The sequence below is a fragment of the Symphalangus syndactylus genome, chromosome 6 (assembly GCF_028878055.3).
Source record: "Symphalangus syndactylus isolate Jambi chromosome 6, NHGRI_mSymSyn1-v2.1_pri, whole genome shotgun sequence".
Lineage (NCBI taxonomy): Eukaryota > Metazoa > Chordata > Mammalia > Primates > Hylobatidae > Symphalangus > Symphalangus syndactylus.
Window position 1 is genome coordinate 106,675,812 of NC_072428.2, and position 60,948 is coordinate 106,736,759.

General features: G+C 40.1%; 2 protein-coding genes across 5 annotated transcripts in view; both read left to right on the forward strand.

Moving 5' to 3' along the window:
- The window catches only part of CAV2 (caveolin 2), a 10,907-nt gene extending 2,494 nt beyond the window's left edge, over window positions 1-8,413 (forward strand). Inside the window, exon 2 of one of the 2 annotated variants that reach the window (XM_055283759.2) lies at window positions 3,751-8,413. In XM_055283759.2, the coding sequence (XP_055139734.1) occupies window positions 3,751-3,939 (189 nt within the window). In that variant the 3' untranslated portion in view covers window positions 3,940-8,413. The remainder of the gene's footprint in view (window positions 1-3,750) is intronic. The other variant, XM_055283758.2, reaches the window with a different exon arrangement.
- A 14,537-nt stretch (window positions 8,414-22,950) lies between these two features.
- Window positions 22,951-59,041, forward strand: CAV1 (caveolin 1). Of its 3 annotated transcripts, none has more exons than XM_055283763.2 (3): window positions 22,951-23,053; window positions 24,486-24,650; window positions 56,810-59,041. In XM_055283763.2, the coding sequence occupies exons 1-3, from the start codon at window positions 23,024-23,026 to the stop codon at window positions 57,149-57,151; spliced, it is 537 nt and encodes a 178-aa protein (XP_055139738.1). In that variant the 5' UTR covers window positions 22,951-23,023; the 3' UTR covers window positions 57,152-59,041. The 3 variants fall into 3 exon arrangements, with proteins under 3 accessions (XP_055139738.1, XP_055139740.1, XP_055139739.1); XM_055283765.2 differs by lacking the exon at window positions 22,951-23,053 and adding an exon at window positions 23,546-23,766; XM_055283764.2 differs by lacking the exon at window positions 22,951-23,053 and adding an exon at window positions 24,323-24,349.
- The last annotated feature ends 1,907 nt before the right edge of the window (window positions 59,042-60,948 follow it).

A 60,948-nucleotide genomic window follows, 5' to 3' on the forward strand; every position in this document is an offset into this window, starting at 1 on the left:
ATGCCTCTCTCCAGCTGGCTCTTCTGAGAATGGGAGGTGTTTTTGTATAGTGCTTCAATTGGTGAATCATCAATGCACCTTTTTTTAGCCACATAAAACGTATTATTTAACTTCAGCTTGATTTTTTAACTATGTTTATGTGGGGCATTAATATTTAACTGTCAGACATTTGTCACCAGGCAGCTGTGATTGCAAGTAGAAGAGTAATTTCAAACAAGAATGCTTAAAAGTTAGCTTATGCCTTGATAAAATAGGTTTATCATTAATAGATTGTATTCCCATGACATGAGAAGACCAGATCAAGGACAGACCTTACAGAATTGCAAACCCATTTGGGCAAACTTTTTTTATTTTCTTTTTATATATTTTTTTTAAAGCAGGGGCTTGTGTATTGTTTTTACCAAAAAGGTAGTGGTGACCAAAGCTAGGAAAATATGCAGTAGTGGAACTTTGAACCATGTCACAATATTAAAACAGGTCAGATTTTAGATCCTTTAAACAAACAAACAACAACAATAAAACACAGAAGTCTGGTGGTGTTGGATCCTAGACCGGAAGTACAGGCCATTAGGAATCAGTGAATTAGTTGGATTCCATACTACAGTCAGACAGAGAAAGCTGCTGTTTGTTAAGCACAGGTTATTGGTCATAAGTGGATCATAACCAAAGAAATGTGGCTGGAGCACCCATATCCCTTATTTTTGCTGGGATGCAAAGCAAACAAATGCCCAACTGATGGAAATGGAATAGTAGCAATCTCATTTCTAGAAGACAGTTTTCATACAGTAAATTGCTATGAATGCAATCTGCATGACTCTACAATTACTACAACAGTAAATAAAAGTCTCTATCCTATGGCCTTATTATCCAAGGGAGGAATACATAACCTTACATATATTATTATATATATTATATATATATACTATATATATATATATATATATATATATATATATATATGATAACATTTACTTAAGAATTGTTGGCCACATTGAGCCTCAACCAAATTTTGGGTCAATCAGAACTGCCTAGAGTTTCAGAAGCTAAACTATTTGTGATGTTGAGAACCCAACTTAAGTTTGATATCAGAGGATCATTAGATTCTTGGCTCCAAGATGAGGGAACACAAGTAAAGAAAAATAAAATCCAAATGAGTTAACAACACCCTATAAACTGAACTCCTCGAATGTGGGTAACTGCTTTGCCGAACAAGAAGATTCACTTTTGACATGTGCTAAATTCCCTTTTAGGACACAGAGATCTAAGGAGTCATGGAGATAGAAAATTTATTAGCCTAAGGAAGAATAGAAAGTACATTGTATTCTGGCTGGGAGCAGTGGCTCTCGCCTGTAATCCCAGCACATTGGGAGGCCAAGCTGGGCAGATCACTTGAGGTCAGGAGTTCAAGAACAGCCTGGCTAACATGGTGAAACTCTGTCTCTACTAAAAATACAAAAATTAGCCAAGCATAGTAGCAAGTGCCCGTGATCCCAGCTACTCAGGGAGGCTGAGGCAGGAGAATCACTTGAACCTGGGAGGCAAAGGTTGCAGTGAGCTGAGATCACATCACTGCACTCCAGCCTGGGCAACAGAGTGAGACCCTGAAAAGAAAGAAGGAAGGGAAGAGGAGGGGAGGGGAGGGGAGAAGAAAGAGAGAAAGAAAGAGAGAGAGGGAAGGAGGGAGGGAGGAAGGAAGGGAGAAAGAGAGAAAAAAAGAGAAAAAGAAAGAGAAAGAAAAAGAAAGAAAGAAACAAAGAAAGAAAGAAAGGAAAGAAAGAAAGAAAGAAAGAAAGAAAGAAAGAAAGAAAGAAAGAAAGAAAGAAAGAAAGAAAAAGAGAAAGAAAGAATGAATTCAAAGTGAAATGGATTTGGTTAGGAAACTTTCTGATCTAAACTTCAGCCTTTTAATAGGCCAATTTGAGTTTATTTTGTTATAGTTATTTTCATTATATATTCTGCCTTCAAAGTAGGTCTATTTATTATACATTATAATGACAGCATCATACAGATATTTCAGGGGTACATAATAAATGTCAATCCTCATAGCCAGTTCTGAGAGATCTCCTGTTGTCACTTTAATTTGTAGCAACATGCCCAAGACCACACATCAAGTGAGAAATATAATAGAATAAGAAGTCTAAAGTTGCCATCATTGAGGTTTCTATTCAGCTATTTATCTCTGAAACACTTAGTATTAATTTTCTTATTATATAAAAGTGTTTCATGTATTTTGCACTTGAAATAAAACATAAATATAATTTGTGAAGACAGTCAATATGAATAATTCTAAATTCTAAAAACATATCAATCAATCAGAAAGCTGCCTAATATTTCCTTCATTTTGGGCTAAGTACAGCAGACCCTCATTTAAGTGATATTTTAATAGCAAACCAAGAAAATCAGCCTACTCCCTTACCCCCACCCAGGTAATAATAAAGCTTCCATTGAGGCTACCAGCAGTGCCTGAAAATCTCACTACTACTTTTGTGCTCAGAGGACGTTACTACAGCAGAGAACATTGTTTAGAAAATTACATATAAAATTAACCATCCTGGGGACTATAAGAATATGCAGCTATGTTAGGAATAAGCATACAAAAAATAACAATTTCAGGATAGACTAGTTTTCTTGTGTTAAAGTTCTAACATCAATTGCAGGGTTCTTTCAGCTATACCATTCAGCCCTTTTCAGTGTGTGTGATTACCGTGAAAAATTAAAAAATATAAAGCATAGTTAATAACATAAGGCATAAAAGAATGATAAATTTACGTTAGCTCAAACATTTACTAAGGGTCAAGGATGTCCTCACTGTTTAAAAAAACTTAAACTCTAGTAGGAAGGACAGAAATACAGCATCTATTTATAATACCTTTTGATACATGTGAAGATTAAGAAGTTTGTTTCAGTACTTTAGAAATACAATGAGGGAGTATCCGATCTAGCATGGTCCAGGAAAAGGGAAGAGGACTGAGGCAACAGGAAAGGCTATCAGGAAGTAAAACTTCAGAGAAATGTGAAGACTTAAGCAGGTGAATGGTAACTGGCAGAGACCAGGTAGATAAAGACACGGTTTTATTTATTTTTGTTTTACTGTTTCAGATAGCATGCCACCAATAGAAAGAATATTAGTATTTATTATCTACATGACTATATTTTTAGGCAACATATTTTTTGTGCATCTTATCACTTTAGTCCATTTGCATTACTATGAAGAAATACCTGAGACTAGGTTATTTATAAAGAAAAGAGGTTTATTTTTGCTCACAGTTCTGTGGGCTGTACAGGAAGCACAGTACCAGCATCTACTTTAGGCAAGGACCTCAGGAAGCTTCCACTTATAGTGGAAGGCGAAGGAGGAGCAGACATGTCACATGGCAAGAAAGGGAGCAGGAGAGAGAATGGGGAGGTCCCAGACTCTTTTAATCAACCAGATCTCACGCAAACTAATTGAGTGAGAACTCACATTACCAAGAGGGTAGCAGGTGCTAAGACATTCATGAGAGATCTACCCCCATGATCCAATTATCCCCACTCGGCCCCACTTCCAACACTGGGGACGACATTTCAAAATGAGAGTCGGGGGGACGAAAAGCCCAAATCATTATCAGTGATCATTGTTCATTTATTTGTTTCAAACGCTCAACCAAATTTAAGTAAATTGGGTCAGTGTTGTATCTTTTCATACATGTACAAGAGAGACCTTATTTGGTAACAACAATAGTCCTCACACATCTCTCTCCTTCATTCCAGGATTTTAATGCCTTTTGTAAAGACCTGCCTGATGGTTCTGCCTTCAGTGCAGACAATATGGAAGAGTGTGACAGATGTTATCATTGCTCCATTGTGTACGAGCGTAGGACGAAGCTTCTCTTCTGTCAGCCTGCAGCTGAGCCAGGACTGAATACTTGGACCCCAGGTCTGGAGATTGGGATACTGTAATACTTCTTTGTTGTTATAACATAAAAGCACCACTGTTCTGTTCATTTCCTAGCTGTTCTAATTAAGAAAACTATTAAGATGAGCAACTACATTTAGAAATGTTTATTGACAGATCTTTTCAAATAATGCTTTTCTAATGAATAGCCAAAGATTTCATATCTAACTTTGTAACCAGAATTATACAGTAAGTTGACACCACTTAGATTTAAAGGCAGACAGTTTTGCTTTAGTACAATAGTATATATTTTATAATGATGAATTTATAATAAGTAAGGGACATTTCTATCAAAATACTACAATAGTTTTATGCACAAGTTCCCATTAAAAATGAGATTTCTTATTTGTTTGTTTGTTTCTTTTTACTCTGGGAGTAATGCTTTTTAAATTACCTTTACATATATGGTCACTGGTATACTGAGAATATACAATGATCCTGGAAATTGCAGTAACAAAAGCACACAATGATTATAGTAACTATGAGATACAATAAAACAAATAAATGTGAAAGTAGATTCATGAAAATGTATTCCTTTAAAGTATTGTTTTCCTACAGGCCTATTTAACAAGATGTTTCATTTTACTGTATATTTTGTACTTAATATAAATGTTGCTCTAATCAGATTGCTTAAAAGCATTTTTATTATATTTATGTTGTTGAACTAATATATGAAATAAGTAAATGTAGCTCCCACAAGGTAAACTTCATTGGTAAGATTGCACTGTTTTGATTATGTAAGCATTTATACATCTTCTTTGGAAATAAAATATAAAAGAGCGATACACAAAGCTTTCTTTTCTAAATTTTCCAGGCAAAATCTAAAATGTTTTATGACATTTTTCTGGCTGTGATCTTAAAATAATTCATATCTAAATAATATTTTGTCTAGGAGATGCTTTCTCTCTAGTAGTTAGAAATTAAACCTGTGTCAGCATTCCTATTAATGTTTCACTTTACTTTCAAGTAATATTGGTGCTATTTAACATTTTACAGTAAAGGTTACTTCTGATACTTTAGTACAATTTCAACTACAGTGATTCATGTAGAGAGACAGGAGAGTTGTCACCTTGTTGGGCTACTGAACTACATGCATAAACTAAAAACTAAAAACTAACAGCTACAAACTTTTAAGATGTTCTCTAATATTGACATGTAACACGGGATAAAGTTATTCTTGTCATTTTGAACTGTAGAGTCCTATTTCAGTGTGATGAATCACTGTTGCTTTGAAAAATCTCATTATTTCTGGGCCAGGCATGGTGGCTCACGCCTGTAATCCCAGCATTTTGGGAGGCCAAGGCTGGCGGATCATGAGGTCAGGAGATCAAGACCATCCTGGCCAACATGGTGATACCCCGTCTCTACTAAAAATACAAAAAAAATTAGTTGGGCACTGTGGCATGCACCTGTAGTCCCAGCTACTTGGGAGGCTGAGGCAGGAGAATTGCTTGAACCCGGGAGGCAGAGGTTGCAGTGAGCCAAAATCATGCCACTGCACTCCAGCCTGGCAACAGAGCAAGAGTCTGTCTCAAAAAAAAAAAGAAAGAAAGAAAGAAAAAGAAAAAAGAAAAATCTCATTATTTCAAAATGATAGACATATACCAAAAACAAGTCTATAATGTGAGTAGTTACTAACATTTACACATCTTAAAAGTGTGTAAATGCTTAAATTTCAGAATTACCATCAGAACCTCAATTGACGTTCCTTTGAATACCCTCATAAGTGACAAATAAGATTAATAAGATTTTTCAAAATCGCCAGGACTGGTGAATATAAATGATGATTGAACTGGAATACTACTGGGGACCAAATCAAATGAATGATTAAATTATGAAGCTCATATCCTTTTGAAGGTAGTTGCAAAGAGACATTTCAAAACTGCCCCAGGCCATTGTAGCATCCTTAGATGGGACGCATAATCATTACCTTAAAGCATCACCACTCATTTTGACCATATAGATTTTATTATGTTAGTTTAAAAGGTCAATCAGCCTCATGACTTTATAATTATGTCCTATATTTAAAAACATTTTTTAAACATTTGGATATGTTGATAAACCAAAAACATTTGATTAATAAAATATCTATTTTAATAAATTATGAGCTTCTATCCTTTCAAATAGCTATTGGCAAGTTTTAAACCCAAAATATATACACATAGTTCTGTAATAAAACTTTGTGACTTCTCAAGTAACATGACTTCCTTATTTCTGAACAGTACTGGTTACTTTCAAAATGAATTTTTATTGAGATTTTCCATTAAGTATTTTTTTCAAAGACTCAAATTTTGTACCAAGTAAATCCAGGCTTTATGTACAAACATGTTGTTTGTTTTATTTGGGGCTGGGGGAGGTATATGATGAGCAGACTTCCTCAGAATTCGTAATAAATTTTCTAAAAGGCTACAAATGTGTGTATTGCTTTTATTACAGTAAATATGGAACCTTTCATATTTATTTTTACCTTATTAAAAACTCAAAATAGATAATAAATACATTAGTTATTGCTTATTCAGGAATGCATTTTTAAAAATTATTACATTGGTAGTTGAAGTCTTTGTTTTCCAGCACTTAAAGAGGTTCCATATAAATGTTCTATCATTTGATAAATAGTATAAAATAGCCTGTTCACACACCCACCATACTTCTTCTTTTTTATTAAGTCTTTTCTTGCTAATCCTAAATAAACTGAAATTTCTGTTTCCAATTTTTAAAATAAGAAAGTAACAATATAAATCACATGTACTTGGATACCTGTACCATGAAGCTAGACTAGAGTCCAAAATTATTTTTGGAAAGTGAGTAGTTGCTGATATTGGCATACATTTTCTTGTCAGTTCATCTGGAAAAATGACCAACCTATAATAATAAAGCAGGTGCTTGGCTTTTTAAAATGTTCTTTATAGTTTTGAGGAACTTTTAAAAATTCATCTTTTTGATAGTGCTCCACATCCCATTAATTTATTTTGATGCCTCCCTCGGAAAGTTGTTGAACTGTAGTGAAAAAAGCCCTGCCCTAGAAGTCAGGCAACTGGATTCCAGCCTCAGCATTGCCGTTATTGAGGTATATCCCCTCATGCAAAGGGTTTAATCTCGGGTTCTCAGTTTTCTTATCATTAATGAAAGAATTGAACTAAATGGTCTCTCAGGAGCTTCCCATCTCATTGTTTTCTGTGACTTCAGTAGGATGAAGACTTGGCTATGTATATGAAAACCAACCTAGCTGTCCAATCCAAAAACATTTTTTTAAATCAGTGAATTTTCCATCAATTACAGGATAGGTGTGCTATAAATACAATAATTAATGCATGTACTTTTCACCCTTCTATTGATTGTGAGACTGTATTTGGCCTCAATTCATTAAAACAGAGGTCCTAAGATTTTTATCAATGCTGTCTTTTTTATTATTATTATGAATTTCTCAAAAAAATACTTTATATCTTAAATAGTATTTGCGATTGAACCTTTAACAACATGGGGTTGAACTGTGCAGTCCACTTATACTCAGATTTTTTTTCAGTAAATACAGTTAGCCTTCTGTATGCACAGGTTCCTCATCCACCACCAAACTGGATCCAAAATAGAGTATCGCAAGATGCAAAACCGTCCGACAAGGAGGGCTGACTTTTCACCTCCTTGGGTTCCGCAGGGATGATGGGACTTAAGTATGCAAGGATTTTTATATCTGCAAGGGAATTCTGGAAACTATCCTTTGAGGGTACTGAGGAATGACTCTATTTCATTCGAAGATTTTCTATCAAAATCACTGCTATGCCACCATAATTACTGCCATCTTTCTCTTTTGCCTGGCTATTTGCCACAGCCTCCTAATTGGCCTCACTCCTTGCCTTCAATATGATCACCAATCCATTTTTCTCTAAAAGAACTTGATTATACCAAGACTACCCTGTCATTTCCCTGCTTAAAACTATCAATTGTATGTGATTGCCCTGAGAATAATATTCCAAGTTCTTGAGCAACATATGCAAGGCCTTCACCATCAAACTGTTGTCATCGTTAGCAACTCTTCTGTAGCTTTAGTGAACAACCCATGCTACTCCCATGTACCCATGCCAGCATTGTTTTTCTCTTCATGCCTGCCTCACTCTTCTCTGTTTCCAAAATGCTTCCACATTAAGTGCCTCTTCTGTGTCTACATCTAAAATCTTGTACAAATTCCTATTATCACCTGTCACATTGTAAAAGTAACCCTGTTAACTAACACCATTAGACTGCTAGTTAGGTATTTGAGAACCAAAAACATCACTTCACCTTTGCTGGGATTCTGAAATGGTGCCCAGTACTTAATGAGTTCCATCAATATTTTCTGAATGAATGATTATGTAAATAAATAACTGGAGAAAGCTTGGGATAATTGCAGAACTGGGAGTGGGAATTGCACTACAACTTCATAATTTCTTCTTTACAAAAGGGATTTGAAATGTACTGATTCTAATAAAAATTTCCTTCCCACCATTTTCTCACTCATGACTCATTAAGTTGAGAAAACTAAAATGTATATAAACCATTTTATATTTTATCGACTGGGGTAATGCCTGCCTTTAGTCTCCATTCTCGTATCTAAAATTTACTTTAAATTCTTCAGGGGTAGAAAGCCCTAGCATTTAGAAACTTGTTTGGAAACACACTTTCATGCTTTCTAGAATGTTGCTATTTCATTTACTATTCTATTCCTCACTTTGAAATTTATAACACTGAAACATTGTTTCTTTGGGTTTTACATTTTAGAAAACACATTGTCTCATTTGAAGCCCAGGACAAATTAAATAACATAATGGAGAAATCAAACAAATAATAGCTCAGTTTTTCTAGCTTGCAACTTTATCATTTTAGAATGTTTGTTTAAGATAACAAGAGCTTACAGAATTTTTATAGGGTTACACGTTACTTTAAAAAACTTAAAAAAATAGTAAGTAGAACTGCAAAGAAAAACAACCACAATGAATGTAATTTATCACAAATCAGGATTTGGTACACTTCTTCCCTACAAGGTGTATATGTGTGTAGCGAGGACAGGGGAAGAAGTTGACAGAGGAGGGGTAAAGGATACAAGTATACTAGATATTCAGTTTATATTTTTTAGGAGTAAAAATAAGTTTGGCAACTATAATTTAACCATCCCAATTTCTTCTCCCTATTCACCCCAAAATAGCAAAACGAGCAAAATAAAGCACCCCTTGCTACATTTTTAAAGACATTTCTGTGCCCACTCTCCAGTTTCTTGCTTTGGATTGTACCTGAAATGCTGCCATTGGAACTTGACATCTTGATACTTTTTTAAGTGAAACATACCCTTGAGTGGGGTAACATTTCAATCTATTAGCAGTCATCTATTTACTTTAGGTGAACAAATGATCTGAGAAAGGAGTGTTGAAAACTATATATCGCAACCAAGCATAAGAGCTCTGAGCACAATATGAGAGCACCACACACTGATTAAAAGAGATGTCACCAAAGGGAAAGCTGCGACAAAGGGAAACAAGAGGCTGCAATCACATGGCCTTCAGCCTTCCCAGTTTCGCTTTTGGACAACCCAAATCGCTAGTGAAAGGGGCATGGAATCTGAACAGGAGTGGAGGAAGTTGAAGTCAGCTAAAGACTTTTCTTTTTATCCACAAAGGAAAGTTGCTTTTGTCTTACTGAATGAATAGGACCCCAGGAGTGGGCATGAGGGCTCTGCTGGATCCATGTGCCCTAAAGACAATGCCGAAGCGTGCAACTGAAAATGAAAATGAAACTGTAACTTGTGACCATCTATCTGTGTCTTCTTTCGCCTTGCCTCTCTGTGCTGTTGACTGTTGCGGCGTGTCTGTGGCAAAGAAAGACCATGCTGCAGTCAGAGAAATCAGAGGACACCACTTCAACAATTAACCAAAAATAGGACAGGGACACCTATCTGCCTGCGCTTGGACGTGTTAGGTCATTCAGCTCAGCTGCGTGACTGGAGAAATCATTTTGCCATTATAGGAAAAGGTAGGGGTGTAGGATGATGAGAGAAAGGAAGAGACATGACTCAGAGTGGGAAACAGCATGTAGCCAAGGGCAAATATTTCTCTCAGACATAAATGGATCAGGAAGAGGTGAGAGCAGCAGGTCATCTTTGGAGCATTCTTTTCTTTCCTGCCTCCCAGTCACTTGTCACCGAGCACCAACCAGTAACAAAAGGGGAGAGAAGGGCAGTATGCAGGACCTGTTTCTCTAACTGACTGGCACATCGGTTCCAGCCAACAGCTGTCTCAGCTAACTAGGGCAGTGAAACAAGGAGTCATTTGGAAAGTTTCAGGGATGCACACTTCACATCCCAGGGAGGCAAGTGGTGAGGAATAACCACCACGCTTATTTTACTGAGGAGGAAACTGGTTGAAATTCTTCATGCATTATATGGCTGGGAGACCTCTGATCTCAGTACAAACAATAACAGGAGTATTTAGGTTTGTCGAGCACTTATAATCTTTTGGGCATTTACTTAATCAGTACAGTAACCCTACGATGGGAATGTTACTGTCATTCCCATTTTTCAGATAATGAAACTGATGCTGCGAAGTTAAGGAATTTGCCCTAGACCACAGTCGGGATTTGAGCCAAGAGAGCCTGACATCAGAGTCCACTCTTAATCACTGCAGAGATGATTTTCTACTTCCTGAAAGAATGTGTCCATGGCTGTTCTTATGACTTCCAGCCAAAATCTTCATTCATCCACCTTTCCTACTCTGAGAAGCACCTTTTTTCCATTCTCCCATCAATGGAGGCAGTTTCATGTCCTCAGAAGTAAGAGCTGCCCCAAGCTAGCCCCTGGGCTTCACGTATCCTCCTCACTCGGCCTCTGTCTAATCCCTGAGCCCCTCCCCCAGCCCTGTACGCCGCTTTTCAGGGCACACCCTTTCTTTCTTCTTAGGATCTGAGCTCTAGACCTTACACTCCAGCTAAAGTCAGAAAAATAGTTCCCAAATGCCATTATTCTCATTTTTGTAAATTTTGTAGAATTTTATTCCTTCACACAGACTTGCCTAATATGTATCAAAAGCCCAGTGATGATTTTTCTTCTCAATGCTAAACATCCTGACATGTAAAATATTAATAATTACAGCAATAATTTCAATTTGGACTCAGCATATTGTTTCCTAGACAGAAACCTTATTTCGTATTTTCTTCATTTTGTTGGAAATTTCTTGTCAGTTTGTACGTCCTTTAATATGTTATCCAATTTTATTGTCAGTTACTTTATCTTGGAGATCCCAGGGAAAACCATATATGAATTTATTTTCTCCTATTGAATAATTTGCTCATGATAAATTTTCTTTATTTTATTTTTTAGAGACAGGGTCTTGTTCTATCACCCAGGCTGGAGTGCAGTGGTGCAATCTCCTAGGTTCAAGTGATCCTCCCTCTTCCGCCTCCCCAGTTTCTGGGACTTCAGGTGCATAGCATCACACCCAGTTTCTACATATTTTCTCACAAAGTGACAGTGGTAAACCAATCAGTATCAAAGTCAAGAATTAGATTGAAAAAATGGGAAATCATGACACTAGAATACATAAAAAGACGCATAAGATGCAACCAACACTTTCTCTCCAGTTATCTATAGCCTTTTTGGGGCAGACATAGGAATAGCACACATTATTCAGGGTTAGGTAACATAAACAAGACGAAAAGATCCCCACAGAATTTCTAGTCTATTCGATCAATTTCACATGTTGTATGTGCAGGGGCCGTGAGGGGATGGGATGGGTGGAGTGAGGGGCATGATGAAAGCACTGGAAATAAAACACCAAAAAGTAATTTGTTATCATATAGAAGAAACAAGTGAGCAATCAACTGAATCATTAATATACATTTTATTTAGATGAGGAAAATCCTATGATGATTATAATTTTTTAAATTAGATTGCTAAAAATGTATCAGCATTGTTGGTATTATTTGTCCTGGAGGTGATCGAAGGGTCCTAGGAAAAAAAATAACTGTGTAAAATGATTTTTATTAAAACTATTTTTTTGGCCGGGCACAGTGGCTCACGCCTGTAATCCCAGTACTTTGGGAGGCCGAGGTGGGCGGATCACCAGGTCAGGAGATCGAGACCTGCCTGGCCAACACCGTGAAACCCTGTCTCTACTAAAAATACGAAAAGAAATTAGCCAGGCGTGGTGGCAGGCGCCTGTAGTCCCAACTACTCGGGACGCTGAGGCAGGAGAATGGCGTGAACCCGGGAGGCGGAGCTTGCAGTGAGCCGAGATCGCACCACTGCACTCTAGCCTAGGTGACAGAGACAGACTCCGTCTCAAAAAAAAAAAAAAAAAAAGACTATTTTTTTTTTCTGAGGAGAGAAATCCTATGTGGGGTTATCCTAAGCAACAATCTTATTCAACTAGGCACACATAAACACAAAAAACTGTGACCATAAGTATGTTCAAACAAGGGAAAATGGCAAATAGAAGATTGTAAAATAATTTTCCTGGAAGAACTTTGGCAATAATAAGCATTAATCTGGGGCAGATCAGATGCAGGCCAGGCTCTATGCTGTGTGATGAGCTAGGGATCTATTGATTTCCATGATTTTACAGTTCTTAGAGTTGAAGAAATATTCAGAATTGGAAAGGAAAATCCCTCAAGTCTGCAATGAAGTCTGCAGGGCATGGGACTCTCCAAAATGAAGGATAGGTTTGGGCTACTTTGAAGCAGCTCCTAAGAAATTGTTCTTTTTTATGAAGTTAATAGATTGGTGCCACCTCAACTCTTGCTGTTCACCAATACCTTTTGGGTGTGGTCAATGAGACAACTTAATATAGCTCAGGCCCTTTCATAGCAAAAATAAATAAAATAAATAAAATATAATAATAATCCTGTCTACTGCCCAGTTTGTAATTCTTGATTTCACATTCCAAGAAGCCTTCAGTTTATAGAAATAGAAAGAACTGCCCGTTCCCTGCAAGCAGCTTGGCCAACTTAGCCTGTAGTGTTCCCCCTTAAATGAAGCTTCCTTCAATTTGCTTACAAATATTTCTTTAATAATATGTTCCTTCGTTTTATTGAGTTGGGATTCCCTGTAAGTCATCCAGCCTGCAGTGCTGCTGCTCTTCCCATGATGTAAAGGCTCCTTTTGTCTTTATTTGTGGAATTTTTGTTCTCCATTTAGGGTTCTTACATAGGAGAGTGATATTTGCTGGCATAACTTCTGCCTTTTTAAACATCTTCAGGTTAAAGTTTTTATTTCCCCTACATTACTGCTTCTCAAAATAAAATGAGCATAGGAATCACCAGGGGATCTTGTTAAAATGCCAATTCAAATTCAGTAAATCTGGGATTGGTCCTGGGATTCTGCATTTCTAACAAGCTCCCTGGATGCTGAGGCTGCAAGTCCCTACATCAAACTTTGAGTAGCAAGGATCTATCTAGTAAATAGCTTGAGTAAGACACGGAAAGAGACGAAGATAAAGTAGCTACAGATAGACAAGAGAAGAAACTAACAGAGAGTTCATTTGTTTAGCTCTATGAAAAGATTCTACGGGCTGTCCAAAACCTAAATCCCCACACCTGCTTTAAAACACATTCACATTCCCTCTGAAGTTAGCTGAGTTGCTTGAAGGCAAAGCCAGCAGTGCAGAAATAAACCCCATTCTCCAGTATGCACAAAAGCTGATGTTGCAATCACAGATTTTCCCTGGAATTAGTGAAAAAACAAACTCATCATATGATTATAAGAAAGCAAAGTTCTGTATGAAGAGCAGACCACTTATGTGTATTTCAACACATGAACATACACACACACACACACACACATATATATAAACACACACACACACAGTCCTTAAATACTGACTTTATTTTATGCTGCAATCCTAGACTTTTGGAGGCCGAAGTGAATGGATCACTTGAGTCCAGGAGTTCACAACCAGGCTGGCAAAAATCCTGTCTCTACCAAAAATATAAAAATTAGCTGGGTCTGGTGGCACATACCTGTAGTCCCAGCTACTAGGGAGGCTGAGGATCACCTGCGCCTGGGAGGTGGAGGCTGCAGTCAGCCCTGAAGCATGCCTCTGTACTCCAGCCTGGGCAAGAGAATGAGACTCTGCCTCAAACAAATATATATGAAAAATCAACTTGCACACACATATATAATGTGTGTGTATATATAAGAACATATACACATATTACATATATATATATACTTTTAAAAGAGTAAAATATTTTACTCTTTTAAAGCATCATTGCCTCAAAAGGAGTGGTTTAGAGATAAATTTTCCCCAGGTAAAACCAACTCCTGATAAATAGTTTATTTACTAGAGAAAGAGCCAAAAGGAAAGAGAGTTTCCTTTGTTAAATAATGAAGCCCTGACTTAAAGCCAGATGGGTTACAAAACAAAGGACTTCTGTGGAGAACTACTCCCAAATATTTACATTAACTTAAGAAAAACATGGAAGTTTATTATCTCCTCATAATTTGGGGGTAGTATTAGGGGGCTAAAGTCATTTTTATTCTTTATCATTTCATTATAATCAAAATGGATTTTTAATTACTTACTTGTTAATAATAAAATCTATGTTTCCCTAATATGCTATTTAAAAGCTCTACTAGTATGCTATAAAATGGTACATTTCTCAGATATAAGCTATATTATGTTAAATATATATTAAATCTAGGTACTAGTTATATCATATTGCATTATTTTGTTGTCCTACTAGGTTTGAGAGTTAGTCATACTTTGGATAACATTTACGGGGCTTCCATATTTTTTTTTTTTTTTTGAGACGGCGTCTCACTCTCTCACCCAGGCTGGAGTGCAGTGGCTCGATCTCGGCTCGCTGCAAGCTCCGCCTCCTGGGTTCACGCCATTCTCCTGCCTCAGCCTCTCCGAGTAGCTGGGACTACAGGTGCCCGCCACCACACCCGGCTAATTTTTTTGTACTTTTAGTAGAGACGGGGTTTCACCGTGGTCTCGATCTCCTGACCTCGTGATCCTCCCGCCTCGGCCTCCCAAAGTGCTGGGATTACAAGCGTGAGCCACCACGCCCGGCCAGGGGCTTCCATATTTCTAAAAGGTGGTCATAATTTTGTTTTGCTTGAATAGGAGAAAACGTAATCGTTGTATATTTAAATATTTTACATCTCTCAACTAGATGAAAAGTAATAATTTGTTTTACCACTTGACCATAATTTTTCTGAAAATTGCTAAGCTCAAGCTTTATAGTAAATATTTTCGGTCTTGAGTTAGGTAGGGCTATAATTTTTACTTTTATTATTGATTTAAATCTATCCAGATGAAAAATGAGCCAAATATTTATTTACCTCTCATTTCGTGCTTACTGAATACATTATCCCTTGATTATATTAGTGTTTGGCTCCCAGTTTAGACTAAGACTTCCTATCTTTAGAGAATGGTAGCCATTATTTTGGTAGGGTTATTATAATCCACTCAATTTCATGGCAGCTAGTTTGATTTCTCATATGTCAGCATAATGAGGTGATGAATTGAAACCTGAAATTTTTCATAGACTTTAAGTGCAAATGAAAATAACTCAATGAAATTTGGTTTGCTTATCATTTCACATTTTCTCAATATTTGAATTTACTTTTATACTGATAAATCATATTGCCTTTATGAGTTTGTTTTTAATGGAATTAAAAAGAAAATATTATCTCAAAGAACAAAATTTTGCAGTAAGATAAAGAAAGGGTGTACATTTTGAGATAACCTAACTTTAAAGGCAAAATTTTGCTACATTTTCAAAGACAAGCACAAGTTTCATCAGATTTAGTTCTAAATCCAGAATAATAATGATGACAGTTTGCCCTCTGTAACACAAATACCAATGAGACTATTTCAGGAAGTTTCTGCAACTGGAAGTTTTTTTCAGAAATCTGGCTTCAGGCAGCATCTCTCCAGATCTTCACTAAAACAGTGAAGAAGTAGGAGGAAGATGCCAGCACTTTCAGCAGCCCTACTGAATATTGGCCTGGGGCAAGCCCCTATGCTCTGCCAACTCTGCTTTAAAAGGCAGGGAGGAGAAAAATGAATGTTTTTGTTTTCGAGATGGAGTTTTGCTCTTGTTACCCAGGCTGGAGTGCAATGGCATGTGGTCTCAGCTCACTGCAACCTCCACCTCCTGGGTTCAAGCAATTCTCCTGCCTCAGCCTCCCAAGTACCTGGGATTACAGGAGCTCGCCACCACACCAGGCTAATTTTTGTATTTTTAGTAGAGACGAGTTTCACCGTGTTGGGCAGGCTGGTCTCTAACTCCTGACCTCGGGTGATCTGCTTGCCTTGGCCTCCCAAAGTGCTGGGATTACAGGCGTGAGCTACTGTGCCCAGCCAAAAATTAATGTTTTAAAGAGTGATTTTTGTCAGAAATTACTGAAACATAAAAGCTGGCACTCTAAAGGCTAGTTTCAGCTACCTAAAATCAATCATTCTTTTAGCTTTCATCAGCCAAGAATTCTGAGGAAAGGTGATGGCCTAATTATTATTTCAGTAAGATAAATTATCAACTGTTTTGAAAATCACATTCTCTTTTAAGGCAAGACAATATATCTGTGACCACCCCGAGCCCCTCTCTCGGAGGCCCTCTGTCAGGCATCATATTTGAGAATCTTCATCTAGAAGTTTGCATTTGATTTGTGATTAAGGGATTTTTGTTTTTGTTACCAGCTGTTTAATGGAAAAAATTTTAATATACTGTATAATGCTTTCTGAGAAAGAAGTAATAAATGGCAAAAATAGTATCAAAAAGTTAGATTAAAGCTTATAAAATTGAAAGCCAAAACAAAAAACCTCTAATGACCACACATATGTGATATAGATTTGAGTTTTTCATACATCCCTTGCCATGGCCTCATCATTGGTGGCAATTCCATCCCTATCCCTTGATGTTGGGCTAAGTCACTTGACTTGCCTTGGCCAAAGGAACAAGGCAGAAGTGACAATGTGCCTCTCCAAGTCTGGGCTTTTAGAAGCCTTGTATGTTTTTTCTTGTCCTCTTATGCCACTGCTGCTTCATGGAGCATGGGACGAATGTGCCCCAATCATCTTGCTAGTCCAAGGAGGAGGAGAGATGTACCAAGCAGTGAGAGGTGGATCTGCCCCAGACACCTCACCTGGATCAGCCAAGCCCCAGCCAACCCAATCCATAGCTCTATGATAAAAATGGTGGTTGTTTAGAGCACTGAGTTTTGTAGTAGTTTACTTATGCAGTATTATTGCAGCAATAATTGATTGGTACACCCTAAAATGTAGTCTTAAAATAAATACGTGTCAGATATATGATGACAAAAACATGTTGGGTCACTTCATCTTTCACTTTCAATTAGCTGTTGTGATATCCTTTAGATAGGGCCATAAAGCCACATCTGCACTACTGGTCTAGCAGTCACAATATGGCTATTCCTCTAGCAATTTTAGCTAGGACACACAAAAAATTGCGCTTTCAGCATAGGATTTGCTACTCAAAAGCTTTCTTAAGAATTAACCTTATTTCCATTGTATTAAATAACCAATCAGATTTATTTTGTATTGAATAACAAAATATTTTACAAATAAAATTGTAAAGTGACATAGGAAATGCTAAAGACTAAACATATTCTTTCACTAGCAATATTTGGAGTTAATTAGGTTAAAAAGCCTTAATCAAGGCTACCAATGAAATGTAAATATTGGCAGAAGTTCTGAAATTACATATGTGAAATTTGAGTTTGAGGGTTTGTTGTAACTCAGAAACAGCAGCTCTTAGAGATGTTACTGGCAAAAATCTTGGCAAGATTTGGTTAAAGGGAAAGAGGGGAAAATTAGGGAAGGATGACACTTCTGAAGGTTCACTAATATTCTTTTCCGGTTGCCCGTGGAGCTTTCCCTTACCCCATCTACCCTTGTGGAAGAATTTGTATAGCATACAAGCAGAGAAAAGGCTTTTCTTAATTCCAAAATCCTGGTCCTGGGGGATTCATGGCATGAAAATATTGGTGGGCGATGTAAGAACAAGGCTTCCTGCTCAAGGGAGAAGAAATTGAGAAAAGAAGCAAAGTAGTTTTTGACAGGGGTGTTTCTACGGTGGACTCTGATAAATTAAGAGGATCAAAAAGCAAAGATATCTGTGCCTTCTGTTTCAAGATAGGGCACATGGAGGCAGCGACACCTGGAGCTCCTCTGCACCGTGACAGGGCATAGGACTCATTCTGTTCTCTACGTCACTCTCAACATAGGAGGTTCCACTGTGCTGTATCAGACCTGCCCGTCCAGATTCATCAGATTTGCTTGCAGAGAGCCCCAAGAAAGGAACAGAAATAGCAAGAAAGTGTCTCTGGCCCAAAGGGGCACATTTAATGAGCTTGAAGGACAGTGCAGCTCTTGTTCTCCTGAATGGATCAATAACCAAGGACGGACAGAGTGACATACTCATCAGCAGATGCCAAGATGCACAGCTAAGGAAGAAACCCTCCACCACAGACACACTCAAGATTCCTGGTCACCTCATAAGCCCCTAGAATTTAGGACAAAATGGAAGAAACCAGAAACTGACTGAAATTAAGTTTCTGCCACCTGAAGGAATGGGACTTTGTAAAAGAAATTAAGATCAGTTACAGAAAAAGAGAAAGTTACAATTCCATGGGACTTTGACAGTATCTATAATGTTTTCTGTTTAAAAAGCTCTGGAATAAATAAGGCAAAATGATACTTGATCAAGCTAGGTGGCAGGTGTCCATCATACAATTTGCCATATTTCAGATAATCGAACTATTTTACAATAAAAATACTTTGAAGTAAAATATGTTTATTTGAATTTTAAATTTGTGGACTAAAATGTATTCCCTCAACCTTAGCAACTATTGTGCTTTAGGCAGTATCCTCAGAGCTTCAAATACATCACCTCACTAAAGTTTACACCCTCCTATTGGGTAGATATCAGTGGTATTTTTAATTTTGTAAATAAAGTGAAGTTAATTTAAATAAATAGTGGGAAAAGAAAACTCAGCCATCTTGATCAGAAAGATTTTTAAAACACAAAATCGCTGTTTGCTTTTTTTTTTTTAAGAAAATAAGTAGGAAAAAATTATTTAAAATACTCAAAGTGGAAAAGCCCCAATCCACAGAAGCTTCAAGTTAGAACAAGGTGAGGAAGGAGTCAGGTGATGAGGCAAGTCTTCATCCAGAAAGCCATTTCTTTCCACATATGAAATGGGCAACTGTAGGAAGGAGGCCTCAATGGGATTCAGCAGATGCAATGAATAGCGGAAGGCCTATGGGGTGGTGATGCTGATAAACAGGGTAAATACTGAGCTGAACTCAGAGATCATTAAAAGATGACATGTTTATGTACTTACACACAGATGTTTGTTAAAATGTTGGCATGTTTATACACTTGCATGAAAATAGTCACCGCTCTGAAATGTACCTTGCCCTTCACCTGAGGACCCTTAACCTCCTAATGATTCAGCAACTAACCAGCAGTACTCTAATGCACAGCTCCAGTGCCACGGCTGAAGTTTGAAATGATTGGTTGGTGGCTCTGCCATACTGATTATTACTTTTTTATAATATCATACCTGGTGATAACTCCTATTATAACCCAAGCTGGAATTCCTTCTCTGAACGCATTGCCAGAGGCACATTTGGGAAGTCTCGGACTGCTGAGTGTTGGGAAATGTTGGAAAGATGCCTGCTTCTTAACATCATTGATATCATTGACAGTGGTCAAACCTTTAGATTCCAAATCTTATAGTGGTAGTTAAAAAAAAGTAGCCAAGAATGTGAAAAGAACCCATGGTGGCAGGGATGGGAAGAGGTAGTTGTACCAGAGTAAAGTGACATAGAGAAGGAGATGAGAGAATTATGAAAAGCAACTAATTTCATAATTTTGCCATAAGCTGACCCTGACTAGCCTACTTAAGAACCCCATGTCTCAGAAGTTGCTAACAGGTTCTCTGGTGATTTATCAACTGTAAAATGTTTCATTATCCAACAAAACTCCTTAGGAAAAGGTATTTTTAATGTATTTAAGCTTTAGTGTCCTCATCTCTCAGATGGTTGTTTTGGTTCGTCTGAGTGGCTTTTAGATCTATATTTCTAGTGCCCTCTAATCCATGGGATGACCTTTAATGCTGCTTCTAAAAAAGAAAAAAATTAGAGGGCAAATGAATTGCCAAATACTCATTTTTTAAGTAAACGATTTGGAGAAAGTTATTAACTTGCCTCCAAGCCTAAAGTTATCTGTGTGGGAATCAAAGAAAAACATTTTGCTTATATCATCTATTCATTTCCAATTTTGTACCTATGCTAACAATGTTCTTCTTCTCCTTTTATTTCTCACAAATCTGGAGCAGTTTCTTTAAGTCGGCTATTATAACCAGACTAAGATGTGTTTCTCTTTGGTGCCAGCTTCTTGTTGAGGCAGGTTAATGAAGAGTTTGTGGTTTTTCCTCTCATTAGGAATGCATTTTGGCATTGACAACGCTTCACTGATCATTATGATTCCATGTGCTGCTGTTGATTAGACTTTTCTACACGGACTTTCCCAGCGAGATTGCTTTCCCTTGGTTGAGTACTAGTTAAGCATTCACTTAAAGGCCTCCCTGGAAAGTCCTTTTCTTGCTGGAATGCAGGACAAGCTCACTCTGTGTTCCTGTTGACTTTTTTCACAGTTAACGTTACTCATCACAGCTGAAGACTGAATAACAATAGATGGGAAGTGGTTTCCACATTTTTCCATAGAACGTAACCCCAACTGACTTGTATGATGGAAGAATTAAATGAATTTATGGCAGTCATTAGAGGTGGGCTAGGTACTACAGAACATATGAACCTGGCAGTCCTTTTCTAGTATATTGTGTTTGTTAATATTTGTTAATATAGTTTGTTCAAATAATTTAGAAATGCAATCTGACAGAAATGAAATTAAGAAAACGCAACTTTTTGGCCAGTTGTAGTGGCTCACGCCTGTAATCCCAACACATTGGGAGACTAGGTCAAGAGGATTGCTTGAGGCCAGGAGTTTGAGACCAGACAGGGTAACAGAGTGAGACCCCCATCTCTACAAACACTTTTTAAAAAAAATTAGCAGGGTGTGGTGGGGCACACCTATAGTTTCAGCATTCTATCAGGAAAGTGAGGCGGATCACTTGGGCCCAAGAGGTCCGGGCTGCAGTGACCTATGAATGCACCACTGCATTCCAGCTTGGGTGACAGAGGACACCCTGTCAGAAAGAAAAGAAAAAAAGAAAAGAAAGAAAGAAAGAAAGAAAGAAAGAAAGAAAGAAAGAAAGAGAAGAAACCCTAATTATTTGTTTATTCATAAATAAGCTTATTTTAAAACATTCCAAAGTTTTTGAACTTTTATTTTAAAGAGTACATGTGCAAGTTTGTTAAATAGGTAAATTTGTGTCACAGGGATTCGTTGTACAGATTATCTCATCACCCAGCTACAAAGCCTACTCCCCAATAGTTATTTTTCTGCTCCTCTCCCTCCCCGATGCTCCATCCCTCAAGTGGGCCCCAGTGCCTGTTGTTTCCCTATTTGTTTCCATGAATTCTCATCATTTAGTTCCCACTAATGTGGTATTTGGGAAAACCCAACTTTTGAAAGATCTTTAGTCTGCTAATCATGAATGGCCAACATAATTACAGACATGCCAACGTTTGTGACACTGTGACACTTTCCCTGCCATTCTTAGTTAAAACTGATCTTTTGTTCCAAAAATTTTTGCTACCAACAATAGCCTGTCCTTTATAGTTCTTTTATACTTTCGTGTCTTCTCTCTAACTAACTCTTTCAGCGTTCCATCCATTTCCCTTTCTCCTCCCTCTTACTCCCAACCCACATTCCCCTCTTTATTTTAATTTTAACCTGTGCCCCTTCAAGTGTACTCCAGCTTTTTTTTTTTTTTTTAATAATTTCAAGTGATACTTTGACTTTTGATGCATATGGAAGCGTAAGTAACATGTCCTTTCATTTTTGGATAATGAGTTTCCTGATTAATTACAGCTCAAGAGTAAGATGACTGATTACTATTTAATTCATTTTGTGCTTTTTTACAATAAAGACAGAAGCCCCAAATTCAGGAACAGATAAAATGCTTTAATCGCTATCACATTTTTTTTAAGTCTAGTCAATTAGAAAAGTCAAATCTTTCCTCACAGCCAAGCACATTTAAAAAAAATCTTCTCTGGTAATAAACTTGAAGTTTTAAATAATTCTACAATCATAAATATTTTGTGTATTTTGCAAATATGGCATAACCTGTTGGCATAAAATTCCATTGTTCCAGAAAATATCGGTAATAAAATTATTGAAAAGTTAAAGATCTTCATTTCTTATTTCGAAGCGTTTGGGAGACATTTCAGAAACGGATGGGAAATGTTAAATTCTGCATGCCTGCTTAAGTTTCCATCCACACCGACTAGATGTAAACGAGTGTCACCAAAAGTACACCACAGGCACCCACACAGATTCCTTCCACAAGGGATCCACAAAGTTTAGATGTGAAATGTACCTAAAGGTTCCTAGCCGTCTTTCATCCCTCCCTCTGTGAAACAGAGAGACAGATGTGTCTTAAGGCAGAGATGGAACGTGGGCGGGGGGTGGGGGAGGTGGGAGTCGACGGCTTAGGACAGGGCAGGATTGTGGATTGTTTCTGCCGCCTTGGTTGCCCATACTGGGCGTCTCTATAGGCGCGTCGGCTCCCTCCACCCCTGCTGAGATGATGCATTGCGAAAACATTCGTTCTCCCCGGGACTCCTCTCGGTGGTTCAGAGCAGGGAAAATGTTGCCTCAGGTTTAAAATAATCTGCCCAAGCACCCCAGCGCGGGAGAAACGTTCTCACTCGCTCTCTGCTCGCTGTGGGCGCTCCCCGCCCTCTGCTGCCAGAACCTTGGGGATGTGCCTAAACCCGGCGCAGCGCACGTCCGGGCCAACCACTAGCAGAACAAACCCTTGGCGGGCGGCCAGGAGGCTCCCTCCCAGCCACCGCCCCCCCGCCAGCGCCTTTTTTTTCCCCCATACAATACAAGATCTTCCTTCCTCAGTTCCCTTAAATCACAGCCCAGGGAAACCTCCTCAGAGCTTTCATCCAGCCACGGGCCAGCATGTCTGGGGGCAAATACGTAGACTCGGAGGTAGGCATCGGTGGGGGCGCGCCGGCCCGGGCGCGCGGGGAGTGTCCGCTTCTGCTATCTGCCTCTCCAAATATCCCGACTGCTGCCCTGGCCCCAGCCCTCTCTCCACTTCGGAGCACTCCTCTGGCGTTGGCACCGCTGAGGAATGGGCCTGGGCGGGGAAGTGAAGAGAAGCCAGGAATGTTTTATGTTTTCCTAGTGAGGAGGGGGCCCAGGGATCCCCTAAGCTAGGAGGACACGGAAAAGGGGATTGGGGTCCTGAGATTGGGTCTGTTGGGCCCAGGACGCGTTTACTGGATGGGTCTAGGATGCTCCCTTTTCGCGGGACCCCCGCGGTCCGGCCCTGCCTGCTGGGGGTTCGAAGAAGTGGAGTGCAGGGTGGAGGTGTCATTTACCCGAGTCCTGGGGACAGTCCCCGGGACTCCCTGCCAGGCGCCCAGACCGGCAGGTCCCGGAGGCGGCGCGCGGTGTGTTTGCACTTTCCAAAGTTCTTGAACCATCTCAAGAACTTCTTCTGCATCTTGGCGTCTGGCAGGGGTGTTCTGAGAGGGGTGGGCCTCCCCTCCCCAAACTGCCACCATCACTTCCAACGCCCTCCACGCGCTGGAGCTCTGCCCGGGTGTGGAAACCTCGTCTTCCAACACGCAGCTGCCCTTCAGCCACCCGCCCGCAGCCTGGGAGTGCCCTGAGGGTGGGTCGGGGGAGCTGCGCAGGTGAGACTGAGTTCTAGGACGTTTAGGGGGTCTGGCGCCTGGCTCCGCCAGAAATGGGGACTTTCGGGATTGTGATCATCACGGCTGATTGAGGAGGGAGAGCCGTGGAGGGACAAGAGAGGGCCGAGGCAGGGTGGGGGGCGCGGGCAGGTGCGAGGGGGACGCGGCCAAGAAGCAGCGATAAAGGGAACATTCCGCGGGTCGGGCGGCTGCTGTTGGATCTTAGATAAAGCTGGAAGAGATTACCGGGGCAGGGGTAATAGGGGCCGGGGACCGGAACGTGAAACAGGTGAAGCGCTCGGGGCGAGAGCGGCGCGGCTTAGGGAGTCCGGGAGAAGCCTGTGGCTGCCCCCTCGCCGCCGGGGTCCTGCGGGTCCTGCGGGTCCTGCGTGCTGAGCCGGGGCGTGCGCGGGCGGGGTCCTGCGGACCGCGCGGCGGGGCCTGCCCTGACCCCTGGCGGCGGGCGGGGGAGGCAGGCGCGCCCTGCGGAGTACGGAGGGGTGTGGTGTCCTCTGCGAGATCCTCTTAAAAAGCTGGCTGCGCGCAGGCGGTTTTTGTGCACCGAGCCGTAGCTGTCGGAGCGGTTAGTTCGATTTCGAGCTCGAGGTTTCCCCCGCCGCCAGGCTGACTTCTGATCGCTTGTTTTTCTTTTTGCATTTTTCCTCCCACCGCCGCTGCGGCTCTCCCCCTCCTGGCCGTCCGCCCTCCGCCCTCTGCAGGGACATCTCTACACCGTTCCCATCCGGGAACAGGGCAACATCTACAAGCCCAACAACAAGGCCATGGCAGACGAGCTGAGCGAGAAGCAAGTGTACGACGCGCACACCAAGGAGATCGACCTGGTCAACCGCGACCCTAAACACCTCAACGATGACGTGGTCAAGGTAAGCCAAGGCGACCAACAAACAGGGAAGGGCTGGGACAGCTCTCCTCTGGCAGTTAGCCCGTGCATCCTTCTTTAGCATTGCCGTGTACGCACACCCCACCCCGCCCCCTACACACACACACACACACACACACACACACACACACACACAGAGTTTTGTGGGTTTGATGTGTGGGAGCTCCCGCAGTCGGCAGAAACGTTACATCTCCCTTCCCCCATCTCCCCCCAATAGTTAGTTCAGCTGAAATTCAGCTAGAGTTTTGTAGAAGTTCCTACAACTACACTTTTATCCTAGCAAATGAACCTATTGACCTCAGCAACAGACTGCCCATACTCCTTGGGACGGTGAGATGGTTCCTATCCATTCCCAGGTTGAAAGTCTAGTGACCGGCCCCCACTGCACGTGGCATTAAGACAGTAAGATAATTGTGTCAGGTCTTGTGCTGAGGATGAGTCACAATACAAGATGGGCATGTTCCCCCAACTAAAACGATGGGAAGTGATTTTCTTAAAAACACTACAGTGGATGGAAATGCCTAGGACTAAAGACAAAATACGTACTTATGCATATACATATGAAAGTTACTTTAACTAGCCTAACAAGTCACTTGTGCACGACTAAGCAAATTTACAAAACCAAAAACAATGTATGCCTCTTGGTTTCTTCTATCTATGGACACCTGCACTTAGATGCGGAAAGCTGCTTCTTTAGTAGCTACCTGAGTCTGCCTTCCCTGAGCTAATGGCACATTCAGGTTGGAGTTCCTTTTCATACTTTCAGGACGTGCTTGGTGAGATTAAATATAAATGGACTGGGTTATTGGCCAGACTTAGATCTGACTCAGTGGTCAGTTTTAAATTATCATTGTTATTCGATTTTGACCCTTTTAGCCAATCTAGTGGGAGGAATTTATTGCCTAAACACATCTGGATTGGGATATCATGGGCTAGAGCCATCCTTGGCAGAGGGTTTTCTCTGAGAAATGGAGGGCTAAGGAAAAATCCTGGCTCAGGGATTGCAGTGTAAAGATCTACTCCTATACAACCCCCAGCAATCAATGAGGTGGATGAGCAATTTCCACCCACCACGCCTGCTATCTATGGATGGGAGTAGCTGTAGTTCACAAACTGTTTACATTCATGAATAATATATTTCAAAAGGGGAAACAGTTTAATCTATAACTGGAAGGAAAAAAAAACTGTCAGAATTGACTCTCTTGGCTTCCTGGAGTAGGAAAAAGGAAAATTGGAGCATTTGCAGCTTTTTTTGACTAGCTGGATTATGGAATATTTAAAAGCAACAGCAACAAAAGTACCTTATAAACTAGAATATAGAATTGCTAAAAAAACTATTTACTAAAAACATTACCTTAAAGGGAGAGGATATTTGTGTTTTCCCCCACCCCCACCCTTCTCATGTAGCTTTGAACAAGAAGGAGAGTTGCCAGGAAAAGAGGCAGATTTCAGAGAGGGCTGGCTTCACTGGATCCTCCCTGTTGTTCCACTGCACTGTGGGTGAGATTCCCTGGAGCAAGCGAACCTCCCGGGATGAGTCAGAGAGGCCAACAGTGTGGATGTGGGTCTCCACACATAGCATGACTAAGTTGAGAAAGAAAGGCCCCACTGGGAAAAGAGACTTCAACACAGATGGAAAAAAACATAACAGGCTTGGAGGAAATAGCAGTTTACAAAACAGCGTTTCAAAGAGCAAGTATGGGGATCCTCAAATTAAAGAAATTAAAAGAAAAAGCTAGAGCAAGCTCCTGATAGCCTAAAGAAACGAAACCCTGACTACTTGCTCATAGAACTGTGAGCAAAACAAGACAGTCAAACCAAAAAATCCACCTAGGAAAGAATTTGGCAGTCTCACTCAGATGCCTGGCCTAGAGGGGGACTTCAGAGAATGCCCTACAGAGAGACACCAAGACTACAAATGCAAATTCTGCCCAAAGAGTGCCTGGCTGATGAACAGGGGCCTATCTACATCTTATGGAGACTCCTATTTTATAAATATGTATCCTCAAGTCCAAGCACAAACAAAATAACAGAAACAGAGATGATTCTCTCCCAGTTTCCATGACAGTAAATAATAAATTTCCCTAAATTTTACTTTTGACAACATAGACTCTTTTTATTTTTTATTTTTATTTTTATTTATTTATGTTTTTTTTTGAGATGGAGTCTCACTCTGTCACCCAGGCTGGAGTGCAGTGGCATGATCTCAGATCACTGCAACCTCTACATCCCAGGTTCAAGCAATTCTTCTGTCTCAGCCTCCCGAGTAGCTGGGACTACAGGTGCATGCCACCATGCCGGGTTAATATTTGTATTTTTAGTAGAGATGGGGTTTCACCATGTTGGCCAGGCTGGTCTTGAACTCCTGACCTCAAGTGATCCACTGGTCTTGGCCTCCCAAAGTGTTGGGATTACAGGTGTGAGCCACTATACCTGGCCAACAACATAGACTTCTTTAAAAAATCATGACAATAATTTTGGGTGCTTCTTAAAAGCACCCAAAGCTTTAGTGCTAATGCATGCTAGCTTAAAACTTCACATAATAAGAAAGAAACAATGGCCAATGGAATCTACTGTTAAAGGTACCCAATCAAGTAAGGAAAAGTTGGTCCTAAAAGCAAGCAGCCCTGTAAAAGCTGCTCTGTCCAATATGGTAATCACTAGCCATTTGTGTTTCCATTTAAATTTCAAGTAATTAATATGAAGTAAAATTTAAAATTCAGTTCCTTAGTCACACTAGCCACATTGTGAGTGTGCAACAGGTAAAGCTAGTGGCACAGACATAGAACATTTCCATCAGCACAGAAATCTCTATTGGACAGTGCCAGATTAGGGTGTTCTCTGCATTGTAAAAGCATCCCTTTGCCAAGTTAAAGAAAACAACAACAAAACTCTAGAGAAGAAATGAAACCCCAGTTTCATTTCTGGAGAGGAAAGAAAACTCACGTGTGGCATGAATTTATATTTCAAGAAGGTGCAGCATTATCACCTATTTTACTAGTAATAATGACACACATTATAGTATACAATCCAGTTCCAATAAAATTAATTTCTCATTTTACTAAAAGCTTGCTGCTGCACATTATGAGACAATTTACCCAAATATAGACATTTACCCAAAAATATTAAGTAGCTTGTGAATACTTTTTAAAATTTCCTTTAATTAAAGTGGTCACAAACTCAAACCCTTCATTCTCCCTCTGAGATGTCTGTGTCTTTTTTGTTCACATTGTTAGTCACATGTTTATTATGTACTTATTTTGATTTTCTAGATAAATAAAATGGCTTCAAATCTATAATTCTGATAAAATTAGCCATCCATTAATTTATTTACTAAACCCATGCAATATGCTAGATTAGATGCTTTGCTATGTAATTCCTACAATAAATCCTAGCAATCACAAAGAAGATTACAGTTAGTGAGACAACATGCACACAGGTAAAAAGTGTTTTAAAAAAATACATACACACAACCAAAATAGTAAGTCACTGCTACATGGAAACTGATTGGTCCTTTTTCCTTTTTTTTTTTTTTTTTTGCCTTGACTGCCAGGAAGCAGTTTCAAATCTATAGCTGGATTTTAAGTTTCATTAATTCATGTTCCTTATTCTCTCCCACATATGGTTTTATATTTTCACTTCCCCCTTTTAACTGACATACTGTCTTATGTAGTCTCTACTGTAAGCCTTCTCATCATTTTGGAAACAGACCATATATAATATATATGATAAGAAATCAGAAGTAAATACAGTAGTGTTGAATATTGCATAACAAAAAGGTTTTTAGATAGGGAATGGTATCAATATGAAGTGTTAGGGAGACCCAGCCATGGAAAGGATAGCAGGGTCAGAGAAGGAGGATGTATTGCAGATGGTTTAATGGAGAATGGTATGAAGGAGGTGCAGTTTGAATTGGGTCATGGAGGACAGATGATTGCAAATAGCTGGGGCAAAAGCACAGGAAGGCCTTCTAAATGAGCCAGGCATGGAGACAAGAATGTCTCCCACAGGGGAGTTTTAGTAGCTCAGTCAGACTGGGATTTGAGATTTCATGTGGCAGAGTGGTAGGTGATAAAGGTGAAAAGACTGATCATAGTAAAATGCAGAGTCTCTAAATCTAGCACTCATGATAAGTTTGGACATCATCATGTCAGCAGTGGGCAGCCATAAATGACTGCAAGCATCAGTGTGGTATAATGAAGGTGACATTTTTGTAAAATGACTCTGGTAAAGGTACAGAAGGTAATGAAAATTAGCCAGTCTAGTTGAGCAGAAAAGAGTTCAGATGTAATTGCATCATGGTCAAGATGTGAAATGAAGACAATGCGAAGTGGCATTGGGGATCGAACCGTACATGCATAAAATGACAGAATTTTAGAATTGGAAGGGATCATCATGGTTACCAGGCTGGCCTCCAATTCCTCTTTTGTAATATTAATAGAAATTAAGGGCTAACAAGTTTAAAATGTTATCCATCTTTTTACATAGTTACTGCCCAAAATGAATATTTTGAAATGTATCATTAAGGAAGAATAGATAAGATTATGTGATTCACCACGGACTATTGTCATGAGAGGAAAAATGTGTTTAGATGATTCTGTTAGCACTGAGACAAATCAGGACATCTGAAGGAGGTCTTTGTTGAAAAACAGAAATATGCATTCATAACTTGCTTTTCTAAAATTGGAATGTAATGATTCTTAAATATGCACAGACACAAATTTTTCTTTAACAGTCAAGAAAATGCACGCACATGATAATCAGATCAGTTTCGGTTTTAATACAATGGTTTAATGCCTCCGTGATCCCTTTCAACTAGAAAGCATTCTAGAGCAATTGGTGATTAATATCAGTATAACAGTCACTTATAAAATTATTATTTATTTGATATACATCTAATCAAAGCATAAGATTTAAAAGATCAGATTGTCTTGGCACCATGTCAATATCTTTTTCTGTTGGTATTAGTATTAGTTTTGCTTGTATGTTTGTTCAGGAGATAGCTTCACAAGTTGGTGACTGATATTCTACCATGTATGAAGTCATGCATGGAATTCAGATTCCCCAGCTTGTAAAATTGCATTATGATCATCTTTAGTGGGAAATTGTTCTCAGAATACTGAGCAAAGGATGATACTAAAATGGCAGCTATTATTCATTCTTAAGCATATGAAATGCTTTCAAGTTCAACCCAAAATTATATACATTTTAATGCTTACTAAAAGAGTCTTTTCCCTCCTCCATCTATTAACTGCAATCAAAAAACTTCGGTTTTAACTGAATACGATTTCATATTATTTATTAAAATTTAAGGCAAGGTGCACCAAGTACCTTTGAATTATGAAAAGCTTCATGATGTGGGATATTCTTTCAATTAATGGCAGAGTTGGCTACACTTTTAAGGGGTTGAAAGTAGGAACAGCTGCAATAGTGAGCAGCATCTGGAAAGTCCAGTAATTTGAAAAACTACCTGTTTATGTATCCGGCCCACTCAAGTCCATAAAATAACAGACACTTTCATATTCCAAATGAAACTGCTTTTTAGTTTGCCCTACTTTTAAACATAATTCTCTGTGATGGAATGACCAGAAACAGCTGGTCTCTAGGAGGACAGGGCTATGTGTGCTCACCTGTGGGGTTGGACCTTCCATGATCCCCCTGGCTGTGGGGAAAGTTGAGGTCTGCTGTCTTCATACAAAGATGGTTTATTCCAAGATACACACACTCTTCTTCCACACCCTGGAGACCTTGCATATTTATTATCTTCTTTACCATAATCTGAGGCCCTAGAGAAAAAGATTTGCAAACTATACTTGTTTTAAAACAACTTTCTAAAAAAGACACTCTCAGCCCCTAGAAATTGTGCCTAACACATAGATGCTCAGAGGCAACTTGTTGTAGTGAAAGAGGATTGTGCCAAGATTAGAAAACATATATTTGCAACTTTTGTAACTTTCTTCTCTAAAACTTGAATGTGCTGATTCTAAAGTAGAGACTGACACAAAATTCTTTTTCTTTAGCAGTCAGGAAAAGGCATGCGTGAAGTAATCAGATCAGGTGTGATTTCAGCATAATGGCCTAATGCTTTCATGATCTCTTTCAACTAGAAAGCGTTCTAGTCCCACTGGACACCAAGGAGGAAGAAGGGATCGAAAATATTAAGCCCATAGATTTATCTTCCTCAGTAGTCCATGAGATTTGAGCTTATACGTGGGGAGCAAAATTGTTGTCTAAAAGCAGTTAATAAATTTCCCAAAAAGGCCAGGCGCAGTGACTCACTCCTGTAATCCCAGCACTTTGGGAGGTCAAGATGGGTGGATCATGAGGTTAGGAGAGCAAGATCATCCTGGCCAACATGGTGAAACCCCATCTCTATGCAAAATACAAAAATTAGCTCGGTGTGGTAGCACGTGTTTGTAATCCCAGCTACTCGGGAAGCTGAGGCAGGAGAATGGCTTGAACCTGGGAGGCCAAGATTGCAGTAAGCCAAGATTGCGCCACTGCACTCCAGCCTGGTGACAGAGCAAGACTCAGTCTCAAAAAATAAAATAAAATAAAATAAAATGAACGCCCCAAAAATATTTTGGGCAAACTATTTAGTGTTTCTTTGCTTTATTTATTTATTCATTTTGAGACAAAATCTTGCTCTGTTGTCCCGGCTGGAGTGCAATGGCACAATCATGGCTCACTGTAGCCTCAACCTCCTGGGCTCAAGCGACTCCTGAGTAACTGAGACCACAGGGATGTGCCACAATTCCCAGCTAATTGTTTTAGCCAGGATATAAATGCTGCCCACATAGAGTTTGTAGCTATCTCCTTGACTTTCTTTATGCAGATTCCTTCACAAACTTTTGATGGATTCCTTTACCAAATTCTACTGTCTGTTAAAATCTTCTATCTTTTTATCTTTGGTCCAAACAACACGTCATTTATAAATTTTCAAATTGTTTCTGGGCAAATAAACAAGGCAAAATAGGAATATATATTTTTAGGCAATTTGCTTCTGTTTTGGTCTCATAAAAAATTGTAATTAAATTGTAGAAAATATTTCAATTCCTCTCTAATATCCTCTCCTCACATACTGGTTCTCAACTTCTAATCCTCCAATTGAAACATTGATTGGGAGGCCAAGGCAGGCGGATCACCTGAGGTCAGGAGTTTGAGACCAGCCTGGCCAACATGGTGAAACCCTGTCTCTACTGAAAATATGAAAGATTAGCTGGGCATGGTGGCATGCACCTGTAGTCCCAGCTACTTTGGTGGCTGAGGCACGAGAATCACTTGAACCTGGGAGGCAGAAGTTACGGTGTGCCAAGATTGTGCCACTGCACTCCAGCCTGGGCGACAGAGTGAGACTCCATCACGAAAAAAATAAAAATAAAAATTGAAATTTGTAGCCTTTTTAAAACCCCATAACCTCCTTATAAACCCAAAAGCACTATCAAATTTTGCTAGGTGTCAAAAGAATCAGAGGAATGTTTACAAATACAGATGCCTGGGCCCACCTCAGATATATATATATTTTGTTGTTGTTGTTGTTGTTGTTGTTGTTGTTGTTGTTTTTTGAGACGGAGTCTGGCTCTGTCACCCAGGCTGGAGTGCAGTGGCGCGATCTCGGCTCACTGCAAGCTCCGCCTCCTGTGTTCACACCATTCTCCTGCCTCAGCCTCCCAAGTAGCTGGGACTACAGGCGCCTACCACCATGGCCGGCTAATTTTTTCTATTTTTTAGTAGAGACAGGGTGTCACCGTGTTAGCCAGGATGGTCTCAATCTCCTGACCTTGTGATCCACTCGCCTCGGCCTCCCAAAGTGCTGGGATTACAGGTGTGAGCCACTGCGCCCAGCCCAGGTATATTAAATTAGAATATCTAGGGGTGGAGCCTAAGTGTCTGTATTTTTCAGAGTTTCAAATGATCATTTTTCAAATGATTACACTGTGAAGTCAGATTTAGAAATGACTGTGCCCAAGGTTGGCTTAAAGATATATACCCTGGTTGATTCTACCTGAAGAGAGCAAATAAGATACACAGCAAAGTTGTAGATGTTTGTCCTGCCAGTAGAATACTTGCGGGTTAGGCCATTTAAAACCCTGCCAGAGAGTTTTGAAACACCATGGAGGGCTCCCAAATCAACTTGCTCAATGGTTCTCCATCCCTTCAAGCTACTTGGGCTTAAAGCCAACTGCAAGCTTAGAGCCTTAGAGTGACCTAGGAATGGGGTGACCATATGTTCTAGGTTGTCTCATATAGACTAGCCAGCACTACTCAGCCCCAAGTAATAGCATCCAGGCGTGCTCAGAAGTGTCCCATTTGGAAGAAAAAAACAATATTGTCACAAATGAATTGGCAATGGCCTGTCTTTGATTCCTATACCTGGAATATACTGGAAGTCCCTACTCACACTATTTTCTAGCAGAATAGGCAAAATTTCTACATTCCAGGCATGTCAGGACTTTCCCTGATTCCTTTCTCTAATGTCACCCGTCTGCTGCCTTTTATCACAGTCATTAAACTGCACCCTAACTTAAAGGAGGACCCCTTATGTTCCAATCTACTCAACCCTCAGACCTTTCTTTCTCTGAAACACAGGGTTAATGAGACTGACATCCTTCCATCACATGTTTTCTCAGCTACTCAGTAAAAGATGTAAATGTTTAAAATAGTTTAAACTATTTTTCAGTTAGTCCAGGAAACATAAAATGGCATGCTTGCACATAAACCATTGTTTAGGGTGGGGGAAGTGTTTTTAATTTTGCCTTAAAGGAAATCTGCATGATCCACAGGCTATGCAACTACCAAGGGAATTAGTTGGTAGAACAGAATTACACCTGCACAGAATACATATTTCCTGCCTTTCATGGGAACTATGTTGATGTTTCAGATATGAAATACATCTTGTTTTCTTTTTTAAACCTTGAGAAGATGTCTCTTGTTGGTCATTATTTCATGGCAGGGGAAGTACATATTCCTAAAGACACAACTGAGTCTCCCTTTAACCATCATTAGTTGTGCTGGCCATTAAGAACCAGACGCTTTTACTTTCAAAGAGACTTAAGTTTTGATGTTGTACATATGTGCTTAATATTCTTTCTCATAGCAATTTAAAGGCGACATTTTAAAAAGCTGCATTCAGTGTATAAACTTCTCCTGATCCCAGCAAGGATGTTGCGATGATTTTATGTAAAAAGGTAAGTTGTGTCTAGATATGGCAGTGGGTCACCTCATGCATGGTGCAGATGTCAAACACAATTACATTTTCTTATTTGCAATGATTAACAAAAAGAAGCTGAGCCCAAGCAGTGAGAAAGCAGGAGATTGAGAGGGCAAGAAGCAAAGGAAAAAAAAGTAACACGAGCACCCTTCTCCCTGTCCTGCCACCTGCTCCATGCTGGACTGGGCTGCGATATCTCATATCCCAGCTCCACAACTCCCAACAACCGTTTCTGTGCATGGTGCTTCCATGTGTGATGACCCAATCAGGCTCAGGCATGGACTGAGTAGTTACATTATAGCCCTTGTCCCCAAAGAGTTGAGGGCTTAGTGGGGAAACAGACATGTAAACAAACCTGAGTGAGGTCATGTAATCAAAGGACAGGCCACAGTCAACCACAAAGCAGAGAGTTCTCAGCGGTCTCCAAAGCTGAACATATGTTCACCAGGAACAGGGTCCCAGCAGAGGGAGCAGCAGGAGCAACCAGAGCCTTGAGGGGTCCTGGCCTGTTCTGGGTACCAGCAGTGAATCGATGTGGCCAGAGCCAGGGGTACTAGCAGAAGCCAGATCAGCAGGGCCCTCCTTGTCCAGCAAAGGCATTTGTCTCTTTGTAGGCCACAGCAACCCACAGAGGGCTTTTTAGGCCAGAAAGAAAGCCATTAAAAGGGGAGTCATGTCTCTTGTTGGTCATTATTTCATGGCAGGGGAACTACATATTCCTAAAGACACAACCATTTCCTCTTAATCGTCATTAGCTGTGCTGGCAATTAAAAAACCAAAAGTTTTTACTTTCAAGAAGACTTAAATAACTTTTGAGGGTGTACATATGTGCTTAATATTCTGTCTCACAGCAATTTAAAAGTGAAGTTTTGAAAAGCTGCATTCTGCACTTATCAGAACCATATCTGATGAGATATCCCCTTTAAAGGGCTCTCGGTGCGATGGGGCAAACCAAGGGGGTATGTGAAAGTGGGAGTGAGACAGGAGATGGGGTGCTTCTTCCAGCACTTCCTGTAGGCTGACTGGGTGACAAAGTTCATTCTACTGACACCTCCAATGGCCCTATGAGATGGGTACTATTATTATTATCACCATCATATTCCTTTTGCAGATAAGGAAACTCAGGCTTAGCAGATTGCCAGAATAACACAGGCAGGAAGTGGTAGAGTTAGGGTTTGAACCCAGGTAGTGAAACTCCAAAGCCCGGATTCTTAACCACTGTCCTCCGGTGCCTCTCTGTAATAAGTCATGATCCCAGAAGCCATTGGTGTGGCCACAGTATGGAAAGAGATGACAGTGTCCTCACACTGGGTGAGCAGCTTATGGCGATTCCAGACATGATCTCTTTTGGGAGTGACAGGTCTGAGTTTCTAGGATCAGACCCTAGATCTTGGCAGGTGGTTTGAGGAAGGAGAAGGACCAATGTAAAACCCCAGGCTTCAAGGAATGTGGATGCTGGGCAGGGAGGATTAAGCCCCAAAGACAAGAAATGGGGTACAAAGGGCAGGTGTGGCCAGAGAAGAACTAGAGTAGAACTTCCAGTGACTAGAAATAAAACCAGACACGTTGTGGTGGTGGCTAAGGTTGAATCGCTTAAGTCTTTAAAGTGCCCCTGATCACCCAAGTTGGCCAGAGCTCCTGGGGTGGGGCTGATCCTGTCTGGATATACGGGGAGGGGTAAGCCCGAGGAAAAAAAGCAGGTCCTGACAGGTACGTTGCACTAAACAGCTCCTTTTAAGGTTCTCAATTTGCCTGCTCAATTTCTACAGACATTTGTGGGACCACACCAATACATTGTAAAAGCAGGAAACAATTGAGAAAAACCTGAGTTTCACGTTGGTAGGAGAAATGCCTATGGAATATGGCAAATCATTTCTCTGAGACTTCCTCCCTAGTAATTACATATTTGTTCTCAAAAACAAATGCCAGAAGGAAGAAACAGATTTAATAGTGCATTTTACAAGGCACCATTAATCTCTAAGAAGAACAATTAAAATGTCTCAGCAATCGTGCTTCACTGTATATGTTTTCTATCTTCTTAGAAGTAATATATGGCTGGAAATGGGCATACCAAAATATGTCAAGGAAGTGGAATTGCGTTCATTAGATTTCACCACTAATTATTTTGGTTAGCTTCACAGATCTCTCTTCCTTGCTTGTTCTTGAGAGTGAGGTTTTTTAGTAGGAAGAGAAATTGTCTAAAACAGTTAATAACCACAAATTCACCAAACTATTTTGGGTAAGTCCTCTATTTCTCTAGGTCTAAAGCTAGGAATAGGAGTCATATATGTACTCATATATGACTGTCATATATGTCTCATATAATGTACTGTCCCAGAAAGGGCATTGTATTAGTCTGTTTTCACGCTGCTGATAAAGACATATCCAGGATTGGGTGATGTATTTTAAAAAAGAGATTTAATGGACTCACAGTTCCACGTGCCTGGGGAGGCTCCACAGTCATGGAGGAAGGTGAAAGGCACATCTTACGTGGTGGCAGATAAGACAGAATTGAGAGCCAAGCAAAAGGGGAAACCCCTTATAAAAGCATCAGATTTCGTGGGACTTACCACTACCACAAGAACAGTATGGGGGAAACCGCCATCATGATTCAATTATCTCCCACAAAATGGGAAAATTATGGGAACTGCAATTCAAGATGAGATTTGGGTGGGGACACAGCCAAACCATATCAGGCATTCAACCAATATTTGGGAAGCACCAGCCCTGCACCAGGCACGGAGCACGTCATGAGTCCTGCCGCACCACAGCCTGCCTGACAGACCTCAGTCATCCGCTGGAGCTTGCCTCTGACATCTGGGCCTCCTCAGAATCAGCCATCTCTTCTCCTTGCCCCCACCATCCTTTGTTTTTACCTCTGCTGTGGCATTCATCAAAGCCTTCCAACCATTCTGCATCACTGTCCTTCAGTGTCCTCTCTCCTCTCCCTTCCTTCTCACCCCACTTTGTGCCTGTGTCCTTCAAGCAGAGCAATGGCACCCTCACCTCTGTGGCTGCCCAGTGCCCCATGCAGAGTCAGACATCAGAAAATAGATGCTGAATTCAGTTGACACTCTGAAGTTCTTTTTAAAGTAAGTTAATATGTGCTTTGAATGAAAAGACACTGGGATTACATTATTGAGTGTCTCTCTTCCTTTGCCACTTTTGTCCCTATTGGCCATATTTGAAAACCTTGTTGGAAAAAAAAATTCAAGAACTTAATAAATAAATTCAAAAACATTTAGTCTATTTACTTAGGTGAAGAGAAAACTCATTCTAATATGTGTGTATATTTAAAATATTTGTTATTTAGACTTTTTTTTAGGAGGACACAAATACATCTCTCCTAAACCTTCCAGTAAGCAAGCTGTGGCATCCAGATGATCTCCTGGGGTCATGGAGGATAAGGCTAATCTCCTAGGTGTCTGGCAGACAGGACAGGCAAATTCCCAGAATGCCAAAATATACCATCAGCTGCTGTTTGGCATTGCCCTTACGTCCAGAGTGTGGAGGCTGGGGGCTGGGTCTCTGGCTACAGGAGAACTCCCCTGGCAAGGGAGGGGTGAAAGGACTGCCTGTTGAAACCCCCATCTATCCCCGCACCCTGGCAAGATTGAGAGGAATGACTAGATCAGGGAAAGGCCTGAAAGAAAAATCCAAAACATCCTATCCCTGGACGAGGCCACAGCTTTGAGAAACCAAAGTCTCTGCTTCCTTCTCTTTGGCTTTACTACTTCTAGATGCAAATACACAGAGCTCTGAGATTTTGTGTGCTGGGAGGTGATAACTGTTAACCCACTATTCCAATAGCACAGAAATTTCTCTTTGCCTCAGAAGTGGTTTCTCATAGATCTCAGATCTCTTTTCAGGAAAAAGAAAAAACAACAACAATAACAACACATTAATGACTCTGAAAGAGTCAGACACCATTAATTCCATTATTGGTGTCTGTGCCAAGTGGAATGAACGTCAGGTCTTTTCCCAGATATGTTTCCTTCTTTTGCCTCCTATAATAAGAGATGATTTTACTGTAATAATATAAGACTCATCAATTTGACCCCAAATAGCTTTCCTGTCAACAGGCTAAGTATAAAATACCAGGATCGTTATTCAGTTGAGAATAGATAGAACTAGGAAGTAGCCTTCAAAAGAGTGATGAGATGCATTGTGGATTTGGGGTGTAACTTGGTATCTAACATACAGCCAGAATCACAGTCATAGCACACTTAATATTTTATTAGAAACTTGCGTGAACAAGTTAAGAGGACTCTCAACTTAAAAATGACACCAATTGCAATGACCTTGTTAACATTTGTGATAAAAATAATAGCAAAGGGACTTAGACAAATTACAATAGCCCATAAAAATAAGATAAAGTTTAATACAAAGTAAGATGATGTTAAAAGACTTGAAATAAAACAGATATATTAAGTAGGCAACAAATAGGTAAGCATATAAAAATAAGAAGATGCCAGGATAGACTTGTCATTTTCGTGGGAGCCTGTGATGTGGAAAACCAAGATGCCTGGTGAGTATAATGGATATGGAAACCCCCCTTGTAATAATTCCACAGCTCCAAGGGGCAAAGGTCTCCAGGTAGAGTCACTATTGTAAACACACCCATAGATGAATCCACATGCTATACCTCCTTGAGTAAGTGGGGACTCACACTAGGTCTGTCAGTTGTTCCAGAAAATTAAGCATCTAAATAATTTAATGATAATTTAAAAGAAGCACAATGAAATATTTAAAGGAATGTCACATACAAGATTCTCTACCTCTTCTGCTATTGGTCAGACTCATTCAGAATAGGCTCCTGCTTTGATCTTAAGAGGGAGGTAGAGATTCTGGAGAAGCCCTAGGGAAGAGCAAAAGGAAAGGAATAAGGAGCCAAGAGGAAACCCCAGGTAAGCCTGAGGAGGGACTGTTTCGTGTAGGTGATTTATTGGAAGGGTTGGAAGGAAACATGGAATGACAATTACCTTTGGTTATTGTCAGCTTAGTATGAGACTTACAAGAAAAGCACTGCTCAGATGCAGTCACCATTCAGGATAAGAAATAAGAGGAAAGGCTAGCACACTTAGGTTTTTATTTAGAAAAGTGTTAGGTAGGCTGAGCATAGTGGCTCACTCCTGTAATCCCAGCACTTTGAGAGGCCAAGGTGGATAGATGGCTTGAGCCCAGAAGCTTGAGACCAGCCTAGACAACATGATGAAACCTCATCTCTACAAAAAAATGCAAAAATTAGCCAGGCATGGTGGCATGCACCTGTAGTCCCAGCTACTTGGGGGGCCGAGAGGTGGGAAGATTGCTTGAGCCCAGGAAGTCGAGGCTGCAGTGAGCCATGATTGTGCCACTGCATGCCAGCCTGGCAACAGAGTGAGATCCTACCTCAGAAGAAAAAAAAAAAAGTGTTAGGTGACATGAGAGAAGATCTTCCAAGTAATAAGAGTAGCTAATCCCAGGAATGTGTCACCAGAGGTTATTTTGTAATCGTCGTGTGTTAAATTCCTTATTTGTCTATATAACTTCTCAAATCCTTCTGCCTCTACAGTTATAGTTTGGTGCATAACAGCCTTCACACACAGCCTCATAATTAAACATAGACATACATACGAACATTGTCCCGTATGCCAGCAGGATACCTGGTTTGTTTAGGGGCAAAGAGGAATTGATGTGGCATTGTTTCAATCAGTGGTTGAAAATGCAAGTGGTAAACACTGAAAAATAGAACACTGCAAAATGCATGCATTGTATATACCAAAAGGTCAGCATGAAGCATTATCTGTATGGCAAGCTTGCCCATCCACTCCCTCCTACACATTGCATATTCACACAGTTTTGCAGCTTGTATAAACCCCTATTGTGATAGAAACTCATGAAAGAGTGTGGCCTCTGCGAAAGCTGGCTGTTCTGTGAATTTAGACCAGTGGTTCTTCACCCTGGCTGCAAATCATCTGGGGAACATTTAAAAACACTGTTTTAAACACCCCAGCCCTAGAAATTCTGATTTAATTGGTCTATGGTGGGGCCCAGAACTCTGTATTCTTTTTTTAAGGCTCTCGGGTGCTGCTAATATATAGCTAAAATTGGGTCTGGTTTAGACTCTCAGAATTTCTTAATAATAAAACACTCTATCATGACAAGACTTTCAGGACCTTAAGAGCCACAGTGGGGTAGTTATCATTTCACTAGGTCCTCGTCTGGGGAGCTCCTTGGCATTTTTACTGGAATATATTTTTCACTCAAATTTCTATTAAAAAAATTCTTTCTTGCACACTGCTTTAGCAACTGCATGAGATATACTTTGTACATAGCACAAATCTCATATCACTTATGTAATCCAGCTCTGTGGTTCCTTCCTTTCCTTTGCCTGTTTATTTTTAATTCTTCCCAAGAGGAAGCTTAGCCAGTTAGAACACCAGAGTATCATCCCCCTCCCCCTTTTCCCACCTGAGTTCATGGTTTAGACATACTAGGAATGAAGCTGACAACATGCACTAGTGTTTTTTGGGGTTTTTTTTGTTTTTTTGTTTTTTTTTGAGACGGAATCTCGCTCTGTCGCCCAGGCTGGAGTGCAGTGGTGCAATCTCAGCTTACTGCAAGCTCCGCCTCCCGGGTTCACGCCATTCTCCTGCCTCAGCATCTCCGAGTAGCTGGGACTACAGGCGCCCGCCACCACGCCTGGCTAATTTTTTGTATTTTTAGTAGAGACGGGGTTTCACCGTGGTCTCGATCTCCTGACCTCGTGATCCGCCCGCCTCGGCCTCCCAAAGTGCTGGGATTACAAGCGTGAGCCACCGCGCCCGGCCTAGTTTTTTTTTCCAACTCATGCAGCAAAATTCCCAAAGTGCCAGTGGCCACAGAGATCTTCACAGGGCCCAGGGACAGGCAGACATCATTCTTTCTCCAGCTCCTGGCACAGAAAAGAGACCTTAAGTTACTGAGAAGATACCAGTCCTCCTCTGAGCAGACAAATAAACTGAGCCTCAGAATAAAGGACTGAATTCCAGTCCTTTCTTGAACATGGACCTCCAGGGTTATATTGGGCCTTGGAAAAGGCACTTACACTCTGGACAGTAGTTTCTTCATCTATAAAATCAAGAGGCAGAAGCAGACAATCTCTAAGTTGCCTTTTTTAATAAAATTCTGAGATTCCAGTTGACCAGTATTCATACAAGAGTTGAAGCCTGTAAGAGTGCAGAAAGCCCACACAAAGAGAGAGTGGAAGACCTCTCATCAGTAGTATTTTTATTACCCTCTTCCTAGGTTTTAACAGTCGCCATCCTCACTGTTAAAATACAGACTGTGGTATTTAATTAAATCATCTTTGAAATACTGCGCTATCAACAGATGGCATGCTGAATGCAAAAGGACCACAAATAAATATTTGGTACTGAAGAAGATCAAGAGCTGGAGTTCATTTCCTATTCTGATCTGGGCTCAGAACTCTGTGTTCTTCCCTCTGATCATCCTTGCCACCAAATTGGTTGTATGTGTTCTAAGATGGATCAGAAAATCAGTTCCAAAGTTGGCTACAAACTTTCAGGTTTTGGTTTTGTTTTGTTTTGGCAACCAGCCAATTCATCTTAGTTCACGTGACAGAGAAGTGCATAATTACTTGCAACTTTAGTTAGAGCAGTGGTCTTAAGAAGGTCTAGCTAAATAAAACGTGCTCAGACATTCTGAGTGCTGACAGTTGTCAAATTCACCTAGTTCACATGGCCCCATTTCTGTCATTTTGTTTGTTTGTTTTTTAACAGCCTATCTGTGAGCAACAGGATCAGATGACTAAGAGCTACAGGGCAGAAGCACTGTTACTTAGAGTCAAATTTTCCTATTACCCAGCTGTAAAGAGTTTGTTTCTCTCTGACCCATATAAAGTTTAGCATTTAGGCCCCTGCATGATTTTAATTCCATCACTTAACACCCCAGCCATATGATTCTAAAGTTAAACATGAAGGCGTTTGAATTCCAGACCACCTAAACATTCTTAAGGAAATCATCATCTCCATGGGCAGAGCTATGCCAAAATCTGTAGGTTTTAACTCAAATTTCGTGATAAGCAAAAACTGAATTAATTTGTCTTCCATTTTGTTCACGTTTTGCCAAAATTATGCCTGCATTAGAATAAATAAATTCAATCAATGAATGCAATCACTAATTCTTATGCCAGATAATAACACATTCAGAATTCTCCTTTCCCTGGGAGATTTTATCAGGTTACTGTTCTTGTAAACAGGAGAAAGAGAAAAATATAACTTAGTAAATTGCAGTATTCACTATTTCATTCATTAATTCAACAAATATTAATTTACTACCTACTACATTCCAGGGAGCTTAGAGTCTAGTATCAGAAATAATAACCACACACACACGTACACACACACTCCATTAAATAAGGATATGATAGGCTAGATGAAAAAAATAAATAAATAAAAAGTCCAGGTGAGAAAAGAAGGTGGGGGCTAGAAAGAAGTCATTGAAGAAAAAACATTTAGGTTGAAACATTATGAATAACTCAAAGTGAGCCAAGTGCAGAGTGCTGAAGGAGTGCTCCAGGCAAAATCAACAGCAAATGGGGAGTCCTTGATGTAGAAAAGGGTTTGAGGAATTGTCCTGCGAGAAATACGCAAGATTCCAGTCTGAATTCTAGAGCTTAGTGATTTGGAGAGGCAAGTATGAAAAGGACTTCCTCTCTTACCTTAAAAGTAAGTGGAAGGAAATCACCCTTCCTTGGTAATGATTCCTGAGTGAGCCTAAGAAGCCAGAGGCCGTCTCTATTTTATAGGCACTGTCCCCTTTTCAGTTACCCATGGCCAGCTCATTGACCTTGTCCCGGTCCTGTTTCCTCATTTCACTTACTCCACCCTCAAAACGTAGATGCTTCATAAATATTGGATAAATGAATGAATGAACTCACAAAGTCACAGTACAGCAAGGCAAAAGTGCCTGCAATACATAAACAAGCATTCTAGGCTAGAAATATTTCTCAACTTCAAATTGTATCTTATTACATTGTATTCTAATTTTCTAGAGTGGTAGTTCTCAGTCAAGGGAAAGTTTTTCTTCCCTTCCAGGGGATATTTGGCATTGTCTGGAAATAGATTTAGTTGTCATGATTTGGGGGATGCTTCTGGCTCAACTTGGGTAGAGAAGCGGGGATGCTTATAATCATCCTACAGTACACAGGACAGTACCCCCACCCACACTCCAGTAATGAAGAATCATTGGACCCAAAATGTTAATGGTGTCCAGGTAGAAAAACCCTGTTGTAGAGGTTGGGGACTGCGTCTTGACAGCCACATCATACAGCGTATCAAACAATTCTGTATAATGGGCTGTAATTATCCTTGCCTAGACTTTGCGAGAACCCTAGTGTGTATCTTTTTCCTCACTTGCCAAGCAACGTTCAAACCTGCAGAGATTCATTTCATTCATTTTCTGTGTGTTTAGTAAACAGACTAGAAGCACTAGAGGAAAAAATATTCCAGCAATGAGGTAAGATGAAAGCTATTAGTAACCCTAGTTTAACTTAGCTGAATAGAAGGAAACAACCTCTGCCGCGAGGAAGTGTATTGTAGAAACTGAAAAGATGCTAATGGTGTTTAAAAAGCTGTAGTTCAAACAAATGTGCACGCAGACCAATGGGTAGACTGAAAATGATGAAGACATTTCCATTTCTTTTGTCTTTGATAGAAAAGAAAGAGCTTTTATTTTCTTTAGTGTGGTAATCATTCAGATTTGTCCCATGACACGCCCAGAAGGTTGAAGAATAACGAACTCCCAAGTGTAAACACAGAATTTAGCGAGGAATCCAGGCCTCTGGATGAATCCCTATAATTGCATGTTTGGATAAAATAAGATTTTCATACATTAAACAAGGTAGGATTTTTCTATCTGGGATGGAACTTTCAACACTTGGAGGGGTTGTGGTTATTTCTCCTCAAAGATGGCAAACATGAGTGCCCCGAGTTATCCCTCTCTCTGTTCAAGTTTGCTAACTAATCACCCAGTATCCATGCTATCGCTGGCCCTTCTGTGGCCTATTTTTATACTATTCACTCTTCAATGTCACTTGTTTGGTAACACTCAACATCAACATGTGCTACCAAATTGACAGCAGAGGACAAAAAAGAATCAAGATATATACAACCTGCTTTGTACTGAGCCAGCTGCCACTAGATGTTTTTTGTGATAATGAACACGTGAGGCCATGTGGATGCGAGAGATGGCTCCGAGTTCCCTCAGACGGCTCACAGCCAGCTGGTCTGCAGTGCAGTTTTAGATTCCCACGTGGGAACCCCATAAAAAAGAATATGCAGGCCAGGCATGGTGGCTCATGCCTGTAATCCCAGCAATTTGGGAGCCTGAGGCGGGTGGATCACCTGAGGTCAGGAGTTCGAGACCAGCCTGGCCAACATGGTGAAATCCTGTCTCTACTAAAAATACAAAAAAAAAAAAAAAAAAAAATTAGTCAGATGTGGTAGTGTGTGCCTGTAATCCCAGCTACTTGGGAGGCTGAGGCAGGAGAATCGCTCGAACCCGGGAGGCAGAGGTTGCAGTGAGCAAAGACCGTGCCATTGCACTTCAGACTGGGCAACAAGAATGAGACTCTGTCACACACACACACACACACACACACACACACAAAAGTCTGCAGGCTACACAAAGAGATATGAAAATGTTCCAGAAATCCCAAATACTATCCCTGAGGATCATTTTTGATGACTTCCAAGGGAATGTGTGTGCATTTTCTAGAGCTTCCCTAAAAAAGCATCACAAACTGGATAGCCTAAAGCTACAGAAATTTCTTGGGAACAGATTTCATGATTCTGGAAGCTAGAGGTCCAAAATTAAGGTGTCAGCAAGGCCATGCTTTTTCTGAAGCCTATAGGGAAGGCCTTCCTTGTCTCTCCTAGTTTCTGGTGGTTTGCTGGCAATCTTTGGCATTCTGTGGATTGCAGCTACATAACTCCACTCTGCCTTCATCGTTAATGGCCTTCTGCCTGTATGTTTTCATATGGCCATCTTCGTATAAGGACGCCAGTCATTATTTGTTGAGGGGTCCACCCTACTCCAGTATGACCTCATCTTCACTAACTACAACTGCAATGACCCTATATCCAAATAAAGTCACATTCTGAGTGTCTGGGGATTAGAACTTGTCGAAGGGAACACAATTCAATGCATAACAGGACGTAAACTAAAAATGGGTATCTTTTTATCAGTGTAGGAAGATTTAGCTTAAATTTTCAAAGTGTAATACAAACCCCAGGAAAACTCATACTCCCTCCTAAGAAGAGCAAAAGATAGAGAAACCCGATGGTTACCTTCAGACAGAAGGAAAGGAGGAATAAGATGAAAAGGAATTAATCCAAAGCAAAGAGAGTGGCTTATATGGAATGTTGGAACTTTCTCTGACACATCTGTGCACTCATCAGCTGGGGCATCATCTCCCTGGGGCACATTTGGTCACTGTGTGCCTCATGGTAATAAACTCCAGAAGCCTCATTGACTTGCTAGAGATGAACTCACCCTTCTTGCTTGCTTAATGGCAGAATACAAAATAAGCAGTCACTGACATGGAACGATTTCAGGAATGCCAAAAGGTTCTCCTTTTCCAAAATATCTCTTCCATCTTCCCAATACTGTTACTGACGTCCCTGACACCTCTCCACTTCTGGTTGAGGCACCTGGGCCAGATCTCCTGATGTAGTTCCTGATGTAGCAGGCAGTACCCTAAACGTTTTGCATAAATTAACTCATGCCCAGAGCAACAACCCTAAGATGTAGGTACTATCATACCGCATCTTACAGATAAGAAACTTAGGTACAAAGAGGTTTAGTAGTTTAGATGAGATAACCCTGATGAGCAGAGATTGGAACCCAGCCTCCATGCTATTAACCAGGGCATCATATTGCCTTTCATATATGCTCTTCAAAAGCAACACAGTAATGGATTGTCACACTCACTCACGTCTGAGTGTCACATTTTTCAGATCCGCTCCCCTGGCAGAGAATGAAGCCTAAGGCATCCTTGTTTCTCAAAGTGTCCTCCCCAGACCAGCTGCATCAAAATGAGGGGATGAGGTAAAAATGCCTGGACCCTGCCCTTGGAGCACTGATTCATAATCTCGAGGCCCAAGAATCTGCATTTTAACAAGCATCCCCAGAAATTTCTTAAGTATACTAATGTATGGGAACCACTGACACTAAAGGAATGGAATAAGGGGAACGTACAATGTTATAGTAAACCAGGAAAAGCCAGAAAGACATGACAACACAGTGAGGACTCTGGTAGCCAATGGTCAGTCAAATGCCCAGGGGCCCTGGCCAGAAGAGAGTTAGGTTGCTGAGGAGTAAGAGTGATGCTGAATGTGGAGGCTTGAGAGCAGAAGGAAGCCAGCCAGCTACATCCTCTTGCTTGGATCACACACCTTTTCCTTGGTGGAAATGGTTATTTTGCAGAGTGAGAGGAGGCACGTTTTACAGTTTGGACGGCAAGTATGGATGTAGACAATAAAGAGCAACCAGAGTCCATGGGTTCAGAAATCCCCACGTGTTTCTCTTTGAATGAGAGGCTTACATAAAGAACAAGGAGTTTGGGGTGGCATTAAAGAGAATGGTGTGATAGAGGGAGAGCTGAATGAGGAACTGAGAAAGCAAAATCCTGCGTTTGGTTCAATCACTCACTACAACCTCCCTGAGGGTCAGTCTCCTAATCTGTAAAATGGGGGAAATAATACCTGCCTTTCAGGTCCTCACACACAGGGCATGATGTGAATCCACTGAGGCATATAGCACTGTGTAACATGAGTTATTGCTATTCCAAGGCCTGTAGAAGGCTCTTGCCTTGGAATATATCTGCCACACCAAGGCCTGCAGTCCATTAATGACACATAAAGGACACTGGAGATAATGCTGTCGCTTGTTCTATGCATCCCTCCCACCCGTGCCAGAAAAGAAAACACAGTCGCCGGAAGTCATTCTAAAGAGTATGCCTGCCTCTTTTCCTGCACAGACACATGCAGATACACAGACATGCACATACACAGACATGCACACACACATGGGAAAACATGAGGAAAAGTGGAGGCAAGAGGCACCAAAGGACAAAGTCACTTTTCTCCCCTGTCCCTTCCCCAGCAGGGCTGGGCCTGGGCTGCTTCTCCTGCCTCCTCCCTGAAGCCCCCTCTTCATCATATTCCAGTGCATGTCCACCGCTTTGGGGCCAGGTCTACACAACTGCAGTGATTCAGGTCATGGGAGAAAACCCAAACAAGCACAAAACATACTTCAACCTATATTTTCTAAATTGTTTTTCTTTAAAGGTGAAGACTTCTGAGCTTGAATTATCCCCTTGTCAGTGGGCTTTCCATGCTGTCCAAGTGACCTAAGTGATAACCTCCATTTCATTTTGAGAATGGTTGTGGTATTTTAGAGCTATGGTGAATAAGAAAATCATTTAAAATAAAATGATTTTTATTTATTTTATTTTAAATGAATTTTAAATCATTTAAAATAAAATAATGGGATAAAAGAGGATGCTAAAAATAATAAATACATATATCAAAGTGTGCTTGTAATACCAGGCAAAGAATTAATAAGAGATAATATTATGGTTGGTGAAATGTTATGTATGGCTACATCCTTTCAATCAGCATTTATAGTTCCTTTAAAATATGCCTGCTGAAGAAATATTTATATGCTAATTAACATGTGCATAGTACCACTAGGTATTATAGAGGATACGAGATGTTTGTAGTAGACACAGACCTTGCCCTAAGTCCTAGTCTTGATGTAGTCACTTATTAGGCAAGTGACCTTCCTTCAATGGGGAGATAAAGGACTTTACAAAAGGTGTAAAAGACAATTCTTAATATAAAAGTGATCTAGATCTTCACAAGTTTGTGAAGAGAAGCAGATGAGTGAAATAGAACACTATCAATGTAAAATATTATTCTGAGGCCTCTGTAATGACTGGGAAGCAACAAGAGGGAGGTCATTTCAAAGAGAAGGCTCGAGGTTCCAAGCTGGATGCTCAGGTCAGTGACTGCAGGTCCCTTCCACATCCATCACCCCACACCCTAACCCTCTTCGGTTGCTCACAAAGGTAGATAAATACCCACATTTTTGTCCTCTTCCATCTTGAAACCCTGGAAACCCTTGCTTCTGCCAGGGGAGATTACTTAGTATCTCTCACTCCAAGGGAACCAACATTGAAGCCCAAGAATAAAGAGTTAATACTTCTAGCAGAGGTTTACATTTTTCCCAGGGGTCTAGGTGGATATCCCCGGGAACTCCCGTCAACACAGGCATCTACAGTACAATCCAGGCCTCCTGTTTTCAGTAGGGGCTGCAAAAGCACTGCAGCCTTTTCCCCAGAGGTGCCAGCTGGGCCCAGTAAAGATTGCCACTGAGAAAACACATGGGTAATAGAGCAAAGTTCCTATGTTCTGGTAACATTTAATTGTGCTATTTCTCAACCTCCTCTGCACCCACACACACACACACAACATTTATTCCACCGACTTCAGAGGAAGCTCAACATGTTAAAAATATGTGTGGGAACAAAGAAGGGAGTTTGAAATTGGTCTAAACCCTCTCTCTGTGTAACTGGGTTTGACATGTACATTAGGATTTTACAAGTATGTATTTAATCTTTTTTTAAAAAAAGTGTTTACGTAAGGTTTAGAATAATGACCATAAATCAACATTTCTGTTGTCCATTTGTGTGTTTTCATAGTAAATAATGGTCATTTATCCTTAACCAGTAATACATATTTATGGGTTTAAATTAGCAAAAGCCTCTCAAAAAGTAGCTCCACTCATTTATCTACCGGTGTCCAGATGCCATCCAGCACATGAGGAGCTCCCAGAAAGGAGCAGGGAACAAAGCAGGGCTGTCAGGAGTGGAGGAGAAGGAATGGCATACGCAAAAAGGAGCTGTAATTAAATCCAAGGGAACATGGCACACTCTAGTCTTTTGCACGAGACAAAGGGCAATCCTGGTAAAAATACAAAAATACAGGCCTCAGAGAGTCTGATCTGATTCTGAAATGGGGCCGGAGAATCTGGATTTTAACAAGCACCTTCACCGGGTGATCCTGTTGCTGAGAACCCCTGAGAAATGAGAACCCTGTGCTAGTGCTGAATGGAGCATTATATTCCAGAGTTGAAGTTTGGTGATCAGTTTTCCAGATGGAGCTGGCCCTTGGTCTTTGGTGCATACCTGGATATAAATCCAAGCCACTTCAGGTGTATGGGCTGATATTTCAACCCAAACACTACCTATAGCCTAAATTTTTTCTAATATTCTGTTTTGTATGAATTGTAGAAAGTTGTAAATGCTGTATTTCTTTCTCATCTATTTCTGGACCTTGTCCCAGGACCAAATTCCAGGGCATCTGATAGACATTCATTGCATACATTTTTCTGTAAACTTGAAAACCGATTTGTCTAATAGAAAAGGGCAAGGAAGTAGAAAATAAGAAATCATCATCAAAAGTGGTTTGTTTTGGAATTATATTATTTGTCTAGCTGCATAACAAATCACCCCCAAAATTGAGTCGCTTAGAACCACAAACATTGATCCTCCACAGTTTCTCTGTGTTAGGAATCAAAGTGATTTAATTTAATGGTTCTGCTCAGGGTCTCTCAGGGGCTGCGATCCAGGTCTCAGGGCTGGGGTCCTCTCAAAGCTAAGCTGGGGAAAGATGCATGTGTAAGCTCACTCACGTGGCCGATGGTGGGATTCAGTTCCTCTTAGGCTGTCAGACTGAGGGCCTCCGTGTCTCAATGGCTGTTAGCCAGAGCCCTCTCTCAGTTCCTTTCCACATGGGCCTCTCCATAGGGCAACTCACAACATGGCATCTAGTTTCCAGTAGAGCAAGCAAGTGAGAGAACAAGAAAGGCAAGCAAGGTGAATGTCCCAGTCTCTTGTAACCTCATCTCAGAAGTGATATCCCATCACTTTTGCCATGTTTTATTATTTAGAAGCAAATCACTAAGTCCAGCCCACACTTAGAGGGATGGCATTACACAAGGGAATGAACACCAGCAGAGAGGGTCATTGAAAGCCGTCTTAGATGCTGTCTATCGCATCTAAGTGTGATTTTTCTAAATGAAAAGAATATATTAATTTGTTTCAGTCTTAGTCAATGTACCATCCCATTTGTGCTTCGCTAAAACTTGTATCAATGTAAAGCAAACATTTTCTGATACAGTTTAGGCAGTGTATTGTGGTAATAGAGTCCAGTAGTGTTGAAAAGATATGTTGAGGTCAGAAATTAAGCTCATGGGGGTGGGGAGAGGGGGGAGGGATAGCATTAGGAGAGATACCTAATGTTATGTATACATATGTAACAAACCTGCATGTTGTGCACATGTACCCTAGAACTCAAAGTATAATAAAAAAAATTTATAAAAAAAAAAAAAAAGAAATTAAGCTCATGTTTCTAAAAGAGGAGATGTACAACTACTATGCAAGCCAACAGGAAAGAGTGTTTTAAGAATGCTTTCTGCTACAGGTAACTAAAAACCTAAATAGCTGTGGCTTAAACATAAAGGTATATCTATGACACATAAGCAAAAGTCTAGGGGTGGGCAGCTGCTGGCATTGCTTCCGTAGCTTGATAACGGCAAAAGCAGCATCTCTTCTTTTTCCTTGGCCTTCTAATCATGCATGTCACCTCACAATCACAACACAGGCAACACCTCATATTCTATGCAAGATGAAAAGGGCAAAGAGTCATGCCATATGCCTCTGTCTCTTTTCATAAGGAAGACAAAGCTTCCCTGGAAGTCTCCTCTAGCAGATTTCACTTAGATCTCATTGGCCAGAACTGAGTCACATGCCTGCCTTAAACCAATCACTCACCAAGAAGACTAACATTATCATGGCAAGTCTAAACCAGCTGTGACTCATCTCTGAAATCAAAGGATTATTACCATTACCCGAGTCGATCAGGATCCTGTTGGCAGAGAAGTGGGACTGTAGATTTTCAGCAGGCAACAAACAAGTCTTCTGTAAACTTCTTATGTGTTGTTTTTTATGTACTGGATATATGTTCTATATATCTAGTACAATCACAATTTCCAATAACAGTCTAAGAAGGTATTTTCCAATAGAAACAGAATGTATAAGATCATTACTTATGAAATCCCAAATGTACTTAAGGTTTCCTTCTTCAAAATTCCTTATTCAAAATAAAATGTCCAGATTTTGAAACCCAGAAAAGATTCTATATTTTAAAAATCCTGTGCACATGTAAACTGTTTTTCAAATATTGCCTTCAGATACATTTAACAGAATGAAATCTTCTGAGATTTACTACATCAGCCAAGTATTATCAAAACAAACAGGACAGATTGCTTTTCTTGACATCTGCTGTTTGATTTGTGTTAACTCATGTCTCTGAAATTGTAGCATCATAAGCCAATGCTGCACAAAGGTATTTCATGTCATTTATAAAAATCTGGTAATGTAAACTGTTAAATCCTTATAAAGCATCTGTTGACACACAAAAATATCACTGAAGTGCATTTATGCCTTTCATCTTTAGGTCTGCGTAATGATTCTCTCCAGAAGGCCAACTTGTTCAATAAATTACAGAACAGAAAGTTGGTTGTGGGAGGAGTAGCTCAACCTCATCTGAGGCATCCCACTCTAAGAAACTAATGGCACCTAAACCTCTTGGGCATTGGGTTTTTAAGCGAATTTTTAATTCTTGTTCTGCTCAAATTCTAAGTGATCACATAAAGTGCTGCTCCAAGCAAGACCAGCCCTTATAGAAGGGCAAGTGGAGTCAGTCCCCTAGGAGACAGAACTGGGGAGTGATCGTTTCAATGAGAGATAAATCAAACTGATGCTAAATGTGAACAACGAGCCCATTAGAGACTGTGAGAAAGAGGCACCATCATCCACTCAACAATAGACCTGTGGGACTTCTTGATAGCCTGAAGATGTTTAATTTCAGGTGCAGGTATCCAGAATGTAGCAGCTAGACTGATGAAGGATGTGTGGTGATAGCAAGCAGTAGTGGAAGAGCTCAGGAGAGTTCCTAAGCCTGAATTGCAATCCTGTGCTGCCATAAAATGGGAAGATATACTTGGTCCAGTCATCTGACAGCTTTGGTCATCAATTTCTCTATCTCATATGTGACTGTACTGCTTTAAGAATCCCTTTAGCTTTAAATATCTCTGAATCTGCTGAAGCAGCTGTGCTTTGATTGATGTGGAACTCTGAACTCCCTTAAATACAAAGACCAATTATTTAGCCGAGCTTTGTTGGATTCAGTGCATTCTGAATACATGTCAAAATATACCTGGATTTGTAAAAAATATTCCTTCCTGGTTTTTTCACCATAGATAGATGTACAAAAATGTCCGTGTTCACACTGTGGAAAGGACATTTCTCATAAACTCACACAGAGATACCTTTCAAGTCAATGCCTTAGAAAGCAATGAGAGATTTAAAGGAGACCTAGAGATATGAATGGAGAAGGCAGAGAAGGTACGTGAGGAGGACGATGTAACTTCCTAGGGAAAAAGTACGAAGCACAAGGCTGGACATAGACCTGGGAATCAGGAAATTAGAGTTCTAATTGCAGCTTTTCCATTGATTCACTTGGGATCTTGAGAATGTCTGTCTCATTTTAATCATTCTGGGCCTCAGTTTCCATATCTGTCAATTAGAGTCAGAGTCCCTGGCTGGGTGCCCAGGATTGTGAGAACATACTGTTCAGAGGCATAAAAATACAATCAGTACCAATAATGTACTAGTACCAGTACCTAGGATGCAAAACATCCTAGGTACTAGATGTCCTAACTTAAAGTGGAAACATTAACAAGAGTAATTCTTTGAATGATCAAAATGGGAATATTTTAGGAAGCATATCTATCTGGGTGAAAATTCAGCAAATAAGACAATTGTAAAGGCTTGTGGTCTCAGGAATACAAAGGCAAAAATGCCCAGACTTGAAATATGACAAGTTCTAGTTTTGTCACTTAGCATCTCTGTGACCTTGGATAATTTCTTAACCCCCGGCAGTATTGTCGTCTGTAAAATGGGAATAATGACATGCACGTCAGTGGGTTGTGGTGAAGATTATTATAAATGGGAATTAGCTCTTTTGAGCCACTGGTGGGGTTTAAATTCCCAGCCCTTAGGGGCTTTGCAGCTGATAGTTCCTCTTATTACAATTGTCTATTTAAAAACCTAGTCACAGCCCGGTGCAGTAGCTCACGTCTGTAATCCCAACACTTTGGGAGGCCAAGGCAGGAGAATTGCTTGAGCTCAGGTGTTCGAGATCAACCTAGGCAACATAGTGAGACCCTCTCATCTCTACAAAAAGCAAAAAATTAGCCAATGATGCATGGCTGTAGTCCCAGCTATTCTGAGGGCTGAAGTTGGAGGATTGCTTGAGCCCAGGAGGTCAAGGCTGCAGTGGGCAGTGATCATGCCACTGCACTCTAGCCTGGGTGACAGAGCAAGAACCTGTCTCCAAAAAAAGAAAGAAAGAAAGGAAGGAAGGAGGGAAGGAAGGAAGGAAGAGAGAGAGAGGGAGACAGACAGACAGACAGACAGAAAGAAAGGAGGGAGGGAGGGAGGGAGGGAGGGGAGAGAAAGAAAAAGGAAGGAAGGGAGAGAGAGAGAAAGAAAGACCTAGTCACCAAAAGCAAGAGATTTTTTAAACGCTACTATTTTTTGGGCATTTACTAATCATATTGCTATGCTTTGCACCCATGCTAAGTACTTTATATAAATTATCTCATGTACTCCTCTAAAACTAATTACTGCTGTGTAAATAGAGGTAGAAAGAAACTAAGCTTTATTTCTGCCTCTATTGTTTCTTTAACCTGCCTTGCTTCCTTTTTCAGCTGCACCTAATTGGCTGTACTTTTAGTTTTCTTTTAAACTGCCTTAAATTTTAAAGACTAAAGCAGCAATAACTAACTGAATATATTTATATAACATGTTATTTTTGTCATGTTGCTTTCCACCCCTGGAGACCTGCTCTAAATTCACTTGGACATTTGAGGATAAATCAGGCTCACTAGCAGTTTCTGAAAATGCAGTTTCACTGAAAATACAGGCATCCAGAAATTTAGTAAGCAACTTAAAAGAAAGTATAAGAATCTCCTATGTATTCATTGAAAAATAATTTGAATTTATGCTTAGAAAAATAGAATTATTATTAAGAAATCTTACACATTCATGTTTGTAAATATCTTCACTAAGAACCAATTGTATATATGGCATAACACTGTCCTCAAAGAACATGCCGGGAGAATTGTTTCAGTTATCAGAGGGTTAAATTTGGCAAACTCTTCTTTATTAACGTGCCTTTTAATTATGAAATAGCATACTCACCTTCGAGAAAATTTGAAAAACATTTTTGTAAAGTGGTGCAATATTGAAGAAAGTTGATAACTTTCAGACCAGATTTAAGCCTCAAATCTACCTCTCTTTCACCTGGACAACTCATTAGCATTTCTGAACCTCACATTTTTTCTATAAAGTGAGAATACTATATTATAGAGTTGTTGTCAGTTAAATGAGAACAGTGTCTGATCATAATAACTAGTCAACAAATGTTCACAACTCTTCCCCTCCTAGGAAAAGAATCTCAAGGCAGACCTGCTTCGGGTCTGCTCTGTAAAGAGGTAGGAATCCTCTGCTCCCGGTAAATTGCTTCCTAACGTTCTTTGGTAATAGACTATTTTTTAATAAAGGTGATTGATCATTTCCCATTATACACTCAAAATGTGTGTACCCATTTCAGGGCAGTCATGGATGACCACTGCCCATCTTTTGACCCCAGATTAAGAACACCTGCTGTAGTATTTTAATTCTGCCTTCAAATCCTCTTACAAAACAAAGACATCTTTAAAAAATAAAATTCTTTAGGTGTCTTGCAGTTGAATGCAGGAAAACCAGAGCCCCTTATTTTTGATAGTTTTGGGAAGAATGCAGTGTCAGAACACAAACCCGTAATAGACAATTAAATAATTTGCACAGAAACTTCATAAAAGTATTGACCTGATTTGCCATGTATTTGCCACTTTTTAAAACACACAAGTAAATGTTTACCCTGTGTCTAGATCCAAATGGGTGAAGAAAAAATGAGTGACAATAAATCTACTTAAGCTCACTTACATAATTTTGGCCATACTGTTTTTTTCACATTACATTATTAGAACATTGGACAATAAGTCAAGAAACAGAATGTTCTACAAAATAAACTTTAAAAATTGGTAAGCATCATGTACTTTTTCCAGAAGACGTTTTATTTTGTCGAATCAAAGGTGGCTTTTTGGCACTGAGCAGCTCCGTGGAGTCATGGCAGTCCTCATTCCCTAATCCTGGGCCTGCCTGAGTCGCTGCTGGCAGTCATCCACCTGTTTGGATTTCAAACTGCATTAAATCCCCTCCTATAGCTGTCACTGCCAAGCAGTTGCACTGGCTCTGTCCTACCTTTCTGTTGGTAATTCTGTTTTTAATCCTATGCTTCAGTGTAGTTTATATAAATCTTTACAGAGGGATAAAACTTCCTGTAATTACTTGTTTGGGTGAACATGTACCTGGGAGAGCTATTGGGAAAGGGGCCAAATTTGCATTCCAGCTCCTTTTATCCCCACCCTTGAGCTAACCAAGTCCTGTGGATTCTTCCCTTAGCATCTCTGGAAACTTCTTTTCTTTTCTTTTTTTTATGACCACTTTTCCAGTCCTGGCCCTTCAAACTTAAGTGACAGCAACAGTCTCCCTGCCTTGAGTCTCTTTCCTCCTTCTCCCAGTGTGCATACGGTTGTCAAACCCATCTTGATAAACTAGTGCATCGATTGTGGCTACGCTCCCCTGTTCCCACATCTTCCATAGACCCCACTGTCTGTAAAATAATATTCAGTCTGGCCTCAACCTGTCTTTCCAGCCTTGGTGACGCAGGTCTATTCTGGCTGAGACACTCACTATGACACCCTTGCTTGTTCCTGGGCTTTGACACATTTCCAAGGTCCCTTTCTTCTTCGTCTCCAAATCAGCCAATTGCCCAAGCCCTGCTCAAATCTCCCACCTCATGAAGCCTTCTTGATGCCTCCCAGCTCACCATGATCTAATTTCCTGAAGTAATTATGCTAATTGGGCATTTGAATTGTTAACCAATTATGAACTAACTGCCCCGTAACATTGCATGTGTAGTTGTCTTCAAAGGCAGTTAAATTATGTCACGTTCATTACATTGTACTGAGTGCCTCGTATCCTTATCCATGTTTGGGGGTTTTACTTTAAGTCAAGAAATTTAATCACATCCATTTGGTTTTCTCTAGAGCTGTAGTTCTCAACCTTTTGTGTGGTAGAGAAACACCTAGAGAACATGTTTAAAAAATCTCCTGGGTTCCATCCTTGAGAGATAATAAGGTCCAAGGGGAACCCAAATATCTGTGTTTCAGGTCGGCTTATTGGCTCATCCTATTATACCAACTCCTCAGAAGGCCAAGGTGGGTGGATTCCTTGATCTCAGGAGTTCAAAACCAGCCGGAGCAATATAGTGAGACTCCATCTCTTAAAAAAATAATAATAATAAAGGATTAGCCGAGTGTGGTGGCATGCACCTGTGGTCCCAGCTACTTAAGAGGCTGAGGTAGGCAGATTGCTTGAGCCTGGGAAGTCGAAGCTGCAGTGAGCCATGATCATGCCACTGCACTCCAGCCTGGGTAACAGAGCAAGACCCTGTCTCAAAAAAATAAAAATGAAAAAATCTGTATTTCCAAGTTCCAAGTGATGCTGATGCTGCTGGTTGCCTTTAAGCATCTTGCAAAGAACGAACTCATAAATGCTAATACAGTATATGTCTATGGATACTGAATAGTGGGTTTTTTTTCTCTTTTCTTCTATTCTGTGCTCATGTTCTGTCACTTCTTCCTTTTAGATTGACTTTGAAGATGTGATTGCAGAACCAGAAGGGACACACAGTTTTGACGGCATTTGGAAGGCTAGCTTCACCACCTTCACTGTGACGAAATACTGGTTTTACCGCTTGCTGTCTGCCCTCTTCGGCATCCCGATGGCGCTCATCTGGGGCATTTACTTCGCCATTCTCTCTTTCCTGCACATCTGGGCAGTTGTACCATGCATTAAGAGCTTCCTGATCGAGATTCAGTGCATCAGCCGTGTCTATTCCATCTACGTCCACACCGTCTGTGACCCACTCTTTGAAGCTGTTGGGAAAATATTCAGCAATGTCCGCATCAACTTGCAGAAAGAAATATAAATGACATTTCAAGGATAGAAGTATACCTGATTTTTTTTCCTTTTAATTTTCCCGGTGCCAATTTCAAGTTCCAAGTTGCTAATACAGCAACAATTTATGAATGAATTATCTTGGTTGAGAATAAAAAGATCACTTTCTCAGTTTTCATAAGTATTGTCTCTTCTGAGCTATTTCATCATTTTTGGCAGTCTGAATTTTTAAAACCCGTTTAAATTTTTTTCCTTACCTTTTTATTTGCATGTGGATCAACCATCACTTTATTGGCTGAGATATGAACATATTGTTGAAAGGTAATTTGAGAGAAATATGAAGAACTGAGGAGGAAAAAAAGAAAAAAGAACCAACAACCTCAACTGCCTACTCTAAAATGTTGGTCATTTTATGTTAAGGGAAGAATTCCAGAGTATGGCCATGGAGTGTACAAGTATGTGGGCAGATTTTCAGCAAAGTCTATTCCCACCGTTTAAGGAGTTAGTGGATTACTGCCATTCATTTCATAATCCAGTAGGATCCAGTGATCCTTACAAGTTAGAAAACATAATCTTCTGCCTTCTCATCATCCAACTAATGCCTTACTTTTCCTGAAATTTTAACCTATGATATTTTCTGTGCCTGAATATTTGTTATATAGATAACGAGACCTCAGTGCCTTCCTGTTTTTCACATTTTCCTTTTCAAATAGGGTCTAACTCAGCAACTCGCATTAGGTCAGCAGCCTCCCTGAAGACCAAAATTAGAATATCCGTGACCTAGTTTTCCATGCGTGTTTCTGACTCTGAGCTACAGAGTCTGGTGAAGCTCGCTTCTGGGCTTCATCAGGCAACATCTTTATTCATAGTGAGTATGGTCAACACTGGCCTGATGAGATGAATTAAAGTGGACCAATAGGGCTGAGCCCTCTGTGGGCTGGCAGGCCTGGAAGCCAGCTTTCCCTGCCTCTCATCAGCTGAATGAGGTCAGCATGTCTATTCAGCTTCGTTTATTTTCAAGAATAATCACGCTTTCCTGAATCCAAACTAATCCATCACTGGGGTGGTTTAGTGGCTCAACATTGTGTTCCCATTTCAGCTGATCAGTGGGCCTCCAGGGAGGGGCTGTAAAACGGAGGCCATTGTGTGAGCCTATCAGAGTTGCTGCAAACCTGACCCCTGCTCAGTAAAGCACTTGCAACCGTCTGTTATGCTGTGACACATGGCCCCTCCCCCTGCCAGGAGCTTTGGACCTAATCCAAGCATCCCTTTGCTCAGAATGAAGATGGGGGAGGAGGCAGTAATAAAAAGATTGAAGTGTTTTGCTGGAATAAGTTCAAATTCTTCTGAACTCAAACTGAGGAATTTCACCTGTAAACCTGAGTCATACAGAAAGCTGCCTGGTGTACCCAAAAACTTTTTATTCCTCCTGCTCCTATTGTGATTCTGCCCTTGGGGACTTTTCTTAAACCTTCAGTTATGCTTTTATTTTTTTTTTTCATACACTTATTGGAACTCCGCTTGATTTTTCCCTCTTCGAGTCTTCCTGACACTTTAATTACCGACCTGTTACCTACTTTGACTTTTTGCGTTTAAAACAGACACTGGCATGGATATAGTTTTACTTTCAAACTGTGTACATAACTGAAAATGTGCTATACTGCATACTTTTTAAATGTAAAGATATTTTCATCTTTATATGAAGAAAATCACTTAGGAAATGGCTTTGTGATTCAATCTGTAAACTGTGTATTCCAAGACATGTCTGTTCTACATAGATGCTTAGTCCCTCATGCAAATCAATTACTGGTCCAAAAGATTGCTGAAATTTTATATGCTTACTGATATATTTTACAATTTTTTATCATGCATGTCCTGTAAAGGTTACAAGCCTGCACAATAAAAATGTTTAACAGTTAAACAGTCAGTTTTATTATTTTTTCCCAAAACAGGTGTTTATGTGTCAGCATCTGTGTATGTCTATGTATTTGTATGTAGTGAACATGTGCATAGTGTGTGTATGTGTTTGTATGTGTTTGGGGAGGGTAATGGTCTCCCACTTTAAAATTATGACAAAGTCACTTAGGATATTTCTGCTAAGTTCATCACCATTTATAAGTTGCTTCAGATAAAAGTTATAATTAATAACAAAGTTTTTTTTTAGCAATTTGCCCAGTGTTTTATATGTCATCTAATTTGAGCCCCCAGCAAGCTTGTGTGATGGATATTAATACTCTTAGTGAAAGACACAATTTGCATTCGGGGCCAATGCCTTGAACTTTGCCATGCCTTAACTGGGTTTTAAAGAGGCATATTGCGGTCTCAATTTATGTTTGTTGCTTGACTAAGTTTACATTCAGGACTCCTATATTAGGGTTCTCCAGAATAACAAAACCGATAGGAGACAGATGGAGATGATGATGATAGCTAGCTAGCTAGATAGATAGATGATAGATAGATAGATAGATGATTGATAGATAGATAGATGATAGATAGATAGATAGATGATAGATAGATAGATAGATAGATAGATGATAGATAGATAGATAGATAGATAGATAGATGATAGATAGATAGATGATAGATAGATAGATAGATAGATGATAGATAGATAGATAGATGATAGATAGATGATAGATAGATAGATAGATAGATGATAGATAGATAGATAGATGATAGATAGATAGATGATAGATAGATAGATAGATAGATAGATAGATAGATAGATGATAGATAGATAGATGATAGATAGATGATAGATAGATAGATAGATAGATAGATGATAGATAGATTATAGATAGATGATAGATAGATAGATAGATGATAGATAGATAGATAGATGATAGATAGATAGATGATAGATAGATAGATAGATGATAGATAGATGATAGATAGATGATAGATAGATAGATAGATAGATGATAGATAGATAGATAGATGATAGATAGATAGATGATAGATAGATAGATGATAGATAGATAGATGATAGATAGATGATAGATAGATAGATAGATAGATGATAGATAGATGATAGATAGATGATAGATAGATAGATGATAGATAGATGATAGATAGATAGATGATAGATAGATAGATAGATAGATAGATGATAGATAGATAGATAGATGATAGATAGATAGATAGATAGATAGATGATAGATAGACAGATGATAGATAGATAGATAGATAGATAGATAGATAGATAGATAGATGATAGAACAGAGATGATAAAGATAAAGATAGAGAGATGAAGATATAGATAGAGATGGAGATGGAGATAGATGGAGACAGATATATATATAGAGAGAGATGGAGATAGAGATATATAGGGACAGATAGAGACAGAGATAGAAATAGAGACAGAGATAGATGGAGATAGAGATATATAGAGACAGAGATAGAAATAGATGTATATAGAGAGATGGAGCTACAGATAGAGATAGATGGAGATGATAAAGATATAGATGGAGATGATAGGCACAGAGATAGAGATAGATAGAGATACACGGAGATGACAGAGATAGAGAGCAAGAGCTTTATTATAAGGAACTGGCTTACACGATTATGGAGGCTGACAAATTCCCAAATCTGCAGGGTGAGTCAGCAAGCTGGGAACCCAGGAGAGCTGATGATGTAGTTCCAGTCCAACATCAGCAGGCTCAAGAGCCAGGAAAAGCTGCTATTTTAGACCAAGTCCAAAGGCAGGAAAAAAATTCAATGTTCCAGTTTGAAGGCAGTCAAGCAGAAGGAATTCTCTCTTACTTGGTGGTCAGGGTCAGGGTCAGCTTATTCTATTCAAGCCTTCAACTGATTAGATGAGGCCCACCT

Excerpts from the sequence above, each read along its gene's own strand:
- CAV1 (XM_055283763.2), top strand. The coding sequence starts at position 23,024 with ATGTCTGGGGGCAAATACGTAGACTCGGAG. Across the intron at positions 23,054-24,485 it reads GCAAATACGTAGACTCGGAG|GGACATCTCTACACCGTTCC; the intron begins GTAGGCATCGGT and ends CGCCCTCTGCAG. Across the intron at positions 24,651-56,809 it reads TCAACGATGACGTGGTCAAG|ATTGACTTTGAAGATGTGAT; the intron begins GTAAGCCAAGGC and ends TCTTCCTTTTAG.